General features: G+C 26.6%; 2 protein-coding genes across 2 annotated transcripts; one reads left to right on the forward strand and one right to left on the reverse strand.

Annotated features, from left to right (window-relative positions):
* The first annotated feature begins 2,380 nt into the window (after positions 1–2,380).
* Positions 2,381–36,434, forward strand: LOC132929516 (nose resistant to fluoxetine protein 6-like). Its single transcript, XM_060994906.1, has 14 exons — positions 2,381–2,541; positions 6,906–7,122; positions 16,584–16,795; positions 20,703–20,917; positions 27,201–27,295; positions 27,411–27,613; positions 27,697–27,857; positions 27,943–28,111; positions 28,190–28,383; positions 30,528–30,669; positions 30,930–31,119; positions 32,358–32,500; positions 35,133–35,263; positions 36,184–36,434. Exons 2-14 carry the CDS (start codon positions 6,930–6,932, stop codon positions 36,254–36,256), a joined length of 2,121 nt encoding a protein of 706 aa, XP_060850889.1. The 5' UTR covers positions 2,381–2,541; positions 6,906–6,929; the 3' UTR covers positions 36,257–36,434.
* Positions 36,435–42,259: 5,825 nt separating this feature from the next.
* Positions 42,260–53,837, reverse strand: LOC132930012 (uncharacterized). The gene is made up of 3 exons (XM_060995672.1): positions 53,658–53,837; positions 50,028–51,458; positions 42,260–42,461 (listed from the first exon to the last, which is right to left on the reverse strand). The coding sequence occupies exons 2-3, from the start codon at positions 51,456–51,458 to the stop codon at positions 42,369–42,371; spliced, it is 1,524 nt and encodes a 507-aa protein (XP_060851655.1). The 5' UTR covers positions 53,658–53,837; the 3' UTR covers positions 42,260–42,368.
* Positions 53,838–54,273: the final 436 nt, after the last annotated feature.

Below are 54,273 nucleotides of genomic sequence, written 5' to 3' on the forward strand. Positions count from 1 at the left end.
AAATTATTTAGTGAATAATTTTTCTGAAAAGTTTGACATATCTATATAAATTAAAATTTGACTGATTAAATTGAGTTATTGAAATATTTATACTAAAAGTAAAAGTTCTTAATAATGGTATTACAAAAATATAAAAATGACGTATATGGATCTAATGTTTATTATATTATGTACTTGTACAAATTATAATATTAAATATTAGTAAGTGTTATTTGTGAAAGAAATACAGGGAAAAGTAATAGTTATAAATTAATTTTAAAAGTTATTATTACTTACCTAGAATTTATTGGTATTGCTAATCTATAGGTACTTATAAACTTTGAATAGTTTTGATAAATCTTGAAAATGTGTTTTAAGTATACGTGATGTACGTCAATTTCCACATTTTTAATATTATAACGTTACATAGTTAATACAATATTTTATGGTAAATGTTTATGTCTCTGCTATAGAATCAAACAAATAATTATTGTCAACTATTTATATAGTTATATTTTATTAACGCGACAAGCAAATTCTTGTTGTATATTTTTTTTATCTACTAAAAATTTAAATTGGAATTTGTAAAATTTAAAAATGTTTATTCGTGTCTATGTAGCGAGTGAAAATAGATGTGTAAAGAGAGACGTTTTCCACGTCATATTCACATACTGGAATAAATTTTGTTGACAACCCTACCATACATATTTATAAATTTTTATATTTTTAACCATCATAACAATTAATTATAGTTATACTACATGTTATATATATCTAAATAAGAAAAATCAATAAAGAAAATAAAAACATTTCATTATTAAAAGGATATGATTGATAACCGTCAAGACACAAAATAGTTCTACCTAAGCAAACTTCCTCTAAAGTCATATAAATACATCTCTTGACTCCTCTTGAATTAAATTTTAGTCTGTTACAAATTAGCGTAAATTTAATGAAATTTCAAAAAGTAATATTTGCTTAAAAAAAAAGGGATAACATATAAACTAATACATTTTTATTCTCAGACTAATGTATTATTCGTAACCAGTTTTGTATGCTTAACAATAATAAGATAAATATGCATTCAAAAATTCATTGCTTTCTACGTTTCTGAAAAATAAAAACAATACATTCAATACATTGGAGGTCCATAAACTGGTTCTTATTTACTTATAATAATTGATTCATATAAATTTAATTCATTGATACTATACAAACATAATGATGAGGATCAATCTGGATATTATTGTATATATTATATTAGTTTATTATAGATTACTGAATTATATAATTATAAGATAAAAATTAAAAAAAAAAACAGGGAAGCCATTTTTGCGCATGATGTTTCTGGTCATTTAGTAAGTCAATGCAGTGGATGTGTTGGATTGGAACTCAATGATAAATCGTTTTACATAAACAGACAAAAAAATTCGGAGTTGTATGTTTTCAATGTCATACATAGGTACTCGCACTTAGAATTTCACTTGCTATACTGAAAGACAGTTGTTTTAATATTATATAATACTCGCACGAAAATTTTAAAGTAAACTTCTTGGAGTTAATACAATACTAGATTTTGTCTTAAATAAATATATTTTAATGGTCTTTTTAGTTATCTAATGTTTATAGTACACTCTATTGAAGGTTGAATATTTTTAACCCTATTTTAATGTTCTGATGCATATATAATTTATGCAAAAATTATTTTGAGTGTGCTAGCCTCTATTTTTATAAAGATATTTTATTATGTATTTGTATTGCTATAAGTAATTTATTTTTACGATAATTTGAGCTAATTTTAGCCAAAACAATAAAAAATAGCATATATTATATTATTATAGCTATTATATTATACTAATTGTAGATAAGTATATATTATCAACACGATGGAAAATGTTTCAAGTATCTAAAAATTACATTTTTTTAACTACAAAAAATAGCCAAGATCGTTATATTTTTTATTTTATTATCCAATGTCATAAACATTTGAATTTGAAATATCTATAAACACATTTTGCATATTTTTTTTTGCAATAAGAAAATCTTGTTCGTCATCGAATACATTTTTCAATTCTTAGCTATGAATTTTGTTAATATGAAAATTATGATACTATAATAAACAGTGAGTAAGTTCCCCTATATTATAAAATTCCAACAACAACAATAAAATAAACCGGGTTGCGCATTTAAATACCATTGTCACTCCAATTTATTAAAATATTAAATAATATATAATATATATTGTGATATAGAGAAGAATCAAATATTTTTAATCATTCCCACCATTTCTATTCAAGGTTTTTGTAAAATATTTAATTTTATATTTATGTTGTTTGTATACCACATTATTTTTAAAAATTTTAAGTCTAAGTATGGAGGAAATCACAAGGATGGGAATAATAATAATACCGTAGTTGAGGTGGGGATATTACTCTTGAACTTGGTCTTGATAATTGAACCGTAACCAGTTTCAGTGAGTCGTAGTCCAGTCGCCTTAGTGGACAGATCAGAGCGGTAGTCTCCTAGATAAGGATACGTGGTAAAACGGGAAAACAATTTCAAGTAAGTCAGGCTTAATAATTGTACTTAATATTTATGTCAATTCAATTTTTTTTTTTTTTGATATTTCAATTATAACATGAAAAATACAATAATAATTAGCGAATTTCAATAACTGTAAAATATGATAATTAGATACTAAATAGGATTGCATAGGTATTGCGAGTAATATGTGTATATCATAAATATTCAACCAAAATACTTAGGAAAATATAATTATATTAAATATAGTGATATTATTGAGTACGATAGATTTAACAATCAACATTTTTATTTTACTAAACCAGTACAGTATTTTTAATTAAATCAAAATTACTAAATTAAATTCATGTTCATTTTTTAAATTTATTTATATTGTTAGATATAACAAATGTATTTGACAAATTTTTGAATAGGTACTCGATTAACTAACTAACACCAAAATACCCAAAATATGTACCTAATTATTAAACAAATATAAAAGTAATTACTTACAGTTGCGATTCGAAAACTTTTTATTTTTAATTTATTTATAATTATACGACTTTTAACGGTATTTTCATTTTACTATTGAAATTTTAATTAATTTATAAATTATAAGTCAACATATTGCAATGAAAAAAAAACAATAATTTGGTTATATATTAATTCGTGTTTGTAGAATTTAAACGTCAGTGCTACACCCTAAACATATTTAGCAAGGATTTAAAAATGTGTTTCTTGACCTTGGCATTGAAATAATGTAAAATAAAAAATATACACAAACTTAGTTAGATTATTAAATTGCCAATAAAATAAAATAATATATATTATTCATAAATCTAGATTTGTTATTATTACTTATTTTTAACCACTGTTAGATATATATATATATATATATATATATATATATATATATATATATATATCATTTATATATAAATAATTATAGTATATACGTATAACATGTAATTAAATTAATATAGTGTACAATAATAACAAAAAACATTAACTTATGGTATGCCAATAGAATTATAATATATTTTATTTATTTTAATCAATACGATCTTTATTAAGTCTTTATATAAATACGTAATAAATACGTCACACATTCTACGAAACAGACAATATGAAAACTATAAACAAAATGTCGATGTTTAAGTTATGAATTTGTTTGAACTTCTTAATCAATATTCACACAACCGTTAATCATGACGTAGGATTATTAATTATTCAATTATAAATAAATACGTATGTGTGTATTTAAGCCAAAAACAAAAACAACTTACGGAAAAAACATAACAAATAACAATATAGGTACTGAAACATTTAAAATTTGAATTTAAATTTATTACGTAGGGAAGTAAATCATATTTATGGCATTTTATAATATTAGACACGTTTAATTGTGAATAATTTTCGGACTATAGGTAACTGAAACCAGTGATCGAATAGATTATAACTTATATTCTAGAAAAATATTATTATAATAAATATGATTACGTAAGAGAATTATATAAATTTACAAATGTCCCAAGTCATTTAAATAATAAATATTTATATTACAATAATTTAAAATGTTTAAATTTATATTTATTCACATAATATAAAATACGAAAAACAAAAACAAAAATAATAAATATCTTTTATAAGTACGTATGTACCTATAATATTATGCACAATACAGAATAATATAATGTTTGTCATGATTCGTAGATTTTGCGCAGTTATTATTTTTTCAAAATTCAAGTTTAAAAATATATTACAGACTGTTGAACTGTAGAATATTGATATTTGATATTTATAAATTATAGTTTCAAGAAAAAAATGTGATAGAACTGCGCAAAAGAAAACAAACAGATTTCCTACAGTAAACATTTTTTTTTAAATAATAATAAACGTCGTAATATTAATATTTATAAATTATTATAAGTGTTAATTATAATAATCTATAAGTGATCAAGTTACATTGTATAACAATATATTTGCCATTTTAGTAAACCTGAGACTTAAATATTGCATTTATTTAAGATGCTTCTTATGTATTTTAGACATTAGTTACCTATATAATAAATTAATTTTTCTGTTTGTCACACCAACGTGAATTGTAAAAGAATTTTACAAAATTATAACTTTTTTTATATGTTTAAAAACGATAAATGATATGTTCACGAGTATTAAAAAGTTCGTTTTTATAATTTGGTTTTGATATATTAAATATTGAGATTACTTTTTTGTTAAAGTACATACTCGTACTTATATCTACTTAATATTATCGATTTCCTACTCACGTTTTCTAACTAAGTACAAAACATAATAATAATCAAGGAGAAGACATAAACTGTATAATAAAATCAGTATTAAAAATGTTGATTACCTTATAACATAGTTATAGGTAAACGTTATCTAACCATATAGGGTTCTATATCTATGTATTGATGTTGTTAATATTCATTAAATGTATTGGTTTTTATCAATTGAAAATCTGCAACAAAGTTGATTATTAGGTCTCAAAAACTTTAGTTAACGAATTGAAATTAATTAACTGATATATTTAAGTTGGATAACTTTAGAGTCACTATTTTTGTGTAATATGGTACCTATTTCATAATATTTTTATAAAATTTGATAACTCTTATGACAGTAAGCACTCACTATCTCAAAATGTAATAACGTTTTAAGAAATTTTTGTTTTCACATAATTTAAAGAAATTACAAAACAACATCTTTGAAAAATATTGTTTTTAATATGTTTTATCATTATAGTTTTGTAATTTGTTTTTTTTTGTTAGTATGTATAAATTTAAAATTTTATATTTCGTGACAGAATATAATGTAAATATAAATTAAAATTGAATTTGTAACGAATAGTTTATTAGTTATATGTTATAACTTATAAGTATTTAAAGTTTAAATCAAAGAAATAGTAAACCATCATTCTACGGGTACATCTGTAATCTTTAAATAATTATAATAGTTATCATAGGTACTAAAAATAACCTATCTATATTCTGATTTAAGTTATGAAATTAAAGATATATATTGTTATTTAAAAAGTAAAAACTTAAAAATATTGTTTTAGACTTATTTTAAGAATATAATATATAAAAAAAAACATTTTTATAATCGTATATTATACTTTTCGATATAACAAGTTTTAAGTGTTAAAAGAATATTACACAGTAATATTATACATATAATCACCAAAAATGAATAAATAATTTGTTAATTATCTATTTCTATATACTCGTGGCTATTCACAGATAGACATTTTTGCTTGCTATATTTACATATAATTTGCTAAATGCTAGTATGGTCGGGTTTTCTATTATATAATATAATGTGTAGACAAAGTACATATTACAATAGTAGTAGTTGTGTTTGAGGTTATTTATTATTTTATTTAAATACTTAACGTGTGATGGCCCGATACAACAATTCATACTATACTTAAGTATACTTAAGTCCATAAACGGTTAACCTTAAAATTTCTAAAAAATAAAATAATAATAATGATTAGATATCATAAATTATATTTAAAAATGAATCAAATGATTAGTGTTAAAAGTAACTTAACAATATTCACGACAATTGTCAATGAACTATGAATACCTATGTAATATTATAATACGTATTATTATCAGTTATCACCATATGTAGTTGTGTACATATCTGGTATATTATATCACCCATTTAAAATTAAAGATAATATTATAAATTGTAAGGGACCTAATAGTATACTTCATAGTTTATGTGGAAATCAGAAAAAATTCCTTTCAGATCACTAAATTACAAAGGTATGGATATTATAATAATATATTCCAGAAAATTTTAGGAACAGTATCATCTCTCGGTTAATAACTATTTACGGTAGCTAACTAGTTGTATTAAATCAATATTGTATTAAAAATGTTAAAAAATGTAATGTGTAACATACACACTAAAACATTTAAAAAATTGATTCTTTATTGTCTAGTTGAAATGGAAAATATTTTGTTCAAATTTTATCAAATGTCATCAAGGATTTCTAGGATTTAAATATTATTTTTCAAAATTTAATATGGATAATAGTTCACTGATTACTTTAATAAAATTTTAAATAATACGAACTGTTTAGCTTATTATATTAAGATAACTTTATTTTTAATGTGAAAAACTATAGGTTGAGGTCATTCAAATCTATTTGAAATATATTTACATTTTATTAACTAATATCTAAAATAAATCTAAATGTAAGATATGTTGAATACAATTCTATGTCTTAAAGATTCTGAACAACGATCGATATAACCAATACAATTATTCAACTTAAGTTTAAAATAAAAAAACAAATAATATATATATATTTACAAAAACTGTAATTATTTTATTTTTTTTATAATATAATACATTATTTACTTTTGTTTCAGAAACTCACAACATTGACCGATGAAATGGTGTCCCGTTTTGCAGTATTTTCGTTATTCCTGATGGTGATGGTCAGTGTCAACGCATCGTTGACAGGACCCACAAATATATTGCCAACTCTACCAAATGCAATTATAAAATCAGAGAATTCTCAATGCCAATATGATAGTTTAAAATTACAATCGGGTCTGAAAAATATGACACTATGGGCACAACAAAGTAAGTTATTCATAATTAATGTAATATGATAGACATATTTTTTTCAATTATTTTATTATTATTTATTAGATTTAATAATAATACAATACTACGTATGTTAGACGTTGGTGATACATAGGCATTTTGTTGTACCTATACAATTAAGTTTTATTCAAATAATATAGGAAACTTACAATACTTCGATTTATTATTAATTATAAAAATAAAACGACAAGCAAATCATTTTACCATATTGTAATCATTTCTTATTTATGAGATGCCATTTATTTTAATTTGAAATTATTTATTTATTAAATTTATTTTAACCATATATTTTATTTTTGTTTGTTATACTTACTATTTACTACAATTATTGGCACTAAAATGGCCCTGCCATGGTACCAGTGGTCAGCTTCAACGACTTGCGTTAATAAAAGAAAATAGATAAATAAATAATATAGGTATTTTAAAAGCATCAGTACATTAACTTATAGGTATATTATATTATATCCGTCACAATTTCTGTTAACTCGTGGCCACAATTATTAACACCATTGTTAGTTTTGTATAATACCTATTGTATATATACATGTAAACGTATTGATTTTATTCTATTATCTCGGAAGAATACGTACTGTATAGTTATTATTAAATAAAAAAAAAATTTAATTAAAGTAATTGTTATTAATTATTTTTTAGATGTGTTTAATGTATACAATTATAACTTAATCAGATGTAATTTCATATTTTTAACTACTAGTTAGTTGGGTATATTTTATTTTTGAATCATAATAATTAATTATACATAGAAACCTCTTTGTTTAAGACGTTTAAGTAGTCGCGAATTTTAGATTTTTTTTTTATAAGAATTTTTATTGTTTTACTTGACTATTACTTGTGTATATTTAGTAGAATTTCATTAATTTCTGTATATTAAGTGTTCGTAGGTTAAAGAGTAGTCGGGTTTGTCTGTACAGGTGTATTTAATGTAAAACCATAAAACTATAGTATTATGTACAGTGATTATTTTCTCACGAAATAATCGTATTATGTAGTTTTTGCTTAGGTTTTAAATTATTTAATTCGGAATAATTAAATTACAAGACAAACGATAAATTGGGTGGAAATAGTTTTATTTGAAACGTACGTTGTGTTGCTTAAAATGTTTATAAATATCATAAAAATTATGACGAATGTAAATGATGAATGTTTTAAAATTATTTATTTGATCGACGATTAGCACGAAATAATGACGCGGTTAGGCCCCCGACCAAGTGGCCTGTAAAATTGTTAATTGATGTGCTAATCGTTGCTGAAAATAAAATCCATAATAATCCAAAATAACTATAGGGGGCTGTGGAAATATATCTACACTCTCTCACGTTATTTTTAATTTTAAACAAGGTCTGATGCCAAAAAAATTCCAAAACAGGTCTCGCCAGTTAACGATAATTGTATGCTAAACGTTTTGCAAAAAAATGTTTTAGAAATTCATAGTTTAGGGACGTACCTACGACAGTCTGTGTCATCGTATATCGTCATAAATCCGTACCCTAAACCGCGGGTTTAATGGTGATCGTGCAGAATATCGTGTCAACGTTTGAACGAAAAAATGTATAATTTTGCGAAAAAAACCTATTGGTACACATGTACCTATACATTATGCAGACATGTGGTTTTCCCCGGTGTGTGTGGTAGGTTATGTTGGATTGGGTTAGGCGGCGCTCCGGTAACACGCCGTTACATTACATTATTATACAGTGACTTCTATACTAGTCAGACATCTATATATTATAATGGCCGTCCACTCGTGAGATTCCGAACACTTCGAGTGCCTATTTGAATAGTTCCGAAGTATTTTAAACTCTAGTGTAAAATACGTTTTATAGTAGGTAATTTCCAGAATATTTAAATAGTGAATTTTAATTGTAAATTCTGTACTCGTGTGTTTGATATAGGTACCTACCAAAAACTGTTACCCATATTTTGCGTACGCTACCTCCTAATTAATTCCGTTTTATTAAATTAAAACTCACTTTACGTGTAATTGCTACACATGGTTATAATCGTCGAGTATTTTTGTTGCTCTTTAATGATTATAAGTGGTTTTTATGTCATCCTAGAAAAGTTCGAATAAATTGAAATGTATCACTACCATTCATCTTGTAGTTGATGATTTAAGAAATTTATATTGCTTTTCAATTTTATATTCCATACATTTATTTGTTGAACTTATGTTTTAAGAAGTGTTTTGATTATATTTTGAATATTTATTCCATAGGTTTAATGTATATATAATATATTTTGAACATATTTTGTGCGAACACAAATAATATTGTTTTCAGTATTTTATTGAGAACTGACAATGATTGTATTCGGTCACCTGGGTACAATATTAGTGTATTTTGATTGAAAAATAAAATTGTCAAAAACTAGTTTTTTTTTATAGGCGACGCTGTCTACTCTCCGTTCGTAGATCGCAACGCAATCAGTTGATACCGAAATCATTTTCACGCACCATACACGTAGACTCTTATAATAATAATCTAATCCTGTTATATCTGAAACTAACCTTATTTCACGAGAAGGCGAGCTCAAAATTCCACATAACATTTTTCGATCTCACGCGTTCTTGGCAAAAATCCGAACAAACGTAATTTATTCCTAAAAGTTTCGGGCTGTTTTGACTTTTTATCAGACCAATTTTCTCAGCCAACTGTTGTGTATTTTGTATATGTAAAATGAATAGCAGTTATCGACCTGAAAATACTATATGTGTAAAAATAACTGTAATTATCTAAATAGCTACTACCTATGTTTTTTTTTATTATTTGGTTTTTGCGTTTTGTTAAACGTCAACCAATATTATATTATTGATAGGCATAAATTTTACAAGAACACAAAGATTAAAAAATAACATTAAAAATCACGAATAACATCTGTCCAAACTTTTTTTAATCGAAATTTCAATACTGCCAATTGACAATTATCGTATTATAGTAACGATTTAAATCAGTTTGTATGCGCACTACATATACCGTAGAAATTAATTTGTAACGTAATAACGTCTACAAAATGATTATCTGAAACGCGGAAAAAGTTAATAAAAATAAGTGGCTTACAGTAATTATGATATTAACATTTAAATAATTATTCAGAAGGTAAAAAAAAACACTGCCCATATATATAATTTGAAAACTGCGATATAACTATTATAGGCACCTGCTTACTTATAACAATAAACTGTGTAGCACAAACATTTACTGTAACAGGCGCCACAGGTTTCGTCGAGGACGCCCAAATTTAAATATCCTTTATGTACTGCAGACAAAGTATATAATTAATCATGTAATAATGCAAATCGCCAATATGTTGTGTAACCAATGTACATGCATATAATGTATAATTTTATATTATTGATTATTCGATTTCCTTAGGACCTCATAATGACTTTTTTTATAATTTTTAAATTTCAGTTTCAGATTATGTGACCATTATTTGTAGATCAAATTATTATCGCCTTGATATTTTATGGTTGTTACGTATCAATGCTATCAATTTTGGTTTAAGCATTTAGCTTTTATAAATATAATATATTCGATACGGCGGTAGTCTAAATAAAATAATGTATAAATTAACTCCACTTAATACAACTATAATAATAATAGTGGTATAATCCCAATAGGCTGCTGGTTAGGTTAGATTAGCAGGTGATATTTTAATGCAGGGTTTTCATTCTAATTTTAAAGAGTCGTTTCCGCATAGTAAATCTTCCCAGAATAAAATATTATTCTACAGGCACTTACTAGTTTTCAATTTTAAAATGCGATATTTAATTGTATACGTAGAACAACCCTGAAAGTTGAAATCAATGTAATACTTTTTAATGTTAATGACATTCGTGACACTTAAACACTACTATAATAATATTAATATATACTATGACCAAGACATCTATAATAGTATTTGATAAGTATTTTAAATAGGTACGTTGGAAACAAACGTTTTAAACTTTGATCGCTAATTATTGTAATTATTATTAAAGTCGAAAATATTTTATTGCGTATAATGTATATTATATTATTTGACTTAGTATATTTAACTATGTATGGATATTTACACTCTAAAAGTAGTGTTAAGATGAACTAATTTTTATTTAATTGTTCATCCAGAATATTGTTGAATTCTATAAAATAATTTAATTCAATATCTTTAAAGGTTTTATTTACATATTAATTGTATGTTATATGTATAAATGTTTATTATAATTATACAATCAAAAAAAAAGTAGGTAATAATAAATAAATAATTTATTTTATACATTTGAAATTTGGAAATAGTTTTGAATACTTTAATGTGCACTATATTTAAACGTTTATGATTAATTATTAGTGAAAGTATAGTTATATAATAAACTTATATTATAAACGATAGTAATTTTATAATATCGATGAAATTTTTTATTTTTATGGTTTTTGCATTCAATTTGCATAGTTTAGTAATACAGATTGCATTATTATATTCCCAAAGAGAGACATAGAAAGAGAGAGAGAGAGAGAGAGTGAGGAAAAAGAGAGCTAAACTTCCACAAGGACACAGACATACGAAAGGTATAGTCGGTAGTCAAGCAGTTGTTCCGTTATTATTGAGTATTATTGACAGGCGACTTCTGAAAGGAGTACTGACTACCGAAGTGCCGACCATGTTTCAATAATATCGTGTACAAGATAAACCATTTATAAGTAAATTAAAATGCTGTGAATTTGCATATAAATATAAGTGCATTCAAAGTTGAAAGTTGGTTATTCGCGAGAGTGATAATATATTATTTATTTGAAGAGTTAATTTATGCTATGGCTCATTATTCATATTCAAATTATTGTATTACAATTAGTAGATATATAATTTTTTTTATCGACCAAACGGCGTTACATTTATCTTCGCACAACCTCTGTAATACTAATAACATATTCGTAATCCGTAATTTATCATTATTATATCATAACGATTTTAGTAATACGATTATGGTCGATGATTCACTTGTCCCGTGAACTTCTCTAAAAAAACGGGCAAGATGAAGATCCGGCCCAAACCAGTTGTCACTTGAACATCTCCGCGGTTAAAACACCGCTGTGAATAAAAACCGTCCTACTAATTATTGTATTAGATGTGTACCTACGTATACGGTTACCGATTTAAAAGCGAACGTAAAATTTATGCACATAATAATATGTATTTAACGAAATTAACAGTTATTAAACAACTATAGATATTTGCGTTGGCCAAACGGGTCGAAATACCACTCGTTTCGATCTCGCAGAGTCGCAGACTTTCTGTTTTCACGCCAACGGCATAATCCGGTTAAATACGTGTACGAGGTGTCTATAACATATTATTTTCGTACAATTTTCTCGGCGGATTTGGCAAGTCAAATATATCGGTTTAGCGATGCCTTAAAGTCGTTTAATCAATGTATATAGGTGTGTTCTAACTTCTATTTTCGTTAAGAGTTTATATTCGTAGACGATGTATATTGATGAAATGTTACAGGTAAAAATAGCGCAAGTGTAGTGTAGGTTACCATGTTATTAGTATACATTATTGTTCTGCAGCGTTCTTAAAACCACATATAATTATCGTTTAAAATAAAATTAGCATACATAATATTATTATTTTTTTGATCGGGATACAACATTTTTTTCCTTATCGTTACAGTTTCCATAGTAACAATCAAACAATAAAAACGACGATTAATCAATTTAATAATGTTTCGATTTCGCGTTATAGCACAGAATTCTGTGGTTATAGTACGTAAAAGTTGCTCATCTTAGAAGCTGATAAATAATATAATATAATAATTACGTTACCACAACGACATCGTTTTTACATTTTTTTATAACACATACAACACGAATACAACAATTTGTTTTCCATCGTTATAATGTTTATATGGAAATCAAATAATAACGAGTTATGTTAGGTTAGGTTATAAGTCGTAGCGTTAGTATAGTACCTAGTTTGTCTATTCATAAACTCATTACCATAGCAACCAACCTCCCCTACTAAATATGATTAAAATGTATTTTATTCATAATCGGTTTTTTTTTATAAAGTTGGCTCTTGTAATCGATAATTTATATAATTGCATTACTATAATTGATACAATTTTAATCGTAGTTTTAAAAACGCGTTAGATATGATTTAATGTTTTTCCGTGCAACGAAAAAATATCGAATAGCACGGCACGTCTATCATCTATATGTACCTCTCATGTCAGATGTTGGGTCCTGTTCTCGGAAACGTGAAAAGCCTTGCACCTTTAATTCTGAAAACGGGATGGGCAATTACTGATGAAGGTCAGTGAGTCTAAGAGTTCGTTTCCGCGACGTCTATTCATTACCGATCTTGCCCCTCAAATGAATTTTAATAATATTATTATCAATGTTACACATAATATGAATATCTGGTTAATCTATGAATATTGAAATCAAATACATTTTACGTTTGTCTAATGAATTTATTATAAATGGGTATTTTTTTTACAAAATATTAATATAATTTTTGTTGCCAAAAATTTGAACTTAAAATTGCTACTGTGATAAAGTATCCATTCTGTGCATCGTCACATATATATATATATTAATAAAATAACAATAAATATTTCATAGTTTTAAATGTTTTAATAATTATAATAATTATATTTGCAGATACTTTAGGTTAGTTTTAATGTTCCCTAACACCTCATAATATAATAGTTTATTAATTATTGGTAACAATAAATTACACTTGTGTTGTATTATTGTGCGTTCATTTTTTTTTTTTTTTTTAATTACACCACGACAACTACAAATGCTATGGATTATTATTATTATTTTATCCTAGAAAAGATCACTCTCGGAATTGTGGTGATTGGCCATTAGGATTTGGGAGTTATTTATTTTTGACAGGTTTATAAAAGTTAGGTTAGGTTAAATACTATTTTTACATCTTTAATGAAGATAATTTTTTTTATTAAAATACAATAAAGAATATAAAATATAATTATAATAAAAATATAAATATAAATCATCATGTTATAAAGTTTCTTTAGAATATTATTTGGTTTACAAACTTGTGTGTATAAGTTTTTGTTGAAAATAGTAAATACTTTTTTCCAATCAATTCAAAATATGAAAAAGACATTGTTTTCGTATTTTGTAATTTTTAATACAGTGCGTTCTGCTAATTTGTACTCAAACATATAAGAATAACATAATTTTGTTTAACCCAACAACATTGTATTCTTTATAATTATTATTAAAATTTTAGTTAATTTTTATTCAAAGCAAAGCGAGTATTGTACATAATGGTTTTTAGTTATGAATTTTTTTAAATATTTTATGTGAACATTATTTTGATCAGAGCGAATGTTTTGAAACTTTAAAATAGTTCCTTTGTTTTGGTAGAAAATCGAATTTATTTTACACTTTGTTTTTATATTTTCTTATTATAGTTTATTCTTAAACATAAGCAAAAACTAAAAAGGAGAATGTGTTTTAGAAATTTAAGCAGTGGTGTTTAACCAAGCTCCTTTCAGAATCGATTTTCAAAAGTGATGATTTTTTATTATTTATACATGTATGTAATACGCTCGGGACCTACTTGGGACGGTCATCAAATGTTCGAGCGCTTTTTTTTTAAAATTTAATTTTAACTTTTAGCTAACCTATTTAAAGTCCATATTATAATATTATATTGTTATAAGTATTATTAATGATACATTAATATTAAAAATATGTAAAAAAGAAAAATAGAAATATTATTTAAAAATATTCAAATTATTGTAAACATTGTTTTATTTAGACGAAATATTATATTATAGGGTTACGAAAAGTAAATGAATAATAATTTAATATTTCGATTTCACGCACGAACTGTTTTATCTGTAAAAATACATCCATCTTATCTCATTTATAAACAAAACCAAGTGTAAAAATATTCATTTTACTTATTGATGTGCATTAGAAAATAGAGCTGTATTTCAATAAAAAGTAACGTTATTTATACAATAATAATAAGGATCAATTGTACTTTGTAAGTATGGGCGGTTTTTATTTTTATTTATAGGACGCAGTTCACGAGTAGTTGGTGGGAATTCGTTTATTATTTTATGTACCTAAAATATTGAATAATATTAATACTTAATATTCACACAACCGTCACAACCACACCATACGTGGTATTTACTATTTGCTATTTACACAACCTCGTTAAGAGTATATTGTACCCGTTATGTCTGTGATACTTACGCATAACCAAGAAATTTTAAAATAGTATTTATTTTGTTAATTTTAAAATGATCATAACTTGCATTAAAATTGAAATATCATTAAAAGCCTGCATAAAACACCAAATAATATTTTTACCTTTAAATCATAATGTTATAACTCAATTTACTCTAATATTATAAATAACACAGCTTATCGGATTCTTCTACTCGTAAAATTTGCTCTGTTATATGTCAGTTAGCGGAGATAATATTAAACATTTAACGACATTATACGGTAATGAAATTGTTAACTCAATAATTACTATATAAGTTTGAACTTTTGAAGCTTTAAATATTAAAATTAAATATTTTTGTTAAATACTCTTCACATCGAATTATATTAATTATATGACTATTATACCTATACACATGTAAAAAAAATACTAGACTTTGTTCTCTTCAAATATTAAATACATAACTTTATTCTCAGTAGTTAGTAAAAATACAATTTAATTTAATTAAACTAAAATAAAGTTTATACTACCATAATAAACAGAAAAAATGTGTTTAAAGTTTTGATTAAACTCATTTTTGATACTTAAAATAATTCATGCAGGAAATTTGTTGTATTATTATAACAACCAGAGGAAACATGTTTGTGATATTTTTAAGTATCTCAATTTTGCGGATTTTAATAGAATTTTTAATATATTTACTTTGTTTAGATGCCTAATTATTTTTTATCATTATATCTTTATATTAAATTTAATAAATAAATCAAGGTATATTTATTTATATAATTTATCAAAATTAAATATTACTATTAAGTATTAATGTTATTTTCTGAAAAAAGCTTTTTTGTCTTTGAAACAAATTTAAAAAAAATTATGTTTACGTTAATAATTTAATAGTACAAGCGGACAATATTAGGCTATCCGTGAATTCGGGATCAAATTCAAATGCATATAAACAAACACATGTCATATTATTTCTGATTATAAATGTTTAAATGTCAGACTATAAAATATTTTAAATATTTACCTTACCATATTAAATAACAAAAAACGTCAAAATAAATATAATTCAAAACGTAGCATCATAATAATAAGTTACCATAACAACGGAATATCTGCAGGGTGGACAAATGAAAATTACGAGCGTATAAAAGGTTTCAGTTCATAATGTATGGAAACCTTAAAAAATCTAATCACACTATTATTATATTATTTTCTAGTGTGGGATGCATCAGCGAAACAAGCAGTGGGTTTGTTGTCGGGAAACAGATTCCAGTTAGGAGACTTTGACGAGTGCCTGCAGGTAGCTAAACCAATTAAGGCCCAATACTGTCTTGTTGATGTCAAACTCGATGTGCCGTCTGAATATTCATATGCCGATCCACTTGCTAGAGAGTATGATCCGTTATTACCAGCTTGGCACAAGATTTACGTAAGAACATTTTTTTCTGCCTTAATTGGTAAATTTAATCCACCTTTATTATTTACTATTTTTTGACACATACTCTTTTCAAACAATTATTCGTAAAAATGAACATTAATGATAAATATCTTCGTTAATAATGTAAGAAACCTTTTATTTATTTCGTATAGACTTTATATTTTACAACAACAGCTGTTGTTATTGTATCACAGTATATTCAATTTATTGAATTATTAAATTAGTAATATTAAATTTACTTATTCTTATGAGGATATTGTAAACGTACTGTTTGTTTTTTATCCATGACTCAAGTGCAATATATTATCAAATTTTCGTTCAACAGAATAAAACATGTGTTGATAACTTTAATAATAATTTACAATTAACTGACATAATATCAATCTTAAATTTAAAATATAGTCTACGGTACTTAATAGGCTTTTATTACAATTTTAGTTTTAAATTGAGTTATGAACATTTTAAATCGTAATATTTTTCAGTTATAATTTAGGTACTTTACAATTAAAATATAAATATCCACTATTGAGCTGCCCTAGATAATATTCTAAGCTTTAAGTTTGTTTATAAGTCAATTCACTCAGATATTAATGCTAACAACATAGGGTTAGCTCTATTGAACACTTGAACGTAAAGCTTTTATGTTACACGTGGGTTAAAAAGAGAAAAATAATAGTGACTGCAGGCAACCTCCACTGAAAGAAAACCAATTAATTCTTATAATTTTTACTAAAGTAGTATTATTGATAAATCGAATAAAAATTTGGTGGTTGACTAGGTATATAACATGTTTTATAATACAAAATTATGAAGTTTGTAGGAAGTCATAAAAAACCAGACTAATAATCATGTAAAATTAATGATATATCATATATCTAGTATCTCATATATTTTGTATATCAGCTGTAACTGATTTAAAAAAAATATATGTTGTATTTTCATAGATAAAAAGAATAGTCATAAAAAAAAAGTTATTGGATAAATCAAACTTATTTTAAATTTAAGTCCTTGAACACCCTTGTTCGATTTATAAAAGAAATATTGCTAATAGTTGCTCACCTCAACCTTCTGTCGTCCTCGAAAAGAAATTCCTGTTTTCATCACAAACTTTACATAAAGTGTAATCAATCTATTGAAAAACTCAACAATGAATAACGATAATAAATGTTATATGTCATGTATCTTATCAAACATAACATAGCATTCCATGAAAGATAAATAAATAAATAATTGATATTTTAATATTGTTTAAGTCAAAGTTCTTCCACTTGAAGGCTTCTTTATTCCGTGATGTGTCTTTTTTCTTTCATATTCACTTATTTTTCTACTTATTTGAACAGATTGTATAATAAAAATCATATTTAAAATTATTATATATATATATATATGATATGTATGGCTTAATAATCAGGTAATATTGGCATTGTTATGGTACTGCTATACATAATTATTATTCAAAGTCTTAACTATGGAGTCTTGATTTTCATTGAGAAAATGACATGTCTCTGGTTGATATTCGTTGAATGTTGTATTTAATGCCGTCACACATAACGTGTATTTGTATTGATTTGATAAAACAATAGAATTAATCATTTTATAAAAGCATACAATCATTTTAACTGAATAAGAAATTATTTTGAAACGACATTATATGTTTTGTGCATTTTTCTAGACGACAAGCATAATTTGTCCAAATAAATAATAATTAGTCTAGTCGGTGCTTTATAATAATACTCTTCGTTAATTGTACCAACCTACCCTAAAATAAAATCCCAGATACGTGTCTGCATTCCTCGAATTTTTTGAACCTAAACTAAGAGCAAGTGTAATAATATTTTTTTTTGGTGAAAAGGTCATTGACATTGACTAAGATAGAAATTATTTCTCATCCCTTCTTTATTTTTTCGCTACAATAACTAGCAGAAAACCAGTTTTTACACATTATACACGTCAGTATCATGCAAAACTCTTTTAAAATATAAGTGTAAAAATAAAACAAAAGTCTGATGAAAGATTTAATTAAACTGGTTAATCTTATATTATGTAATAGACAAATAGGCGATTAACTAATATCTATATAGTACATGCTATCTTTGTTTGATTATCATAAATATAGGTACCTAGTAAAATCTGATAATAATATAAAATATTAATTCTTATTCTTTATTTTATATACATTACAGTATAAGAACAGTAATTTTTTTATTTTATTTAAGTAATTTTAAATGTTTTTTTTTTTTTAAATTGTTACCACAAAATTACAAATATAAATATAAATAATAAAGTAATAATATTTCTTTATAATTATTGAGATTAAAGATGAAATATCAGGTGATTGAAAATGTGTACACATTTAGTAGTATTAACAATCAATAATAATAATAAAACAATTAAATATTATATTGTTTTTAAAATTATGTCAGTATAGCCATTATAAAATATTTATTTACATATGTACATATATTAACATATATTATACTATGTTGTCTTTCTTGCGCTGAACAAGGTAAAGACAAGTTCATAAAGTAGATCTGTGTTAAGTTACAAATAATTAGAAAGCGATTCATAGCCAATACACTAATTTTAAAATCATGAAAATTTTATTTTTGAGTGTTGCTTGTAGCTTTTTCTATAATTTTCCATAATTAAATATAATTGTTATTCATAATAGTAGATAAAAAACAATATAATTCGTATGGTATATTTGATATAATAATTTCAAATAAAAAATATATCGTTGTTGATACAAAAAAACGTCTCATTTGCTAAAACCTACAAAATAGTTTTAAAAAAAATACCTACTAATAATAATCATAAAAAATGCATATTAAAACTATATTGAATATTATTTTGAAAAAATTGCATTCAGAATTCAATATTTATAGGTATATTTATTGATATTGTATAAATTGCCAATTTTTCCACGTTAAAGGTAATAACTTATTTTTTTTTACCAAGCTTACATAGAAGGCTTTTCTGAATAATAGCTGGTGTCATAATTATAAATGTTTAATGACATAGAAAGTATTTCAATAATAATTTATTGTCGGTACCATATAGGAAGTTTTATTTATTATTTTTCATTAATTCTACGGAAATATATGATAGCACATGATAAATAACAAATTATAGCTTATTTTTTTCGGTATCTAAAGACACCAAAACTTCAAAATCTTAAATTTGGTACATAATAGGAAGTTTTGTCATGTCAATGACGATGTGTATTTTACATTTATAAATATTTTATTTTAATTCTTATTGTGTTGTATAATATCTTACTACGTCACAGTATGTTAATGAATGAAACGTTAAAAAATATAAACATAAATTATCAAACTTGTAATAACATAAATATGTTGAAACATTTTAAATAAAATTGAAAAAAAAGATATTATTATAATAATAGTAAAACATGAATATTCCCTCGAAAGTAAAGTTAATTCCTCATTTTTATTAGTAAAAAACGTTTTTGCAGTTCTTAAATCACTTTCTAAAGATTTTTGATAGGCTATCAATAACTTGTTTTTGTTGTATTTAACCTGATGTGTTAGTTAATATATTAATCAAATAATATGCAATGTGTTTTTTATGTGTTTTTTACACATTTCAAAATTAGTTTTTTTGTTTTTTATTGCTACTTATTTTAAAAGTATTTTTACATAAAAATAATTGTGTTATCGAAAACAAAGGTAATTTTCTAGTATTGTGGTTCCTTTGATTTTCTGGTATACACAATTTCTGTTTTAATTTAAATTTTCGATTTAAAAAAAGATTTACTCAATTGTATTGTCACGATAAACGTTTTAATCGTAAAAATGTATGTTTATTAAAAATATGAAATAGATATTCTATACCCACGCACTATTTATAAATTTCGAATTAATATTTTTTATTATAGTATGGCGGGGCAAGGTTCAAGCAGCGTTTGGATATGATAAAATGGGCTTTGTGTGTGCCTGCTTCATGTTCAGCAATGGATGTTCAGACGTATCTCAGATCGTATATCAAAGAAAACAAACTAGACGTGATTGAAAACGTGTCGGTTGCTGACAATATGTGTACTCAAGCGCAACGTCCAGGCGATGAATATACTGCTTATGACATAGCATTTGTGTAAGTTCTTGAACGATTCAATTTAAACAAGCTTTAGGGATTTTAATCATTGAGATAATATACGGGAGACCTATAAAAAAAAAACAAACACGAAATAAACGTTTTTCAACATGATTTTCGGTAATATATATTGTCTAAAGATCCGGTACCTACTAAATGCAAGATAAAAACAAATGTACCCAGTCGTTATTTAAAAAAAAAAAAAGCCTTATAAAGCAAGCGTTGTGTATTATTGTACTCAACAATCTCTCTGGTAAACTAGTTTATATTTTGCATGTTTAATGAGATTTAATGCGAAATTTGCAAACCTATAGAAATATAATGTCACCCTCTGGAAAGTTATACAGTGAATTTGTCTCAGCAAGACCTATTGCACTGCGAGGGGTCCCATTTCTTGATTGCCGTTCTGAAGTAGTGTTTTGTGAGTTCGTAGTTTTTCGTGTGAAATAATGGGTGACGAGGGTTACCTGCAGTGTTTCGGAGAAAGACCGGGTCTCGTGGAGATATACGAAAAAAATCATCTACAACTTTTTAAGATTTTTTAGAATATGTTTATACAAATATACCGAAATTCAAACGAGTAGTTTCTAAGTTATTAAACCTTATTATTTACTAACTAAAATAATCCTTTATAATGGTTTTACATAGAATATATAAATTACTTAATGTGGTACGTAATTTTTTTGTCTTTTGTCTATACTTATTACTGAATATAGATATTCAAACAATATTTAAAAATTGTAAAATGTTAATATAATAATATTATTACTATAATTTTAGGACCATCATAGCATCCGTATATTTCAAACCAATAAATTATCTAGTTATGAACTATATAATATTACCTATAACATTTAATAACTGAGAAACTACTCGTGACCTTACTTTAAGACCTGTAAGTTACAGACGCCTATAAAATGTTAAATTAATATATATTTCAAGTTTATGTTTATAACATATTCTACCTAATAGCTAATGGTTAAAAAAATACTTATAAATATACATAATATATACAATATATTTGTAAAAATTTCGATATATCTGTAATATAAAATATTGTTAGAAATAAAGTAATAATAACAGTTTTAATATTTATGTGGTAAATTCTCTCTTTATTTCAATAGTAGGTATTTTAATTATTAAAATATAAAATAAAATAAATAATAAATAATTATTTTACTTATATAGATCATTTATTATAATATGACACAATCCGCTACATAATCATTTATAGATTTATAAACACTTGTTTTACGTGTTTTAATCAAATTAATTATACATTTAGAACAATATAAAATATCAACATGCCAATGTATAAGAATGATATGCTTAAATCATTTTGTAATGATTGTTAATTACATTACATGTCACGTGTTATAACATAAATAAAAATTTCATCATAAGAATGGGTACGGTGACTTTTGTGGAAAAATACTAAAATAATTATAGAAATAATTGCATTTATTACACAATGTTTAAGAAAATATTATTCAAGAATAATGATTTTGTTGGATCAAACTACATTATTATATAACTCTTCCAATGAAATCTACGTACATTTTTGATATTTTGTCCACGACTTCCAGAAGACCTTCTATCCCTAGTATATTATATACTGAGTACTGACGATACACCAATATTCTCACAAATATCACATAATAGTCGGTTAATTAAATGATTCAAAATAATTTAAATATGATAAACCTGTGGACTAACATGAGGTAAATCAAATTAAACTAATCCAAATCTATTAAAGTACTTTTTTCACTAAGAAAATATCTTGATTCACTGTTCGTTTTGTTAAATAATCAAACAATTCCAAAGGCAAATTAAATAAAATATCTAGATTTATGCCAAACCTGCAGGGTAGAACGCTAAAGGCTAAGTTGGGTACCTTGAGAGATGATTTTATTCAAAATTATTAAAGGTTTAACTTTTAGAAGCTTAAAATCTAGTGAGCCAAAGAGTATAGGAACCAAAAAATAGGTCAATAAAATTTAAAATTTAAAGTTAACATTTACTTTTTATACTTATTTATTTGTATTTTTAACGTTTTAATATTATGTTATGCTAAAATTTTATAAAGTAATTTGAAAATATAGCGATAACCAGATAACAAATGTGTATGGGCTGCCAGTTGCCCATACTTGATCTAAGCGATTTTAAGTAGAAAAAACTGAATAATTTGAGACAGAGTGTAATGAACAATAATTAAATATTTCCATTTAACATTATTTGTTATCATTACAAGTCATAATGTAAAATTATAATAGGAGAAAAAAATTATTAATTTTAAGTTTAAACTTATCAGATAGCACTGCTGGAAGCTTTCTTATTTCTCCTCATCTGTTACGTAAACAATTTGTACATTCAATTTACATATTATATTTTTTGTATAAATTGTAAATAATATATATTTTATTTAGAAAAAAAAATTTTTTTAGTTAAACTGAATTATTTAGGAACAGGATACAAATATATAATTTATTTATTATTCTATATCGTTATTAAAATTTTATTGTTTTTGAAATTCTATTCAAAACTGATAGTTTTACATAATATTACACGGATATACAAGATGCTCATGAAGGTTTAATTCAAGTTTTAAGGAAATTAATTTAAAAGGTACCTACCTTTTTTACTTCATGGTAGGTATCTACCTAATTTATTAAATTATTTATTTATTATATAAAAAAATTAACAACTTCAACAAGGACAAGAATTTAGTACGCATGGAAAAAAAATATTGAAGTTTGAACTAAAATAATAAACTTAACTTATAAACATAAGTAGGTACCAATTGAGTATAGATATGTTTAAAGAAAAAAAATAGGAGAAGCTACTCTGCAACCTGCTTTACAGTAGGTCCTATGGTATAAATTGAATACCTAGGGAATTTTAACGAATAAATTGATAAACAAACGATAAATCATTGCATATATTTTCAGTTATTGCTTAATCCTTTTTAGTTATTTAATTTAAAAAAATCACCGTATTGAAGGTCGAATATTTAAACACTATTTTCATAATTATCCTTACTAATTTTTCGTAAAATTTTGGATAGAGACTGTCAGTCTTTATTTTAAAGATATTTTATAATTTATTTACAAGTGGGTATATTATTATTAGACATTTAATTTATATTTTAAATATGGTAGGTGTCGCTGTGTCAGTAATTTTTGCAGAAATACCTCATATTATATTTTATTATTATTAATTATGATATATATGGTCAAAACGACTGACTATATAACGTATCGAATGATGATGTGAATTGATTAGTGGTATAGATATTTTTAAATATCAACGTGTATACAAAATAATATATTATGTTATGTAAAAGCTTGTAAGCTCCAATAAATACATTTTTTTAAAATTATAACAAAGTAATTGAAACTTGAAAAGTTGAAACCTACAGAGGAAAAATAAAATTGTTATTTTTTGTTTAAATATTAAAATTTACCGAAATATGACGTTTAAATTTCTGTAAAAAATTGTGATTATGTTCTATAAAAACAACTTATACGAAACTTTGTATTGATTTTATAAGTTTTTTGTTTCTGAAAGCACACTATATTTATTCATTTTTATCATTCTTTTATCAATATAAAAAAAAACTAAGATTCCATCGAAAATGGGCTGTGTTATATAAATATTACCGTTTTCAGTCAATATAATATAATCATTTCTTTCTAATCCCATGTGTGTGATATCGTACTCAAAATTGAAAAAAATGAGTTATAAAATTATCACAATATTGAAAATGTCCAGACTTTGTAGATAACGTATCTACTCTATGGTATTGCAATAAATTTCCTACAGCGTACACAATATCATCACAACACAAACAATTACAATTACGTATAAGAAACAAGTTTTACGTATGATACAATTGTTTTGATATTGTTTTCTAAAAACAAACTCTACTAATATAATTAGCTTTTAAACATACGACTATATTTTCCTCCGGAAATGTTCATATCATATTATAACCACCTCTTTACTACAAATCTATTAAACTCTATTAAATGTTCAATGCGGAAACATGAAATTTATTAATTCGAAAACCGTCCATTCGACAGTCGTATATTGAAACTTGACAGTGATGAATTATTTTGACAAGTTCGATGACCTAGAAATGAAACCAGTTCACAGACTTTGCTCCGTACTCTTTACACGGTTCTAAGTCTTCATATTTATTTCAAAAAATTATATACTGTAAAAACGCTGATAAACCTATTTGTTTTTGTCTTATTTTTAACGGGGAACTATTTGCATTCTTCCTTACTCACACATACGTACCTTCCTGTTTAATTTCCATTTGTACACAGACATCAGCGCTATTTTGTTCATCTGGTATGCTCTATGCATATTAATATTGCACTATAATACTGGAGGATCGGTCGTAACTGTTATAGTTGTTTTTTATGCTGTTTGCAGGAAATTATAATGAAGTCCCTGACATATAATAATACAGCGAGAAACCGGGTCATCGCGACCAAGAGTGATATGGACGAAATAGTATTAATATACTTAATCCGTTAATATCGGAAAAATCCTTTGCAAAAAAATTAACGTAATAATATTTGATGAGGGTCAAAGCGATTAGATATTCTCGTCAAAGGTGTCATTGATAATTATGTTGTTCCTAGATCTCCTTGGTTTAGTATTGTGTTTAAGACCTAAACGTTACTGACAAATTGTGATATTAAACTCGGCTATTTTAATTTAAGTAGAGTTGAGTTTTTAAATGATCGTATTTATAAAAATATAGTTTAAAACGGGTTAGGAAAAACAGTAAGCACATGCATAACGCGCGTTTATAGTTCCTGGTTTTTGTACGTAATTTATGAATCTGACGAAATTAAACATAAACAATATTATTAATGTCATGTTTCCCAATCACATTTATTATGTTCAAAATTAAAATGTACATTATTAGAAACAGTGAACACGTGTATAAAACACCTGATCAATACTGATTGTAATATGGTAGTTGCTTTATTATATGTTACGTTTATTATACTTGTCTTTAGGACTGCACCAATCACAGTTTATAATTACGAAATATGTGTACAACATATAAACAAATATTTATTGATATCAAATATTAAATTTAATAAAAATTCAATGATTATGAAAGTATAATATAGTTAAAAAAATATATAGTATTATAATAGTGAGAGTTATAGTTGTTGACCGACACACTATAATGCTTCAAGAATATTTAAATTATTTTATACATAGTACTAAAATAATTTAAAGGAAAAATTTTAAATGTGTACATAGGTTCGTGTTACCTACATATGGCTTAATGGTTACATAATTTATTAAAAAACCATTTTATTGTTTAGAAAAATATGAAATTTATTCACAAATATGTTTACCTATAATAAATATATGTGATGTATTAAAAATGAATTATCTTAGTCATGCATTTATGCATGAAAGCGGAGAAAACCATCCATTAACTGTACTCGATTTAAATTGTTTTATGTATATTTAAAATTCAAAGTTTTAACATTATTTTCTGCATACATATTAATGTATTAATGTTTTTTGTTATATGTGAAATTGCTTGAATATATTATACAGTTATATAAAATAAAATCCATAATATGGTGATGTGTATTAAATTAAATTATAAAGGTAAATTGAAAATGTATAAGCTTGTAACATAAAAATATATTATTATTGACACGTATTTTCTTTAATTAATCATAAATATATTGAAAAATAAGATACTCAAACAACAAAACTTCAATATTTTTTTTTTTAAATGAAATTGACATGGGCAAATACAATGAGTGTATTTTGTAAATTATGTCGGTTTAGTGCATTATGTAAACACTGAAATCTATATTAACTATATCGACTGTCAATTATAGTAGAGCTTCATTAGAAACGTATTGTTTATACAACGAAATATGAATCCTAAGAATTGGTTATTTCATAATAATTGTGTTCGTAATTGACTTTTGCTTGAAAACTTTTGAGTTATTAGTAGCACCTTACAGTCAAATAATAATTTGATTCTATGAATTCAATTTCAAAATAGACCTTGCCTTAACGTGTTGTACTAACTAAAGCGTTAACTTTCGACGTTCATTTTGTTGCTAATTAATTTATTGGTATACCTACACGACAGTATTTATAACCATAATAATAAACATGTTTCTATAAATATCACGGGCAACATTACAAGTGTTCTTTTTGTAATGATTATTACTATATTTCCCAACAATTTTCGAGTGAATTCATATTTTGTTCTATTTTTTCACAGATTACTCATTGTGTTTTTGGTATTGCTTACCATAATCGCTACAGTTTTCGATTACACTGTGTATTCCGAACAAGCCGCGTGGCAATGGAATCAAGGTATGTTAACAACTGCTGTACTCACTATAATCATCTATTATTAGCAATAAAATATTAAAAATGTCGGTTTTATCGGTTCCGCGTTTTAACAATCGTTTATGATGCAAATTTTCAGAATCTAAATCTGTGGATTTGATCATGTGTTTCTCCGGTAGACGTGCTATGCAAAGCTTAAAACACAAAAATTGCGTAGTCCGAGGATTGGATCTTACCCCATTATGTGGAACTACAACTATTTCAATGATTCTTATCATAATTGGACACAGATGGGGTTTCCGATTACCCGGACCCTTGCAAAACTACGAAGTTAATGAACAGGTATTAGCATTTTTATATTATTTTGAAACAGTTTTACACAATATACAATATGCATTGTAACATTTTTTTTTCACAATTGTCAGGTGTTCTACAATTATTTCATTTCGATATTCACCTCTCACATGGACTTATTGGTGGACACATTTTTCGCGATTAGTGGAGCTTTAATGATCCTAATCCTACTTGACCGCCTTGAACGTTCATTCATTAATCCCTTTAAAGTATTGGTATTTAAATATTTCAGGTGATTTTCATAATTCAATTTTCCAGACAATATAAATAATAATTATAATAACAACTATGAATAATTGCTTTATTCCGTTATTTAGGTTAACGCCTGTTTATGCAGTGATCATATTCTTTTTTGCTACTCTTCAGTACAAAATGGGATCCGGCCCCCTCTGGGAAGCTTTTATTGGAACAGACAAAAAAAATTGCCAACAAACATGGTGGTTAAGTTTGTTGTACTTGAACAATTACGTCGCAACCGATAAAACGGTACGTTATTTACTATATACAATACATAAGCGAATAAAATTACTTTTTATTAAATTTGAACTTAATTTTTTTACTCAGTGTGGATATCATACGTGGTTCATGCCTTGTGAATTTCACTTCACAATAATTGGTATTCTGTTAGGATATGCGTTGCATAAAAAGCCTAAAATTGGAATGTATTTAACATCCTTACTTATGGCTATTTCTATTGCTGTACCATTTGCACTGACTTTCATTGGACAAAAACCAGGAAATATCCAATTCAACATGGAGTAAGTAATCAATCTAATAAATATATTATGTGAAAAATAATAACAAAAAACCAAAAAAATTTTTTTTTCACTGTTGCTGCCTTTTTTTAATTAAATTTTGTATTGATATTAGTCAACACTAAGTATACTAGTTGGAGAATCACTATGAATATAAAATATAAATCGATATCAAAAATGTTCTTTTAAAGAAACAATAATTATATAATTTCACGTAGAGAGTATTATTAATGAGTAACTGTAATTAGAAACTGTGTACTAAATTACACTTTAAAGGTTTTCAAGTTATAATTATTAATAAATAATAATTTTTCAAGAACCGGTTTCAGAGAAGTACCCGAAAGGCTGAAGATTATAATGTTATATTTATTGTATATTATAATTAAAATATCAATCCAAATAATATTTTGCGTTTAAAATTAACAGTATACATGTTTCGCCTGTACCAATAAACAAGGTCTTGGCGTTTTTAAATCCCTACTTGTGTAGTAAAGAGAGATAAAATGGTAATAACATGGTAATAATATTATGTTCTATAGTTATTTACAAATATCCAACATCTTACGTATTTTATTAGTACATTTAAATAATATATATAGTTATATGTTATTGTACACGTCAATGATGCCCACTAATAATGAAGGATTTAAATACATTTTATACAGTTTACATGATGTTAGACATTTACGAGGATTTAAGCATAAAACACGTAGTGTGTTCGTCCAATAACAACTTAAATGGACGTTTTAATTTAATTATATTTATTTTAAACCTAATTCATGTGTACACGGTACAAATTAAATCTATCCAAAAACAGGAAAATTGATTTCAAGTAGTCTTTACGTCTAAAACAGGTTTAATTAGATTTTCAATATTCTTACTGCGTATTTAGGTTAATTGGTAACTACCACGATTAATATAATTAGGTACCCAATAACCTACTACTAAGACTAAGTACTAGCTAATATAGTAATACAATAATACATACGATAGATACATTGCACCAAAAATGTACCTACTTATAATATTAAATATATCGACACATATGGTTTGGTCATTTAGGTGCCACTAGAACTAAATTTGGGGGTGGTACTGTAGCCCTCAAATTTTTGCTGTGCATGAGTTGATTTTCTAGTTTCCAGTATCAATTCACACCACCATATATTTTTCTTTATGATATAAACATTTCTTCTTACACTAAGTTTGTTTTGATTTAAAATTTAAATGGCTTGTAATACTTAAATCAAATTTACTTTAATATTTAATATTTACGTATTAAGTATGCACACGCCCATTTTTCCTTTAATAAAGTATTTATTCAAATTTTAATTAGTGGAAATTTTAAATATACTTAAGAACCATATTTTTAATGATTTTGAATCATAAATACAAAATCAGCTTAATATTTTACACTAAAAAAGTTAAGTTTTCATTAAAAAAAGAAGTTGGCAGAGCCATAATATACATCTTAAATGGTACAACAAATATTTCTTCCAGAAAACTATGCTTAACTAATTTTATGCCTCATTGAAGTAAAAAAAAATACTCGTAAATTATCACCCAATATACGTATATTAATTTATATATAATATAATATAAGTCCCCATCCCAAGCACCTACCTAATTGCGACTAAGTCCGGTCGCTCGCGGAAACTAGTGTAGGCGTGTGAATTTGAATCTATACACACTAAAAATAATTCCTATCACACGATATGAACACTATATTATACACAATTATAAAACGAAAGAATATTGCCTATACATAACCCCTTAACACATTTTGTTTCTCTCGATTTTGTATTATGTGCCATTTTTTAATGCTTTAATTTTTACAACTCGTAATTTTTAATGATTATTTGGAATTACGTGTATTGTAATTTGGTAAATTAAAAAATATGAAATCGTTATAAAAAACAATATTTATTTTTTTTAATAACAAAAAATAAGAATTGTAATATAATTAATAACAATAATAATTTATTATAGTACGTATGTAGATGATATATTATTATGTTTTTGTTTCCAATTCGAGAGAATATTTTTGTAACATTTACTATATAATATTATGATGAATCACATTACATGTTTATTTACATCATTTATCAAGTGTAATATAACTATAATAACAAATTCATTTTTATTTTTAGCTTCACAACAAATCCGACCAATGATGATTATTTTATGACAATTTACATAAAATCTCATACTCGTGCTGGACCTTACATAGTTGGTGCTATTTTTGGTTATCTGTTGTACAGAAGGAAAGAGAGTACAACTAAATTAAACTTGGTAAGATACGCAGTTAAATTTTGTAGGTACAATTTAGTAAAATATGACATGACCTTCTATAGATATACTTACTAAATAACAAAATATATTTTAAATTACAAAAAAAATGAAATAGGTATAAATTATTTTAAATTTGTTTCAAACTAATATTGAGTTTATAAAAAAATATTTAATTTAACAATTATTTTAATATGTTTTATAAACTACAAATATATTATTTTTTTAATTCAAACATATTTTACGACATTATTTTATCACAGACACAGACATATGTTTTGCTGGCAATTTCTACTCTAATATGTTCAGCTACATGGTTTAGTGGAGCTCTACTTTATCACCCTTCCTATGTTTATGATCCTTTGCAAGCCGCTCTTTATGGTTCAACAATAAGAAGTGTTTGGGCTGCGGGTCTAGTCACAGGACTCTATGCTCTTATAATTGGACCACCAAGTAAGTAATGTAGTTGGTATAGTGAATAATAACTGTGAAGATATAACGTCATACATATTATAATATAATGTTTATAAAAATATGTAGATTGATATAATGCACTATTTTATACAGTAATAGTATTTTATATCTTAGGCTACCTTTTATTGTAAAAAAAAAATGTACTTCAAGTCACATTGATATAACTCCTTATTTAGTTCTAAATACGTTAAGATCCTGTAAAATCTCCCCATAAAGTTCATAATATTTAATGTTAAATAAATCTTAATTTTTTATCGAGATTGACAAAAAACTATTTTGTGCATTAATGCTTATAAATTTAATTAATTTTAATAATCAATAATGGAACAGCCATGATTCACTTAACTTTTTTAAATGAGAAAATTAAAAATATTTTTAACATTTTATGAAAATATCATTTTTAGGGAACCTCTAAAAAATCGTTACTACTGCAGTACTTTCATAAATTAAATGGTATTTTTAATGTACAAGTACATAACTAATTCTAAAATAATTTGAAAATTACAATATTTTATAAAACGTCAAATTACTTTGCTTTTAATAGATATCTATTACATTTTGTAATAATTTTTACCATTTATTCATAATGTTCCATTTAGAAAACGAATTCCATCAAAAGTTTACAGGTGACAAAAAATATTAAGTATCAATTTAGGTAATTATTATTGTAAAACTAATACCTATACGGATAGTGACCGTAGTGTTTAATTATATAACTTTCGGCCTTCGGGAACTTCATTCATAAATTGATTACGTTTCACGTACCTACATAATAACAATCGATAATCTTATAATTGTTTTTTTTTTATCTGTACACTAAACGCACTGAAGTATCTAAAAAAAAGAAGAGTATCTTTTGTTTAAATAATAAATGGAACAACCACCACAGTATATGTATAAAAGTTTACGATATTATCTGGCGCACGGGAGATGGAGTGTTTAGATTATTGGTTTTCGAACTTAAACATCATGTCATTTTAATCCTTTTATAGGTTATTTACTGGGAATTGTTTTCTGAAAGAACTGTGTGATCAGTTTATGTTTAACGAAACGCGTGGGTTTCTAAATCAATTACCTACAACTGATATTGTTTCAGTCACGTATACAAAATAAATAACGTGTTTTCTTCATTGGTGTTTTTTTTGTTTTGTTTGACGAATATCATTTCAATCGTAAAATTGCACTGTTTTTATTTACCACTTTTATTTCTTTTCCAGATTTTGTGAAGAATGTGCTGTCGTGGAAACCGTTCATACCATTGGCCAGTTTAAATTTTAATGCGTACATGGTTAATACTATACTACCCGTAGCCGATACGGCCAGCAGGCGGAGTCCCGATCACTTCGACATCAGGAACTTCGTAAGTGTACATTAATATTATAAACGACGAGATACAAATATCATAATCGACGCAGGTGAAGTAAAAAAAAAAAAAATTAAACATTTCTGTGATAGTCTACATCAGAAAGGCGTAATAATACCAAGGTTTTACTAAAATAAATTGGAACGTATCGTGGTTTTAATAATTTATTATTAAATTAATTGCTGGGTAAATGTAGTTAACGCAATGAAAATTCGTATGGTAAAATATGCAAACATTGTTTGTTTTTAATCATCTGGATTGTACTAAATATGAAACTAAATATTTTAACACTCAAAGACGAAATTAAATATTTAAATATAATTATTATTGTCACGATAAAAACGCTAAAATTTGAGTAATATTGGTAGGAATACCCGAATACGTTTAAATTAAAAACACTTAGATTTAATGTACATTTATGGGGTACGTTGCTGTCACTGCTGTAATGGAACTTGTATTCTTTTAATTATACAATTTATCTCACTTGGCGGTATCTGCTAATAAGTATTTATAAATGTTATAATTAAAATGGTGATGGCGTCTAGTCGTTGAGTCGTTCTGAAGATTGTTGAAAAATGAATCGTTAAAATAACCAAGGAAATCCAATTATTTATAGTTGTATTACATACCCGGTTTAAGTACTTAGTAAAACCAGGTGCGGGGTAAAAACTAAAACGATTAAATTTCATTGAATCCATTTCCTACGAAAATTAAAGAAATGATAAAAAAAAATTCATTTTTGTTTACTGTATTTTATTCTGTCGATGTATTTTAAGATCGATCATAATATGTAATGTTACGAGTGGTAGTTGAACGTTGCTTATTTGATTAAAAAAAACTCACACACTTTTTTCAATAATGACTTATAGCGTCAAAACATAAATTAATTTTGTGCAATTAATTAACGTAGATATTATAATTAATATAACAATTAATTGTATCGTTAGTTTGTTTGTTTGTTTGATTTTAATTACGTACCTACACTATTCGTATGAATATTATGTATTTTATATTAATTTATAAACTACTAATATTACGTATATACTTCACGAAAAATCGGTATGCAATACCGAATTGAAATTATAAAATACTCTCTGATATGTGATGGGGAAACTGTCAGTTAAATAGTGTACAGAATAAATAGCACTTTTGAAAAAACTGACGACAAAACTGTGAAAACAAGAAAACAAATAATGTATGTAACATGTACCTAAGAAAATGAAACTGTAGTGATGGAGGCTTAGACGAATTGATTATTTTTGTTATTAATACATAATTAAATAATTGCATCAAGTTTAGGTTCGTCATTAATTTGTTCGAGAAAATGCAATATACGTAATGCTATCACATATTATACGCATATATTAGTAATGTTTATGTGAATATTCAAAATTATTAATTGTTCATTTGATTATTTTCTATTATTAATGAAAATATTGAATTTCTAAAATTAACGAAAAATATTATGATACAGAGACGTTCGAACGGGAAATAAGAGACGGAGACTTTTATATTTTATTTTTATTCTGTAGTTATAGTAACAATAAACCGAATTACTAAAATTTAATTAAAGTTGCCTTTCGATATTTCGATGAACGATGGCAATTTCTTTCAAGATTACGAACTATTTAAGTTATTATATTGAACGATTGAATTATAGAAAGTCTTTTATGTTATTATGTAACTACTTTTTTGTTCATGATAATTGATAATTCAATAAACTTAAATTATTGTAAACGATGAAAAAACATAATTTTCGCAAAATAATTCACATAATATTATGTGGATTAAATATAATATTGTATTTGTGTATTTGTTGCACGACGGTATTGTGCGGTGTTACCGTCAATTTCATAATATTAATACTGCGACTCTGTGAGATTATAGCAAGCAAACACTACTACAGTACTTCGTCAACTTACAATATCGCTGCCAGGCTACATTTTACCGTAACGTGAATATAGTTGCTGAAATAATAATAATAAAACTTAACGACTCCCTTGGTGCCCGGTAAAAAATCGACGAAAATATAAACTTTTACGCCTAACGAAACTAAAATAAAAGCAAAGGACTGCTAAGGTCTTATATGTTTTTATGATAGGCTTGACGGGATCAAGGTTAATGCAGACAAGTAATATTATACTCGTAAAAATAGATATTGAAAGAATTATGTGATAAAAAACGAATCAATAACAGAGACATAAATGCATTAAGTGTATAATAATAATAGATACAATATACCTTAGACCAAATAAACAATTACATAATTATATTATTGCTATTATTTCTTTTTTAACGGTATGCGATTGATATTTAATAATATGTTAACAGATTAAAATTATTGTTAATTGTGTACAATACTCGTTTAAAGAATCGTCAGCGATTAAATTCAATTAAATATAATATTATTTTTATAGATTTGGAGATATTCCAATACATTTTAAACGTACATTTAACATTCAAATAAAATAATAATACGATAGGGTATACAAATACGTAGGTACCTATATACAATCTAATTCACGTTGTGGATTCGGTCGATGAAATTAAATATTAATATATTAATTATTGAACATTTACAATGTTAAAATTGCATAATACCTAATTTATGTGTTCATGTATTTTTCAGGTAACTGATGCAATTTCAGACACTGTAATGTGTTTGACAGCTGGTTTGTTCCTTTACTTATTAGTAGAAAGACCGTTCAGGCTTTTAATCACTCAGCTTTTTGCGTCAAAATCAAATTCAAATGAAAAAAAGTAAATAATTGTTTGTTTATTAATTTATAAGTTTATTTTAAGATTTAGATACGATTTAGGAATTAAGAGTAGTATAGAACAGTCATCTGTAAAATATTAAAATAATATCAAAAACAATAATATTATGCTTATGCATAATAATTAAGTTTAATTAATCAAACAATTTAATAAAAAAAAACCTTTTTAAAATAAGTCTATGGGTACTATTATGAATTTTTACTATTAATTAATAACAACATTATTGTGTAATTCTAGAACGCGAGTATTATAATAAAGATAGATAGACAGGTGATTGTTCGATTTTTAATAGGACGCGATGCCCGCATATTATGTTGTCATCGCATAACTTGGCAAATTGCGTTCAACAAATGCCATTTAGTGTTTTTAGTTTTAATATTGCAGTGAGTTGACCTATTTTTCAAATTTAAAGGTAAGAATAATAGCTATGCGCTCTCGATGGTATTTTCGTTATTTCAAAGTAACTAACGTGCGTCTTTAAATTTTAATATTTTACATACTTATATTATAACTCATGGCCTTAAAATTGAAATATCAAAAACTGAAAACCGACGAAAGAACAGTTAGTTTTACAGTTTTACATTTAATAATAGATACATTTACTATAATAATAAAACAAATAACACTAAGTGGATTCTGCTGAACGCTACTTTGATTAATATGTTGAACGGAGAGGGATTCGGGTTAGGATTCGGTAAATACCACGTCCTATAAAACTTAAACCATACTTTATTATTATTATTATTATTATGGATGTATACTGTTACACATATATATTATATATTATACCTATACTTAGAGTAATGAATGACATTTTCAGGAATATATCTGTTTGTTGAGTGACAAATCTATTATAATAAATACATTTTATAATATTATTGTTTGTTTTCGCGTGTTTGCAGAAATTATGTTTCACAAGCAATAGAATCGAGTCGAGATTTCGACAAAGTCCTACCAACACATCATCGAACATAAAAAGACTCGTATTTATATAATTTATTAATTTATATAATATTTTATTATTTTTATACTACAAAGTATTGTTTATTTATTATATTGTGTAAATATTATTGTATTTTATAATTTATAAACACGCCAAATTGGAGTATTTGTTAAACCAGACGATATTAAATTTGGCTATTTATTATTTTTACATTGTGTTCTCATTTATATGATATTAACAACTATTAACTGTAGATTGCTACTAAAACATTTAACATTTAAGACATTATTTGAACAACAATCGATACTCAACGGACGAGTACATTATTATTAAATGTTTTAAAAGGGGCATCAGTCACCGGTCATTAATCATCTATACAATTCGAAACACGTATATTTACTACTTCATTAGGTACAATATTACATGACGTATACGATTTAATTGTATAAATATATTATATTCTCTACTAGTTACTAGGGCAGCTGTTTCCAATCTTTTTGGTTGTGTGGACACCTATATAATATGTATAACACAATATATAAATCAATTATTTATTAGGCAAAACATTTCATTGAACCCAATTACAAATCAAATAATTTAATGAGATTTTTGACATTGCTTGTCCCTTACGCGAGAGTCAATATTTGGATTAAAACTGAATAATTTATTACGTTAATTGTATAGCTATTAATGGTCAAATATTAACATAATCAGAAATATTATTATATAATATAAATGTATAATTTAACTAGAAATCTACCTCGAAATTATATTTTTAGTGGAAGCACCTTTGAACACACGAATTTCCAGCATATTATCTATATTACAATAATTGAACATTTAGATTTCCTTTGAATAATAGCTTTTAGTAAGTACCGAATACCAAATTATTTCCAATGTTGTAATTCTCAAAAACATGTTCAATTACAAGTTACAGCCATTGATAAATATTTTAAAATAAACTTATAGGTAATTGAAATTCCTACCTACGCATATTTATAACTAAATTCCAAACATTATATTAAATAAAATATGTTATTTTTTATACTTCAAAAGTTTAAAGTATTAATATCCTTTTTCGCAAAAATAAAATTATGGATTATATAATATATAATATTGTTTTTAAATACACAAACGTATTATAAACTGAGAACATATTAATTAAATTGCATTTTTGCAAATAACCTATAACCTAGATGTAGAACTACACGAATGTCTACCACGTTCCGTTATAATACATTTTCAAAAAAATCGAAATTACAAAAAAATTTATTATAATATTCAAAATTACAATAGTACCTATTACTTATATAAACATAATACATTTTAAATATATTTTTTTTAACCTGCAGTAGTCTAAGGAAAAGGTACCTACAAAAATATTTCTATCAACGCCTCCGTATCAATCCATTTAGTTTTGTATTGGTTTAAAAGTTTGCGGAACTCTTCGAAAAAACCAGCAATGATCAAGTCCTATTGTTTTTATTAATAAATAAATAAATAATAAAGTGTTTTTTTTGTTTATTCAATAAACATTTGAAAGCGTAGGTACTATTGTATTTTGTAAATTATGAAAACGCCACCCAAGCGAGGAACCCACGAATACCACAGACAGAGACCGATCTCGGGGTGATGGAGGAATAATTTTAGAAATTCAAGAGGAAATTGCGTACAGTAAAGAGGTACTTATAAAAGACTCCAATCATGACGACAATCCGCTAAGGAACAATATTTTTTATGTCACCTCAACCCTAGAGTGTGTAAATCAAATATATGTCTTCAACGATATACCTACCTACCCAATTCAACTTTTGATATTATATTGAACTCGTGATATGTGTAAATATTACATTTTATATTGCTCTTATTTTTAAACTCATGTATATCCACAGCAGTCGGGTTTATTATTTGAATGTGTAATATTCGAAAAATCAAAAGACATAAAAATCCGGTGAAAAAAATATTATACATTACACACGTGTGTGAAATAAGAAAAAATACCAATGTATCTTATACAACAGAATAATAACAATATCGCATGTTCTTGATTCCATCGATTTGTGAGGATTGTTAAAAGACAAAAAGGAATAGCTGAGTAAAACAAGATGTGCAATTATACAAATATACACCAATTAGTTATTCTCGGAATCGAAAATATATCTCCCGGGCTCGATGTCCTTTGATTTAAAAACACCATAACATCTAAAAGAATATTCGACTACTGAAAAAATTCATATTTTGTGTTTGTGCCTTTGAATACAATATTATATGGGGTAAGACATAAATTATAATAATATATGCAATTATATGATGGGTGATCGTAAGAGAGAGCAATGACTACAAACGTGACGGAAAAAAATGTAATGTTGTTATAGAAAAAGCGAACAATAATCTAATACTAAATAATAAATGTATATAAAAAATATATTTTTTAAATATAATATTCCTGGAATCCTGAAATCGTAGTAAAAAAAAGCCGTGTATTCTTGAACTAGATCGTTGAACTAAATCTATACACCGAAACAAATAATTATGATTAATTATAATTATAATAATATAGTATAATTTATACTTTTTTGTTCGTCTATGTTGAATAATGTATATAATCTAAATAATTTTTTTCCACATAAAAATTAAAAATTGATTGATGTAATTGACGACTTTATTGTAACTTAATATTTATATTGTAAGATAGTGCGGACTACAAAGAGCAATAATAATTATGGTAGGTTTATATCAATACATTTTCAATTAATTTAAGAAGCAACTGGACAAACTTCGCCGCCGGTCAATACTGAAATGGTATGACTGCAAACGTAAATGTATAATATATATTTATATAAATATATATATACATTTTCCGTACATTATGCCACATCAAGTATAAGCTTTGAAGAATCCTATAGGTTATGGGGGCGGATGTGAAACGAGGAAGTGATTGGATTTAAAACAAAGTGTTTTTTTCCGGTACTTAAACACCATTCCAGGTAGTTAAACTTGACGTAGTAAACACGCTCTAAAAGTTTCATGCAGCGCGCATATATATGTACAACAATTTACCGACTTCGATTAGATGTGAGTATTTGTTCACTGACAAAATTGATACATTAACAATATATGTGATAAATATATATTATGTTGCATAAATAATTTGTACAATAAATATAAAATATCGCTAAATAGTCCATTTGGAGGTTGATACAGCCGCACAGTGGACTGGATGAGAAAAAGGATATCTTATTTGTTTCTCACAAATGCCCAACCATCATCGTTAATTTAATTATTCACACTACCCTTTAGCTTCACAAGAATGTTACGCAATAATGCAATTTTTAATCATGTATTTTACATAGGCACATTAATGCTGATACCCTCGTCCCTATAAAAGACTATATAATATACCTTAAAAATAACTTAGTACTTAAACGTTATTTGTTGCTAGTGGAGTGACCGCTTTACTAATCAGTAATCAGCTTCCAATAATAGGTAATTCCAATGAAAGAACATCGTTCCTCTCGCCCTAAATCGATCTTTCTGGAAGAAAAAAATAATAAGACCGTCGAAACTATTGTGGTTTAACTCCAAGGCGCATTACTAATAGTATAGGTACGAATTACGAATAAATAAGTACATTACTGCGTACACGTTTACAAATTTTTAACAAATGTTTAGCTTGATTAATGAACATTATAATTTTTTTAAAGGCTGTTAAGTATAGTTTGATGAAAACTTAATTTCACATTTTTTAAGTGACCGACGAATGATAAAGATCGTACAGCTCATTTAAAATGCACTTAAATAGTACTCCTGGATCATAATATTATAACAATAATAAAATGGGTACTAAATTCAAGTTATAAAATCTTAAAATATGAACTACGAGCATTAATTTTGATTGTATAATTAATTGGAATTTAAGAATAAAAATTTTTTTCACCCCCCCCCCCCAAAAAAAATTTAATTTCTATTTACGCCACTGATAGGTACATGTATCATAATGTATGTACTATTTAACACAAAGTTACTAATTTAGCTATAGGAAATAATATTAATTAAAATTGTTAACATCAAACAACTATTTACTAATACAAATTCAGTATCAAAGTATGAGATTACAATGTTTGTGATTTGTGAAATATTTCTGTAAAATTAAAGAGTTTTATATTTTTGTAAAACTTAATAAATATACAATTTGAATTATTCCAGGAAAAATTAAAAGGCAGCGACAATCTAGGAGGTATTTAGAATAATTTTTCAAAAAATTGTAAAAAATTAATAATTGCCTCCACAGAAAATTTAAACATATATACCGTTATAAATTATATTTACTATTTTTTCCTATTTTATTTTACAGCTGAGTTTAGTTTTTAGAATTAGAGCTGTTTGATCTAACATATTGTGACGTCCAAACTTTAAGTCCAGTTTAAATATCAAAACGTATAAATTGACTTTAATACCAATGGCTTGAAAATTTAATACCAAATTCTTCAACAGTTGATCTTACTGGAATTGGAAAAAATGTCTTACGTTAAGCCATTATACATTAGACACGTTAACATTATTATTGGTTGAGCATTTTTCACATACAAGTAGTAATATTTCCACTATTTCTGAAAACCGACGCGTAGCAATCGACCTACATATTATATTCATTGAAAATATAAACTTATTTTCATTTCACAACAGCAAATAATTGGAAATTATTATTCAATAATCACGTGGACCTGAAAACATTAACAATGAGTAATGAAATAATATTTATCGCGGTAACATCAATAATGTGTACATTATGAAGTCAAATGGAAGTTTAATTGAGTTGATATACCTACTATGAATGGATATTTCCTATTTATCCAACGTTAAAATTAATATTTTATTTGTAAAATCTCGTAAGATATTACAATGTATTTAATTCATAACACGTTTATATTATGCATTTTATATTTTTATACAACTTTAAACCGATCGAGTTTGTATTATAACTATATACTTACCGTTTTTTTAATTAATAAATCGACAATAATTATGTTGACTTTTTTAAAATATACTTATCAGATGTAGTCATGTTTTTATTACAGACCACATTGCGCAGTGAAGAGAGTTTCAAAAATTCTTTCCCAAGTCCTGTAGCTTGAACTTGTCAACATATTGATGAATAGCCATAATTATCCTGTTAGTTCTGTTTCTCACTAAGTTATTTTAAACTCAAATGTTCGATTTAAAAAGAAAACTACAACTCTCGCAGTTATTCGATGTGAGTTTTGGAAACACTGGTCATTTGACTTGGGTGTTATCCAAAAATCGATTCCCGTACATAAGGACATTTTTGTTTCCTCCATTGCATTAAACCGTCTTTATTAATTTAACCGTATTATTTTCCGTGAAAAGTATACGTTTAAGGTCTAAATGTTTTTCATTCGTATGTGGTACATATTATTATGACAACAAGAAAATTCCAGTTGTTTTTATTGATAATATTTTATTTAAATATAACATCCTACTTTCATGACTACAATATTATATTACGTATAAGTACTTAATGAATTGTACCTATAATAATTAATAATTATTAAATCTTACAAACAAATCACGGTAATTATAATTATATTATGTACAGGGGAATTACATAAAAGTGCAAGAACGGGCAGCATACAAAATGTTAAGTATTATAAGACAATATAAAATATAAATAGGATTAATATATAGGTGGTAAACGGCAATTTAATTAATAATATTTAGAGTAAAATTAATACTTAAACAAGAAGCACACCGGCTATTATGCTTACAGGTGATAATTTGTATTGTATTTTTTATAGACACTATAAATGCACGTATAATAGGTACAATGAATCGTTTCATTCAGTCTTCGCTCTTAATGAAATTATGTTATTAAAACAAACAATATTATGTGGTATCCAACAATGAGTGTATTTTAACGGATAAAAAGAATAAAATTAAAAAGTGCATACATGCTTTTAAAAATGTAAATAAAAAAGAAGAATGATTAGGAAATTGAATTTACACGTAAGCAAACGTATTGAAAAAAAGAAAATTTATTATTTACACTACTATTATCATATAGTTTTTAGTATACTCCGATTTGACGAAATCAACAAATTTTATTCTTCATACAGAAAGGTCATCTTAATTTTTTCGAAGCGCACCAAGTTGAGCTGCCAGTGACGTCTCATCGGATACAAACGATCTTTTCTTATTCACTTTGGCATCTTGTGGAAACTGAAACAGAATAAATAAAGCACGTTAATATCATCGAAGTTTTTGTCTCCTATAATAATTAATTCTTATAAAAATGCGGAAAAAATTATTCTTATTTTAAACTATTTTATTATTATAGAGTAAAGACCAAAACATTCAAAATTAATTGGCCTTAATATGTTACACTATTATTAAAATTACCGAACGTTTTACGTATTTCCAGTAATTTATATTTTTTTATGAACAATATTTATGGCGATGAAAATACATAAATTTTTATTGAACTGCAATTGCGTCGTTTGTACAGAATAATAAAACTAAGCACGCTGTGAATAGACTATATGCAGAGTACATATACAGTATTATTCCAAAAACAACGTAAATACGTAATTGGTGTAAATAACAACTTTTTTTTTGTTACTGTCCGTGTGCTATGTATAAATTCGTCAGTGTCGTAAAATTGTAACTTGAAACTTATAGCAGCTCGTTTGAAAACTTATGTAAACAAGACAGCTGCAGTCATCTGATACTGTTTACGAACAGTAACGGAGTCACCGATGGGGTGTGGTCGAGGTGACATTTTTAATCATCTCTCCTAAATATCTATACGTATATGCGCGCGCGCCTGTGTGTGTGTGTGTTAGGTTAAATTAAGTTATATAGGTTAAATCGACCAACTGTTTATATGTATATTTTTAAAAATACAGTGCTTGAATAGAGAGAAAGGCGCAAGGATACAGAGTCACTATCAATTTAACATTTATACACGAATCAAAACGTACCTCATTCCAATTTAATTAAAGAAGAAACCAAGAAAACAATACGGTCTACATTGATTTTTATTTGAACCTTAGTTTTTTAATTCCATTATTAAAGAAAGAACAATAACAAACATAATAGCAATCAATTATGATAATATAATATAAATCGCATACACCTATAGGATTTAAGATTAAAATAAATTTTAAAGGGTCTCAGGTCTTGCCAGCCAGTAAAAAATCGATGTTCAAAATCCAATAACCAATAATTTATGTTAACTCTACTAAAAATATATGCGATAATATTATATTAAAATAATCTTAAATTACTATAAATATATAATATTTTAGAACAATACATTTATATATGGTGATATCAATGATATCATATTAACTATTAATATTATTCGTCTACCTATACATATATATCTACAAAAAAAATTAATATAAAATATAGGACTCCGTGAAAATACTGTTTGACGTTTGTAATTTTAAATATAAATATATATTGTAATATAATATCCACCAGGAGTAGCCAATCTTTTTCTATATTGTGACAAAAAAAAAAAAAAAAATTAGAGAATGAGCCACACAAAATTTAAAAACTTATATATTTACTTTAAATTAATGTAATAGGTACTTATATTATGTTATTTTATCTGACATTACTTAGTCACTTAACAACATCGATGTGTCGCAAAAAGCACGCATGCCACAGGTTGGCCACCCCTGATATATACACGGAAAGTATGTATGAGGTGCAAATCATGCAATATGTATTCTGTACTATAATATGTAGGGACCGGGTCCATGGTAAATGCTGTCTCTAAGGCGCACGCTTATACTGTAAATCTCAATATAATATACTCGTATGTCTTCAGCACAGAATTATTATATAGAATATGGCTGTTTTCTGTGTACGGTTTTACATTTTTATACGAAAAAAAATTTAACCGCGAATGAAAGTTATCCGCGTTATTATCCGTGCCCTGCGCTCGATCACGGGACGAGAGTCGTGACGGGTGAAGTGGATTCGTGTACGTAGAATGGTGTGTGGTGTGTTGTGTGGGTGGTTAGTCACAGTGTTAACCTACAACTACTCCGCTTCATTCCCAGAGGAAGAGAGAGACGGAAAGGATGAAGAGAGCCTCATAAATATTCGGAGCGTTACTCTTTCGGGGGTTTGTTGGGTTCGTGTGGGTATCACGGGGTCGCTTGTGCGTGTATGACGTCAGGCATGGCATTTTTGCAAATGGTAGGTGGTTAGGGCGGTAGTGGTGATAATAATGTTGGGGGGGTGGGGATTCGGCGAGAGGAGTGGAAATTCGGCGAGAGTAGCGACAAGGGGTGGGGTTTCATTCAACGGCGTGCGATATACAAGTTTCTATTTTCGCTATTGACGTCATACACACAGTTGCCGGCAAATTTCCGACCTCCATTCAAGAATCCGAGTGCCGCCGCCGCCGAGAGGTTTCGTATCGATTGTACCAGCGTTGACGTCACAGCTAGAGAAAAGTAATACAATTTAAACGCCGGACACGTAAACCACCCTATAAAAGTATAAATTATATGATTTTATTCCCTAGCGAGTAGCTGGCGGTTTTGTTTTTTAGTTCATTTAATGTTTTATTTTACCTTAATTCGTGACTGTACTAGTTTACACTATAGGATATAAACTAGGAATTAAGAATAAAAAATAGATATGAATCAAACGAAATAATAATGTGCCCAGACTTTGTGCTTGTCTACAAAACCAAGAACTGTACATTATTAAATTGTACAAAATTATGGTGATGTATACTTATCAATTACCTGTTATTTTGTAAGTATAGTATATTATTATTTATATTGTCTGCAGTTAGGATACTGAAAAACAACACTTTTCATAAACCTTAAACAATTTGGTACAAACAATATTGTCACCTAAAAATGTAAATTAAAAGAAACTATTGAAATTAAAATATGTAACATTTCTTACATAAATATAAGCTTGGATGCTAAATAAATAAATTGTTATTATTGTTAGAATAGAATACTAATGCAAAACTTATTTTTTTTGTATTTGTGTAAATAGTGTGTTGAGACTTTTATAAAACAGTTAATACAAAGGAAACCAAAAAAAGAAAGTTATCATATAGTAAATAAATTCTTTTAAACATGTATTCAAAGAATAATTTTACTACCACACTTTATAAGTTATAGGTATTTAAATTTTAAAAAAAGCGAACTTCTTTTAATACAAGGCAATTAAATAATAACTAAATTATGTAATATTTGTACAACCCGAAACCATATTATATATTTTATATGGCTTTAATTTATTTTTATTTTTTATTATATTGATGTAGTACAATATTATTATTAAGTTTAATTACTTTTATGAACATTGGTAAACGTAAAGCCAATGAATACTCATAAGCTAATAGTTTTATAATCATTTATTTAAAAAATATTCTGGTATCGTGGGCATGTCAATTATTAAAGGTATGATTTATATCTCGATAGACATTCTTGTACACCATCGTCATCATTCAACTTTGTAACAAATGTAATATATTTAATGTATTGAATAAAGATAATAGCTTAGGTTAAAAAAACAATAACTAGAACCATTTTACATTTTAAAAATATACTTAGATCTTATACAAAATTAATTAATTATTAGAATTTTATTGTTATTTTTATTTTCTTGTATATTTATGCGCACTTTTATATATTATTTAAAAAATGTTAATAGCATGAATGCGTTATTTACTTAGATATTTATGATTCTAAAAAAAAAATGGTAATATAGGTAGATCTTTTTTTTAATATGTTGTATGTTATATTAAATCATAATATAATTTCAAAATCTTAAATGTTAAGCTTTTTTTAAACTTTTATAAAGTTTTAATTAAATACCTATTAATAAAGACTTCGTTTTCTAGCCAGAATAAAAATTCCAAAAACATAAAAATATTAATAAAAATATCATAAAATAAATATAATATAAATATTTTAAAATATTTAAAAAAAAAACAGATTAATAATACATTAAGTACATACTATACTTTTGTTCAAACTCTGATTTTTTAAATTATTATATTCTTATTAATAAATACGAATAAATTAATGTAAATTATTAGACTATTGAAATTTTAAAAATATAAAAACTAATGCGCGAGTGTATTAATAATTTTCTGTATTTTCTGAAATAGTTTTTATACGTTTAATTGTTATTCATATTAAACAAACAGGTTTTATTTTTAAGAATGTATGTTTACTTAACCTAAATACAAGTATAAGTATAAATTATTTTTACTTAGATTTCAGTTTTCAAATTGTTGTCTTTAAATTCAGTTAAAATATCTAATGAAAATATTACCACAGGATATTTTACTTGCTGTCTTCTTTATGCCTTAATATTTTTGAATAAATTAACTTCATGAATATTCATTGATTATAAAAACTATTCGTTATGATTATCAAGGTATTCAAAAATCTAAAACTATTTTTCCACAAGGCATAAGTAATGTAAACTACTAAACGGTTAATGGATTTGATATAAATTGGTATATATATTTATAGATACAATAATTAATTGGGTACTATTAGGTAAATGTATTGATAATAATATAGACATTTTAGAAATAATATTTATAGGTCAATGTAAAGGAATATTATCTTAGAAATTCAAATTTCATATAAGTAAGTCATATCGATATCATCTCGTTTATACAAATATGGTTAATTTAATTTCAATGAATTTCTGTTAAAGCGATTTGGATAATAAATAGATTATAATATGTTTTAGACTTACGTATAATAACAAAGTATCCTTTGAAATATAAATTATAACATATATATAACACTGTATATTAAAATTATCAAATCTGTAATGATCAGTGGTATAGGTATTATATATAAATGTAAAAATGATATTTAAATTTGAATTGTATATCTCTCTATCTCCAATACAAGCAATGCGTACAGGAGATAGATAAATCAACTTAAACTTATATATATTATACATATATATATATAGACAATAATAAATGTATAAGTTTCTTATTTTAATATTAAATCGTCGAAGAAAAAAAAATATAAAATGTAGGCAATCTTTAAATACAATAAAACACATGAGAAATATGCTTATATATTTTAAATCACAAAAAAGAATAATCCCATATAGACATTCAAGTGCCGGTACATTTTGGTTTTTGCATTAAACAAACTCTCATTACGCTTTGTCGTTTTTATCGATCAATTTTCTTCTAGTTGTTAACTATTCGTAAATTCAATAAAATTGAAAAAAATTAAGATATTATTTTTTATTATTTGTATAATACAGTCTACATAATACCGTACAGTGTCCAATGCGTAGGTACTGTCATAAAAATAAAAATGAACCGATGTCAAACGATCGGTAGACTACACTGAAAGCACGTACGTAGTACAAAAACGTATGTTGGTTGTAATAATGAAAAAAAGTTTAATTTTGAAATTAACCACAGTTTTCTCATAATGAAATCGTCGATGCTTGAACGTTTTTATAACACAGAACAACTTACGGGTTATTAACCAATATCCATCAACCATATTGTGTTGTAATGTTGATTTGTCTAGCCATACAGACGCATTTGAAAATAAAAATAAACTGTTTTGGTACAAAATAGAATAAATTGAAATGAAATATCGGATAAAATTGGTATTTATATAAATGGTATTATAAAAAAAAAAATCAATTTATAGTACTTATCTATATTTTTATAATATATATAAATAGTTTATCATTATATTGTGGCATTGCGCAATAAGATTTCTTGTAGTACATATTAATTAATAGTTGTTTGAAGTATTTTTTTTTTAATTAAATTTTAAGTTCTACCTTCCTCATTTAAAAGTTTTTTTTTAAAAAAACTTTAAGAATTGGTTAGTTAATTTATTCCGTTGGAGGATCATTTACTGTAATATATGTTGCCTAACAACGGTGGCTAACTAATTACTCATCGGCTACTTGTTGATATTAAGGTAAATAGCTTTTTCCTTATTAATCACCTCAAGAGATGTATTTTACATTTATCTAATATAATATATATATATATATGTATAATACGACTCGGTGAATATTATTTTACACTTCAAGATAACTTATCAAATATCTACGGAAACTTAATCAAAGGTGTTAACCATTCTACATTTATAATATATGAATAATACATTTTAAAATTTAATACTATTCTAGAAATACTTTGACAATAATTTCCCAATATTACTTAAGAAGACTCTTCGCAGACACTTTCATCTGTAATACGTATGCCAAATTTAGAAGATGATGAATATCATGCTATTTTCACGTATAGTCAATAATATTAGTTAAATAATGGTATTTAAGTAAATAGTATTACTTGCCTTCTGATAATATGATAACATAATTTCATGTTTAAAATACGAATTATGTGTAATTTGTAATATCTGTTGCCACTCTTTAGTCTTTGTTAATATGTATATCATAAAAGAATAGTGCAAAAATTGCATACTTTTTCTTTCGACTTAAAAATGAATTGCAGCAAATAACAATTACTACATTTTTACATTTTTACAATATTATTGTAAAATATTTATATATCCAAATTTTTTTCTCGACTATGTACATCAGTACATGATACTAACTATAATATGTACCTACGTACACAGAATTAGTGTAAATATTCAATGATTTTTCACATAATCGCAATTTAAGAGAAAATACATTTTTCGATGATAAAACTATAATTTAAAGATGTCTAGGCACTAAAAATAAATGTTCTTTATTATAATGCGTTACTTGGTCACAGAGCCATTTCAGTGATGTAGTTTTAACTACTCCCGGTAGTGACATTATTGCAGCTTGTTAAATCGTACATAATATACAGTGTACAATATACACACACAAGGTAATACATTTGTAACGTGTGTGTATTAGTTTTTTTTTATATAAAATACCAGTATATATGCTACCATTTTATCTTGTTAGTTAAATATTGAATTAAATAAGACTATGCAACATTAATATTATCTATGTTTAGTTGTTTCTAGAAAATTGCCGGCATATTGAGTATTATTATATTAAAATTGTTTGACAATGAATAATTGGATACGTTATTTTGTATAATATAGCACCAATAATAATTTAACATTAACCTAAATTAATAAATTATTAATTAGTAACCCTCAAACTTGGTCCTGTCGCTTTTTAATACTTTTTGTTTGCAGTTAAAAAATAACTTCGATCGTCGACGCACTTGCATGTTTCGACAAAATAAATAAAATGGACATTTTTTGATTTCAGTTAACCGCAATACACTTACTCAATGGTTTACCCTTATGTGACGGTTTACAGAAGAATATTTATAATTTCCGGAGCCCAATGAGTGCGTTCTAAACACGCGATAATGTTAATAATCTATAGTTTCATTAATCACAATTATTATTTTTTCGAGCCTTATACAGCCTTTAACAGATTCTAATCAAGCAAACGTAAATTTTATATGATATAGTATGGAATTTTTAAACCATATATTTAAAATAACAATCGTATGATCTTTTTTTTAATACTACACGAGTGTTAAATATAGACTATTCGAATGTTTCATTTTTATATTTCTAGTTAATATTATCAAGTGGCGACGGCTATTAAAAGAAAAAGCGAAAATCGTTTTTGAGTGGAAAGCACTAAAACGGAACCGCGTATCATGACGAAAATGGAAAACTGCAGTAATAATATAATATAGCGCACTATGTAGGTTTAACCAACATCCACACACAGCGGGATTTTTACGATTATTGAACGTAAAGTGTATATACTCACATTTCCGTTATCGCCGTAGTTTCCACGAAGACCACCTTCGGCGATTACCTCCAATAGACTCTCTAAATCCGTTTTCTCGCCTGCCGGTCTGGGCAGCACAAACTCTCTCTGCCCTCCGTCCGCCATGGGTAGCGATGGTGCACCCGCGGTACTCGTACCGGCGACCATGGTAGTGGTTGTTGTGGTCGACGTGGTCATTGTTGTCGCCGTAGCTGTCGTATTGATAGCGCTGTCGTTAGATTTAAGCTCTTGCAACTGCCGTACGTCGTCGTTGTCCAAAGTCGATGATGATAATGATGACGATGTTAGAGACGATAATGGTGACACAGCCCGTTGGACTCCACCGACCGAAGACCTCTTGATGAGTGGCGATCCGTTTGCCCACTGTTTGTAGAAATTTCCACGTTGTACGGTCTGCAATGGTGACGACAGAGCCGAGTACGATGATGAAGGCGGAGATGGTGGCGGTGGAGGTGTCTGTTCGTCAACTGACTTGTAGTGCTGTTTTAGTAAATGTTGTTGGTTCTGTAATTTCTGTTTCTGCTGTTGCTGTTGCTGCAGCTTGAGAAATATCGGTGGCAGGTGTTGATACAATAACGAACTGGGGGACGCATAGTCCAGTGGCGACTGAAGCTGTTGACGGTCCAGACGTTGTTGCCCGATGGTGTCGTCGGTTTGCTGCATGTCATCCAGGTCACCGTTGATCAAGGATTCCCAAAAATCATACAGCTGCCGTTCTTTGGGTGACTTGAACGCGTTGGACGGTGACACGAGGTTTGACATGAACACCTTCCGGAAATTGTGTATCTTGTCCGTCATCGGATATCTCGAAGTAGCAGACTCATACCTGTTGATTGTTGCCGCGGCCATTTGTCCGGTCCGATCTCCAAACAACGAATCGTCACTGTCGTCGTCATCGCGGTCGCGGTCACGGTCGTCATCGTCGTCGTCATACAACAGATCGTCGTCGACGGCAACGCCGCTGCCACCACCCGGCGCTGCCAGGCTGGCTACCGGATAATAACCGTAACCACCGTAACCACCGTAACCAACACCGTAACTCGGGTACCTGACTACAGCGTAGTCCAATCGGTCATACCGTCTAGGGCTTGGGTCGTATGCGACCGATCTGACTTCGCCATCGTAATAGTCGTCCGGCGATAGCGTTTGTCTACCACCGCCCATTATCGCTCCGTATCGGGCCATCGACACCGGATAATGCCTCATCATGTTTCCGTATGACGATGACGCCCAACCACCAGCCCGGTTAATTCCGTTCGCCCATGTCGGGTTGCCGTATCGATATTGTTTTTGGGCCAACTGCTGTTTGCCGTACCGGTTCATGTTATGCACTTGAGTCGTGGCGGGCCACGCTAAGCACGCTACCACGGTCACCACGATAGCCACGTTTAAAGTTGTGAACAAGTTCATCTGTTATCGACAAAAAAAAAAATGAATAATCACTTACAATTCGTTATTATCGTCCATCAGTCGTAAGAGCACTATGAAGCAATAATTTTTTTTTTGAGATTAGATTTTAAATTTTCATCGTCCCTCAAAAATTGATTAAAAAAAAGTAATTTATCAATATCACATTGTTTTAGTATGGTGTATTATTTTTTAGGTACCTATCTAAAGAAATCAAACGTTTTATTGACTAAAGAAAAATATTGTACAAACCACTATTATAATAATGTAATGTATACGAGATACGATTTATTTTTGTTTATGTGAAAATAATATTACATTTAGAATGTTCGTATTATTTTTGTTAAGGTTGTTAAAATGCGTTAAGATTTCGTTAAGTCGGTGCATAAATTTTTGTTGATTTTTGTTGAAATATTTACTTTCATTTATTGAAAATCTGAAAATTGAGACTAAATATTTTTTAGTATAAGTGTAACGTGTTAGTGTAGCAAGTTTTTATTTTATTAAAGGTTCTTGTTATCAAAATATTTGCGGGATGTGTAAAGTAAACATTAACCCATATAGAACTTAAAGTGAAACATTATATTTTTTTCAGCAAACAATTTAATTTATATTGAACATGTTGTTATTAATCAATACAAAATGGTAATTTCAGGGACACTTGAAGATGGGGGCAGGTGGTACAAATGGCATCACCGGAATAAATATTTTTTAATAATTTGGATTTTTCAAATAAATAATTAAGTATACAAATTCCTTTTTTGTTAATTTATAGTCAATGTATATTATGAGAAACTGTGATTCTTTAGTATTTACGTAGGTATACAGTCGTTAAAGAAAGAAAATACTACGCGTTTAATATATTTATTTTGGTCACTAATGATAATATTATTTGTTATTAATTTCTTCATCTGTGTGTTATAGGTTAGGCTATATATTATGTTCAAGCAATTCGTTATAATAAAATATTGGTGTACCCTATATATAAATAAAATATCATAATAGTATAATTAATATTAATCGACAAAGGTATGAAAAAACGTAATTTTTCGAATAGAAAATAAAAGAAATTATTGGCAAGTTTAAATTAAATTTTAGGCGGTGGGCATTTTTTTCATTAGTTGGTAGTATGCATAATTTATAAAAAAGAAAATACATTTTTTTAGCACTAATAAATGAAATTAGTTATGGTTTCAAATGTATATTGTCATACCGATCATTGATGTACACAGATTTTATATTAATTTACGGTTAGATAGTATGAGGGAGGGATTACAAGACCCCACAGCCTATATTGGCACTAAAAGTATTTTGCATCTAGCGAGTTACTTTTTTGCGGGTGTCCCTAGATAATTTAAATTCTTTTTTCTGTATAAAATAATGTCAAAAACCTATAATATTTTATAAAGAAGTTTTTTAATAATAACTTAAATTACATTTTAATAAGACATTTTAATTTGTGTTTATGTATTATTAATATAGCAATACAACATAGATTTTTTTCCAAATGCATTTTTATCAGAATATTATTATCAAACAATCAAGGTAACGTTTAATTGGTAGTTTAAATTACAGTTAGAAATATAAATATAATCAATACATGCAGATATTAGGTTTGATAATTACTTAAAACTAATTATTGCTAGATTTAATATACTTGATACAAATATGTTTTTGAAGTTTATAAAATCGATATTGTTACTGAATTTAACTAAACGGGTTTTCTACATTGACTCAAATTATGCGGGAAAATCGTTTGCGATGACGTGGGTCGTTTGTCGAGTGTTTAGCTATAGAACACCTCTCTCAAGGCTTTCCGTGACTGCAAAGTGAGACTTTTTATTTATTTAAAAATGTTATCACTGCTATAATGTAAACTATAAACTGTAATGATTCAATCATATATATTCATAATAATATTATGGTATTATTTTCATTTACAATATAATATAATTATTACGTATTTAGATATGTGCTTAACTGAACAGTATGTGATGTTCAATAATAATAATAGATGATAATTGATAGGTACCCATTCGGGAAATACAAAAGCAATACCATAATGTCTCATTAAAATAGTAAAAATGGCAAAGAAAGCTCTAACGAAGTAAAAATATGTATTATAAATAGGTGCTGTAAAAATAGTATCAAGTAAAATGTATCGTACAGTATAGTATATTATTATCGATGAAAATTACTTACGGTTCGCTTTCTGGTTATTTTATTTTTTTCGGAAATATTGTCGTCTCTTCTAGTCGCCGTGTAAATATTTTTTTTGCTTCTTATTGGTATCGTGATCGCGCCAGTAGCGACGTGTCGTGTGCTCGGCGTTTGTTCCGGGACTGTCACGATCCGCCCGGCCGGGGTGAGGTTTTATAGGGGTCTGTCGCGACGCCCACGCGTCGCACTCTGAATGAAACCCTCCGTGCTGCCGACCCCGCCACCGAGCGGTGGTCCGATACTCCGATCACTATTTACGCGTCTCCCGCCCGTGCCCAAGCCACCGACAACTGCCCCAGTACCCACCATCCAACATTACCTATCCCTTTATCCACCGGGTGCCAATTGTGTTTCGTCGTCGTCGTCGTTATTATCATTATTTACCTCCGCTTTTCCTAACAGGTCCCTAAAATCCATATATATATATGTGTGTGTGTGTGTGTGTGTGTGTGTGTGTGTGTGTGTGTGCGTGTGTGTGTGTGTGTGTGTGTGTGTGTGTATGTGTGTATACTATCTATAAGTTTGTGTGCGTGTATATTCCATTGGGAATATTGTGATAATCGTTACAGAGTGGCTCGATAATTTAACGCGAGAACGT

This window comes from Rhopalosiphum padi, chromosome 4 (genome assembly GCF_020882245.1).
Source record: "Rhopalosiphum padi isolate XX-2018 chromosome 4, ASM2088224v1, whole genome shotgun sequence".
Lineage (NCBI taxonomy): Eukaryota > Metazoa > Arthropoda > Insecta > Hemiptera > Aphididae > Rhopalosiphum > Rhopalosiphum padi.

Coding starts and splice junctions, on each gene's coding strand:
- LOC132930012 (XM_060995672.1), bottom strand. CDS start 51,458: ATGAACTTGTTCACAACTTTAAACGTGGCTATCGTGGTGACCGTGGTA. Junction 42,462..50,027: donor ACTACGGCGATAACGGAAAT/GTGAGTATATAC, acceptor ATTCTGTTTCAG/TTTCCACAAGATGCCAAAGT.
- LOC132929516 (XM_060994906.1), top strand. CDS start 6,930: ATGGTGTCCCGTTTTGCAGTATTTTCGTTATTCCTGATGGTGATGGTC. Junction 16,796..20,702: donor CAGCTTGGCACAAGATTTAC/GTAAGAACATTT, acceptor TTTTTATTATAG/TATGGCGGGGCAAGGTTCAA. Junction 32,501..35,132: donor ACTTCGACATCAGGAACTTC/GTAAGTGTACAT, acceptor TGTATTTTTCAG/GTAACTGATGCAATTTCAGA.